Source organism: Mixophyes fleayi, chromosome 1 (assembly GCF_038048845.1).
Source record: "Mixophyes fleayi isolate aMixFle1 chromosome 1, aMixFle1.hap1, whole genome shotgun sequence".
NCBI lineage: Eukaryota > Metazoa > Chordata > Amphibia > Anura > Limnodynastidae > Mixophyes > Mixophyes fleayi.
Window position 1 is genome coordinate 133,728,651 of NC_134402.1, and position 72,089 is coordinate 133,800,739.

General features: G+C 38.6%; 1 protein-coding gene across 4 annotated transcripts; it reads right to left on the minus strand.

The window, feature by feature from the left end:
- Positions 1–26,602: 26,602 nt before the first annotated feature.
- Positions 26,603–49,990, minus strand: PITX2 (paired like homeodomain 2). Of its 4 annotated transcripts, XM_075200660.1 has the most exons (6): positions 49,913–49,990; positions 42,909–43,135; positions 39,296–39,368; positions 38,881–39,021; positions 30,187–30,392; positions 26,603–28,142 (listed from the first exon to the last, which is right to left on the minus strand). In XM_075200660.1, the coding sequence occupies exons 3-6, from the start codon at positions 39,339–39,341 to the stop codon at positions 27,579–27,581; spliced, it is 957 nt and encodes a 318-aa protein (XP_075056761.1). In that variant the 5' UTR covers positions 39,342–39,368; positions 42,909–43,135; positions 49,913–49,990; the 3' UTR covers positions 26,603–27,578. The 4 variants fall into 4 exon arrangements, with proteins under 4 accessions (XP_075056761.1, XP_075056754.1, XP_075056756.1 ...); XM_075200653.1 differs by lacking the exon at positions 38,881–39,021 and having other exon boundaries at positions 49,913–49,986; XM_075200655.1 differs by lacking the exons at positions 38,881–39,021; positions 49,913–49,990 and having other exon boundaries at positions 42,909–43,151.
- Positions 49,991–72,089: the final 22,099 nt, after the last annotated feature.

Below are 72,089 nucleotides of genomic sequence, written 5' to 3' on the forward strand. Positions count from 1 at the left end.
GAAATACACAAAGATTCCAAAGATGAGGGAGGAGTCTTCTGACAATTGAGATAAATGGAATTATTAAATTAATTTATTTGTAAATATCGATGGAAATGTACTTTACAGATTGTAGTCTAGGTTGGGTCTGAAAATTCTGGCAAAGTGTCAAAAATAGACAGATAAGGTTGGAATCTGATTCCATTATGAAACCAAATGGAAGAGTTTGAGTTTATACCAGGGGGGAATTTGGATTATTCCAAAATGAGCAGACAGAGGGTGTTGCCAAGATTAAACTACAATAATTAAGATGTTGTTTGATCCCAAAGTTTACAAGAAAAATCTATGGTAGGGACAAATTTAATTAATTTGGGTCTGAGATTTCGGGAGATATATACATGAAGCGCTCAATTAACCTCATTGGTTTTTTTTAAACAAAAAATCTGGGTGATTATATTTAATACTGTTTGAGCTTACATTAATATAAATTTTGTTACAAAATGCAACTAAAACTCAAACTAACATTATTATCTTTTTTCTCAAATCAACCAATTACAAGCAGCAGATCTTGCATATATCTTGTACAGTATGCATATGTATATTTTGTCCCATGACCATTGCCAGATTTTTGTGTGAGTATTGCTCAAATATTTAAGTCTGGGAGGAAACATTTTTTATCAACATTTCTTTGTTTTTCATTAGTAAATGCCAAATATGTGTTCACCCGACACAAGTGATCAGAATAACTATGGACAGGAAAGGATATATTATGTATAGATTTAGTTAACTTCATAAGCATATTTAGATTCAATTCAGCCACGTTAGTGTAGAAATAACGCGGCACTAATACTTTAACCTGTAACACGGTAATCTTAAGCTGGATTTTTCGGGCTGCAAGTAAAAATCGGCATTATATTATATTCTAATACTGTCATTTATTTGATTTTACTCATTCATGTAATTTATATACAAAGGGAGATGATATGTTATGAATAATACCTAAAACAAGATAGAATTGCTGTATAAACATACACTGCTGCATCACATAGCTGTGAAGGGTATTTGCTCTGCACAAATCGCAGATGTGCTCTCAGCTAACTTTCCATTTTAACCTGTCAAATGTGTCTTTCCTAGTTGAGGCAAATCTAGGGATGGCTATTTACATGAGGAATATACATAACTTAGTGCATCAGCATATTAATATGATTAAAAAGATTGCATGTATGTAAGTACCTGGGGTGCGTAGACAAGTGGAACATAATATGGGCTAAAAGCAAAGACTAAGTATGGCAACTTTACTAAAAACCCACTTTACAGAAACTCAAACTGTGACATGAAATAAACTATTTAAACTTTTCTTGTCTCTAATTCTTCCTTTTTTTAATACAAAATATGTGATCCCCATTCCCAGGGCCTGATTAAGGGTTCTGGCCGCCCTAGGCTAATACGGCCGCAGAATATATAGGTGTATAGGAACACTCCTGAATATGAATGTTCAGGTGTATTCTCCAGCATTCAAATTTAGACAGATTGTGCCATTGTCTCTTACCTGTTCTTGCTCTTCTCTCTTGCAACTTTGTTATCCTCTCGCTGGCTTCTGGAAAGTTGGCGTCCTGTTTTGAAAATGCAAAAATGTATTATAATGCAAACCCTGAATGATTAGGCCCTTTAGTTAAAACAAAACACTCCATTATGGCCAAATAAAAGTACCCCATTGGACAGGCATATATAAGCAATATCTGAATATTTGTTGTCAATCAAATACAAACCTCTACCAGCCCCATCTCACTAATATTTAGTATTCTAGTGATTGCTGAGACCACCCATGAGACCACCACACAATCATGAGATTCTGCCCCCCAAAACTGCTGTATTTTTTAAATACCCCCTGCAGCCATTTTCCTTAACCATAACACCCCCACAGCCATTTTCCTTAACCCCTGCTGCAGCCATTTTCTTTACCTCCCACCCTGCATCCATCCCCCTTGCAGCTATTTTCCTTACCTCCACTCTGCTAGCTAGCTATCCCCCCCGTCACATCAAAACTCCCCCAGTCACATATATCAGCCCCCCTCCTCTGCCCTCCTTCATACATATCAACCTCTCTCCCTCCCTATAGATTTTCATGGCAGCCCCCCCTCCCACCCTATAGATTTGTATGACAGTCCCCCTCTCCCTCCCTATACATATGCATGACAGTCCCCCCTCTCCCTCCCTATAGATATGCAGGGTAGTCCCCCCCCCTCCCTATAGATATGCAGGGTAGTTCCCCCCTCTCTATAGATATGCAGTGTAGTTCCCCCCCTCTCTATAGATATGCAGGGCAGTTCCCCCCCCCCTCCCTATAGATATGCAGGGCAGTCCCCCCCCCTCCCTATAGATATGCAGGGCAGTTCCCCCCCCCTACCTATAGATATGCAGGGCAGTTCCCCCCCCTCCCTATAGATATGCAGGGCAGTTCCCCCCCTCCCTATAGATATGCAGGGCAGTTCCCCCCCCCCCTCCCTATAGATATGCAGGGCATTTCCCCCCCCTCCCTATAGATATGCAGGGCATTTCCCCCCCTCCCTATAGATATGCAGGGCATTTCCCCCCCCCCTCCCTATAGATATGCAGGGCAGTTTCCCCCCCTCCCTATAGATATGCAGGGCAGTTCCCCCCCCCCCCTATAGATATGCAGGGCAGTTCCCCCCCCCCTATAGATATGCAGGGCAGTTCCCCCCCTCCCTATAGATATGCAGGGCAGTTCCCCCCTTCAATTACCTGTAGTTGTGCCAGCGTCGCTCCTCTCCTCAGATCAGCAGATAGGAAGTGAAGACGTCCTGCTTCCTGTCTGCTGCACAGCAACAGGCAGCATGGCGATTGACTGTCTGTTGCTAACCACTAACCACCATTGCTTTTGATTGTCAAGCCCTCCACCCCCCCGTGGCAACCCCCCCCTCCCCCACCCCGAAAAAAAAAAAAAAGAAAAAAAATTTTTTAAAAAAAATATATATTTAAAAAAAAAAAAAATACCCACAGCGCTGCGCCCCCCGGGACCCAGCGCCCCAGGCTGCAGCCTGGTCAGCCTAGTGGTTGATCAGGCCCTGCCCATTCCAATCTTCTAAGATGTGTTTTCTCATATTGGTCATTAAACTAGTTTATTCTCATTTTTATTTCAATCTACTATAGCCCAATCAATGCAGAGTTATATGTAATGTAACAACACATATTTACTCCATAACAATCTTACTCCCTGGTAATCCCATAGTGTATTTCCAAAATTGTGTCCCTCGCTGACGGCTGTAAATCCCCTATTTAGAACATTCTTACATATTCATAATATTTGGCATTACTTATTCCATGATTTAAATGGTTATTTTTTAACTATACTTGTATTTCAATCAACATCCTGTGCCCAATATATCATTCTATTTGTCTGTTTATCTACAGCACATATTATGACAGCAGAGTGAATATTTAACAAACATTTATATTATTGATATGACTTCTAACAATCAGTATGAGTAATTATGTGGTGCTTCAGTCAGAAAACTGTCAGTATGTGTTCTTTCACTATTTTGTTACAGATGAAACCCTGTAACTATCATTTTTGTGATATATATATATATATATATATATATATATATATATATATATATATATATATATATATTTTATTTTTTGTTTTAGCTTTGCTTTGCCGTTTAATTATTTGACAAAATTGTTACTTGTATTAAGCTGGTAAAGATTTATTGGAGAATTTATGAGGGTAGTTTTGGTGGAGTGGATGGTTCGAAGGCCTTACTGAAGTGGGTCTAGGCAACAGGAGAGGAAGGTGGTGAGACAGTTGTAGACAGCTCACTCAAGAAGCTTGGAATGAATGAGAGGAGATGGGGCAGTAGTTAAAGAGAGAGGCAGGGTCAAAGGAGGGTTTTTGGAGTATGGTGAAAACCAGGATGTGGTTGAATGAGCAAAGAAATGTAACAGAGGAGAGGGGTAGGTTGAGGAAGTGCATGATGTAGGAGAAGGTAACAGGAGAGAGGGACCAGAGGAGATGAGAAGGGATAGGTTTGAGTGGGCAGGTGGAGGGAGGGAAGGAGGAGAGTAGGGGTGGACTTCATCCACAAACATAGGGGTGGGGTAACTGTTTTTTTTTTTAAAAAAAAAGTTAAACAATATTGAAATAAAAACACACACACATGCAATGCATTCACAAAGAATATCTTTACTATTAACACATTTCCATTCTAAAATAAAACATAACAGAATGTAATAAGATATAGACATCATGGCTGAACTGAGACTAAAAAGACCTGGCACACAGACCACATCAGCCTGCATTCTGTGTGCCTCCAATGCCCATTTGTCATCATTTTGTGCTTTGTCATTTGTATTTCATGCATTGTACTTTGTTATGTGATGCAGTAAACATGGAAAGGTGACTTAGACATATAATATTTATCTGTATTGTAATTGGTGATTTCAGTACCTGAGGCTACACTGTCAAGCCAATTCAACTATACTTTCCTATCTAGGCCAGAAGTATGTTGGTGGGGCTATAGGGGTAGTTGGTTTATGGGATATGTTTGGTTTGTTTTGTTATGTGTTTGTAATTGAACATTTTTATTAAAAAATACTTGATTTGAAAAAGATAAAAGATGTAAAGGTGGCTTTATTATAAGCTGGTTCACTTGTGTTTGCATGTTCTGACATACCAGTAGGGTCACACACCCTACCTGGCCTAGATGCTATTGCCAACATACATGCATGTGAAGCCAGGGCCGTAACTAGGGCTGTGCGACAGGGGCGACACTAAAGGGGAGCCTTACCATTGTACTACTGCTGACTCCATACAGAGGTATCGCGGCCACAAACACAACAGTGCATAGTTAAAGCATAGGCTGTTTAAGTAACCATTTAAGTGGGCTTGTTGGATTAGTATAGTGTTAAGCATGCTGGTCACTCTGCTAAATGAGTTGTCTGGTTGTCAGTCCAGGCATGATAGACAGAAAGGTACTAGATTTCTGTGCGCAAGCAAACAAATGTGAAGGGCAGAAGTCTACAAGACAATTATATATGCAACAACAAACCTTACGGAGCTTATTCCCTCATGTTTCCTTTGTTGTAACTGTGAATGAAACTGTATTTGTATTGTTCCTGCACTTTCTTTTTTTGTGAAGTCAATGTTATTTAAATTTAAATTTCTCCTTGAAAGCATCATTTCTTTACACACGATTAATGGATGTTTCGGTTACTATTTTATTGTAAGTTTTTCCCTCTCACGATATTTTCATTATTCCTAAAGTTTCCCCTATCACGGTAGTCTTCCATCCTCTCTCTCTATGTATACCTCCTGCACAATTGAATGTAGCTGTAGAGAGAGTATTGCGCCTAATTAGGAGGCCACTGCTCCTGACCAGGGCCTCCATTCCCCCGTGATGGCCCCCCGTGATCTGAGCTGCCCCCCCTCCCCACCCCCGTGATCCGAGCCGCCCCCAAGGCACTTACCTCCTTCTCCGGCGTGCTGTATGCTCTTTACTGAGGAGATCTCGTGAGAGTGAGACTCACCAGATCTCCTCAGTAAGGAGACTACAGCGCGCCGGGGAAGGACCGCAGTGAAAGTGCTCAGCAACATTGATCGGGCTGGGTGCGCCCCCGCCCCCAAACGATCAATACTGCTGCTGAGCACTTAAAAGGGCCCTCTGGATGCCCGAGGCCCCTGGGCTGTAGCCCAGTTAGCCCTATGGTTAATCCGGCCCTGCTCCTGACCAATCAGGTTTTACCTGCAGTACACACAGCAAAAGGTAAGGTTCTGACAACCACAGACTCTGCATTAACTAGAAAATGCAGCGTTTCCAGAACCAACTGTGAGGAAAGGGACATGACTGGGATAAAGAGTGGTGTGAAGGATTTTCCTTAGGAGAAAAAAAAACATTGATTAAGTAGAGTTCACATTTAACTGCATTTAATTAAAGTATCACAATTACCTCACCAAATGATGTGGTATGTTCTTATATAGGTCAGTGCTGTAATTATAATAAAAATAGTAATACTAATATTACTGATTAAGCGTGTTGCTTTGCAGAGAGAGACATCTGCTGGCTGAAGTCAGAACTGATGCTTTCTTTTCCATAGTGTTTGCATAGTTTATTAATTGTTTATAGTAGTCTTGAATCCGTCTCCTAATGCCACACTCGGGTTTGATATTGGTTTCCTGAACCCTCTCGTATACACAGATGAAGGTGCCGATTTTGTTTCAGCATACTAGCAATCCAGCAATAACAAACTATAAGGGTCATGTACTGAGTTTCAAGAATTACAAATAAGAGCTCCAATTACAAGCAGTTAAGATCAGGGCTTAGGTGTCTAGGGAGGCACCGACCTAGAGTAGCTCTCTGAAGGGAGCCGCATTGAAATAGCTTTATTTTAATCTTTTAATTGTTTTTTCTCTTTTTGTGTGTTTGGTTTGTGTCGACATACCAGTGATGCAATCAATACCGTGGAGAATGGATTTGGGATTTTGTGCAGTGTAACATTGAAAAACATTCATGATGTCAAAGGGCAGCTCATAAATATGGCCCTAACTACAATATATAAATCTGATGACCAGTGATCCTCATTTTCTAGGTGTATAATTGTGGTATAGACCTGCCCCACAAGAGTGCCTAATTCTACATGTCCACCTCTTCCTTTGGTCTGTGTTATTCTTACATGCAGTTGTTCAAGTCCAGATGCTGGTTAGGAACCCAGCTGGAGGTGTCCTGGAAGTTGGTAATCTCAGCAGTACCTATTGTACAAAGCAGGGGGGTGAAGTTAGTAGAGGAGAAAGAATACCACACGCTGGCCTGTGTCCTGTGCAGGTAGGGACACTGGTGTCTGCTTTGTAAAGCATACTATATGGATTTCTCACCAAACTGAAAGATAACAACTACCTGGCAGTGTACGGTTCTGGATATCTGAGTCTCCTGTCAAGATCTTTGTGTACAATCCTTACTTTATTGAGCTGGTAAAATGTGTCCTGCATCCACATCCACTCCTGCTATGTTTATTCGTACTCTATTGGTCTGGGGATGGATCAGACAATGTGGTTGGGTATGACTTTGCAATGATGCTAATTTTGCAATGGGGCACAGACATTTCCATTTATGCCCCTGACAGTAGCCATGATGAAAGGGTGAATTATGACTATATATGCCACGTACAAAGACTGCGCTATGATATTTGTGGAACAGGATTCAGGTAGCTAATAATCCAGCATTGAGAAGTCTCTAGTTTAACCCGTCTTCAGTGAACACTTACCAGACTGCAGCTGTAATAATGTGCAGAGTGACTCCTGCACAAGTGGCTTGGCAGCTGATTAGCTGTATATTATTTGGGAAGTGTCTACCTCTTACCTTAGGTATACAATGAAGACCCATGTAACATGTGACTCACCAGCTGTTACCGAAATATAATCACCAGCATGCTTTGTCAGCCTGCAGAAATTCAGTTTCCTTTTGGTGATGATTTGTGATATCTGCTTTTAAAATTGTAATATATAATTATTTTTACATTGTCAATTAAATAGTACTGAGTATATAGAAGTCATATATAAGTGGTGTCCCCTAAACTCTGCACCAAATCACAGCTTCAATAGGCTCTCCAAGGGGCCTGTTTATGAAGGCCTGAGCCATGTGGAAACTGCCTTTTCCACATGGTTTAGGCATTTTTAAGTGAAATATTCATTTACTAAAAGCCTAGCACAGGAGATATAGGAGATATCACCTGCATTAGGCAAATTACCGCATTAAACCACAGTCCCCAAAACAGTCTAAGGGGACTGAGGGCTAGGTAATTTTATCAAGTTCCAAAATGCTTAGCTTTTTGCAACCTGTTCCCTATAGCTGACGCCTTCTGAAGATGGAGTTAGCCATTTAACCATATGGGCAGATCTATGTTTTCTTTTATCTTCACATACACAGTGGTCTTACTTGTCCTTGCTGCACTTTCTCAAATGATCACGACTGATCTACATTTACTATAAACATATTAACTGATAAAATACTACTATATACTACAATGAAATCGCCTAGGACAGATATCAATATTGGATTTCAAAATATCCATAGAAAAACAGCAAGAAAGATAGCGTTTCTAAGACACACATAATACTGGGAGCTGCGTACTGCGCTATTCAAGGTTCAGTTGTGCCAAATTTGTGACTGCTAACATCTGATAATGTATAAATGAAACCTAATAGTATATACTAAAGAGCAAATTATCCCAAGAATAACCAAAAGTATTTTAGGGTCAGAAAGAATTAAGCTACTAACAGTGATTAAGAGAATATAACAAAATTCCTGAGTTTGATTTGTTTGCCACAATCTGTACCTTAATTGTGCTTTCCCTGTAAAGCTTACCACAAAGACACAATGAGGTAATCAAAAATAGTGCTGCACATCAACATAATATGCTTTCCCTGCCTCTGTGGTTATGTGTGTCCTTAGGTTCTAGCATGATGTGCACCTCAATGACATTCTGATCCTAGAAAAGTCCAAGCCCAGCATCAGATAGAGACCAGTTATAGGTTATTATTATTATTATTATTATTATTATTATTATTATTATTATTACCATTTATATATAGCTTCTGTATTGTGCTGTGGGTGCTATAGATCTAAGGGAATTGGGGCTGTTAAAGTTGAAGACCAGGGGGTAAATGTATCAAGCTGAGAGTTTTCTGGCGAGTTTGAAAAGTGGAGATGTTGCCTATAGCAACCAATCAGATTCTAGCTGTCATTTTGTAGAATGTACTAAATAAATGTTAGCTAGAATCTGATTGGTTTTTCAAACCCGCCGGAAAACTCTCAGCTTGATACATTTACCCCCAGGACTCGTCTGGCTATTGCTGGTGACCTACAGGCATTTGTGTCCACATTGAGGATAATCAAGAGGTGCTTGTTCCCCATCAGATTTTGCCATAACAAATACTATTTCTTTTGTAACCAGGGCCATATTTAGTGTGTGTGTGGGGGGGGGGGGGTGGGGCAGTTAGCAACTGCACAGTGAACTCACCACAAGTGGGAGCAGAGGCAAAACAAGTGAGATGTGGGCCCCGGTGCAGGGAGACAGGAAGGAGAGAACCGGGGTCCCTGACCCTTTGCATCTCCCATGCAGCAGGCCCCATTATATCCATGGGCCCCAGTGCACAGCACCTGCTGCACCAATGGTAGTTCCACCACTGTGTGGGAGGATAGACTAGGTAGATGGTATAGGTGTGTGTGTGTTTTCGAGTGAGCTATTTGTTTTTGGTGATTACTATTAAGATTGGGGTTTTTGGGGACTAAGTAAACATAAAGGCTGGTGTGGGGTATAGTAACCTAAGCCACTGGCACAGGTTGAGAACTGAACAAACCACCCTAGTGAAAAGTACACCACAATACCACCACGGCACTGACATAATTAGATACTATCAGCCTACACTGTTACTGGATAATAATCATACTACAAATGCCTTTCTTGTAAGAATGATACTCAATATTTTATACTAAGAATAGATGTTTATCATCAGAATGCTTATTATGGCATGCTGGGACATGTGAGTCAAAGGTTAAGGTGGCAAGGAGATTTGACTAGATTTGTTTTCAATTTATTGATAGTGATTATTCTATTATATAATTCCATTGAATAAATAAATTTTCTGGTCATCTCCATTTTCAAAAGACATAATCAATAAAGTGCCACCTGGTACAACAGTTGCCACAACAGGCAGCGCTCTCGGTGAAGAGAGGATGTGTAAATATACATTTATCTTCAAGATAGCCAATAAGAAGTTTAGCAAAAGATCATGGCTGACCATGGCAACTCTGGGTGTAGAAATAAGTTTCTAATTGAAAATAATTTATTTCAAGAGCTTTTGAAAGTAAAGTCATAAAAAGCTTTAGAATTGATCGTTATATTAGTTTATAATGAAACAATGTCTATGATGACCAATAAATATTCACGATGGTGGAGATCTACACTTCTGCAATTTATGTACTGATACCTGTAAGTATGAATCCAAGTCAGCAGATTTATGGCGAAGACTATTGGGCGAAATGGAAAATAAACACTATTTTTGTGCTGGATTTTAGGTCATCCATAAACTACATGAATCTGAAGGTGTTGGAAATTTAAAAATGCAGCTTTCATCTCACTGTTCCAGCCAAAGTGAAGACCCTGTGTAATACGATTTTTGTTTTCTGGATCAAAATGTATTAATCAGATTATTATTCAGTTAATAGTAAAGTAACCTCTACACCCCTAGGCACCTCAATATATTTGGAAGGTAGAGGATTGGTAAACATCATGGTTTAGTTGTCTCACCTTTACTGACTTCTCAATACACTGCCTCCACCAAAGTCTTTCACACTCTTCAGGATGTAGATCCAAGCATTGTCCACCAGGGGTTGACTTGTGAAACCCCCACCTGGCTCCCTAAAATAACCTATGGAAAAACACAAACTCACAGGTAAAGAGGATAAACCACTTTACACGTTTATGATGGCCTTGTAATCTGACCTAAGACCGGATACGTAGAGGGTGGTATACAACAAGTAGTTTAATCTCTGATATGGTGAAAAAGTAATGTAATCGCAAGATCATTATAAGATGATAAAAAGAGGATCATCATCATCAACATCATCAATATTTATTTATATAGCACCAGCAGATTCTGTAGCGCTTTACAATTGGGAACAAACAGTAATAAAACAACACTGGGTAATACATACATACGTAAAGGTAAGAAGGCCCTGCACGCAAGCTTACAATCTATGGGACAATGGTTTCATACACAAGGGTAAGTGCTACATCATATTGAATATTTGTTCAGCTAGAATGCAAAGGTTAAAATATTTAGTGGGCTGTATGCTTAGTCACACAACTATGTTGGTCAGAGGGTTGTTGTCTTGTGTTAGCTGTGTAAAGGGTGGTAATAGGGTAACCGAGGGAGATTAAGAGGGTCGTAGATGAATACTATAAGCTTGCATGAAGAGGTGGGTTTTCAGAAAACGCTTGAAGGTTTCAAGACTAGAGGAAAGTCTTGAGGTGTGAGGGAGTGAATTCCATAAAGTGGAGCAGCCCGAAAAAAGTCCTGTAACGTTGAATGGGAGGAAGTGATGAGAGTAGAAGAGAGACGCAGATCTTGTGCAGAACGGAGATGTTGAGTTGGGAGATATTTTGAGACAAGTGTGGACATGTATGTTGGTATAGTTTTGTTGATAGCCTTGTATGTTAGTAGAAGAATTTTATATTGGATTCGTTGAAAACAGGCAAACAATGTTTGCAAGGAAAATCAATCTAGTCGCTGCATGCAAAATAGATTGTAGGGGCTCGAGTCTGATTTTGGGAAGATCAGTAAGGAGGGAATTACAATAGTCGATGCGGGAGATGATAAGTGCATGAATTAAAGTTTTTGCAGTGTCTTGTGTGAGATATGTACGCAACCTGGAAATGTTTTTTAGATGTATACAGCATACAAAGCAAATTAAATATAATATTAACTGAACAATGCTGTACAGTAGTAATGCTGGAACACAATAAGACATTGTGAAGTTGAGGTAATATCTGAATGTAAATGACAAAGCACTTTCAATGCAGTAGAAGATACATTAGAATAACAAGATGAGACACTAGTACAATATCATAGAGATACATTGAATACAGTGCTGTTAAATAAATACTCGTAAGCTAAACAAAGTGCTCAAGAGTAGAAGAATGAATATCCATATTAGTATCAGTACTCTGCATGAATCACAGGCTAAAGTAGTAATGGAGAGGGGATACACTCTAAAATTACCTATGGACCATAAAACCAAGAAATTGAATACAGGAGAGAGTGAAATAGAGAAGCTAACACAAATGACATTCATAGACTGATAATGAGGCATCAATAACTATTACAACCTCAATGATAATAGTCCATCTACTCTATCATCATTAATTATTTCATATAAATCTCAATGCAGTTAGAATTGACTTGCAGGATAAAGAAGGGAATGATAATGCACACCCAAAAATACTGTCTCCTGTATAGGTGTAAATAAGTGCAATGGAAAAGGGTTGGAGTAGTCCCTTATAACAAGTACTATTACATGTATATTATAAGGAATAAGGGGAAGAGGAGAAGGAATCCCAGCAGTGTAGGGCAATGCAAGATTATACCTATTTCTCAAACAGACTGTCTGTAGTTCTAGAAATTTTGCAGCTCTCCCTGAAAGATAGTGCTTCTTAATTTCCAGCAGACAAAGGTGTACACAGTACATTTCATTGGAGAGTGCACCCAGGGAATCCTAAAGAGGGATAATCTGTGCTGCAGCATACTGCAGAGGGTCACAGGGGGAGGTGAAAATATTGGATATTGCCAAAATGTTCACAATAATTATCAAATAAGCACAGGCCTTACCTCGCTGCTTTGTCCAGTGAAGGAGGGTTCAAGGACTAATAATAATCTCTCTGCTACCGCATCCATAGTCACTGTGGAGGGAACTGTTGAAGTAGGAATGAAAAAAAACAACTGAATTGCCCCGCAGACCTCTTACATGCCCATAGGACCTTTTGCCCCTGTTCCTCGCATATCCATCAGACCACCCCCCCATGCCATCAGACCTCTCCACATGCCCATCAGACCTCCCCACATTACCTTACAGATCTCTCACACCATCCCACTTACCTTACCGCTGGAGTCCACGCAGAGATAGGAGGGAGAGCATTCATCTCTCATCCACCTCCTCCCGATTGGCTGAGCTGTTAGTCTCTGACCTCCCTGCATTGTGCAAAGGAGGTCATGTGGCATTGAAGTCAGCTGTTCCGGGTCTGTCTGACTCCTTTAACAATGATGTTTATGAACAGAATTTATGGCTCTTCCGATAGAAGGAGTCATGCGGATTGGAGAGTACCCTTGCTGAATGCGACTGATATAGCAAGATTAGATTTTGTGGGTTATACAACAAGATATTCTAATAAACTAAAAGGTGTGGAGACACTGTGTATAGGTAGTGGTCCCTCTTTGAGGTGGCAATGATTGAGCACCAGCCATTACTTTGATTCAGATGCCCTTTGCACCACTTATGCACAGTTGATATGAAAAATAATGAAATTATTTATTATAGTTTATTTATATTGCGCCAATAATATTATGCAGCGCTGTATAGAGAATTTGTGACCATTTACATCAGTCCCTTCTTTGTGATACATGAAATAAAGACAGTCTAGACATCCCCTTACATTCATCACTTACTTAAGACTTAACTGAGTTTCCAACAAGCAGCATTTTATGTGGAAAAAGGGAAATTAATTAAAGGGGTGGTCCGAAAGTGATATCTGGTCAGACTATCATAACTTTTACCAACAAGAGTATTTTCATCTGCAATCCCATATGTAAAACATTTGCCCCCAACTTCAAAATGTGACATGGGGGCATATGCATGGCCGGATTCAGTGGGGGGCACAGGGGGCATGTGCCCCGGACCCCCCTATCTCCAAGGGCCCCTCGCCGCCCGCATGACCCCCTCTGCTGACAGCCCCCCCGCCGTCCGTCTGACCCCCTCTACTGACAGCAGCCGCGGTGCTGCTGACACAGAGTGGGCGCATGCGTCAGTGGAGACCCCGCTGGCGTAAATAATTTTATCTTGTTCTAAAATCAGCCAAAGACCAATGCATATATATATATAAAAGAAAAAAATTTCAATTCAAAAATTATTTACTGATTTTAGAACAAGATAAAATGATTTACTCTTTCACCAAGTGAGTTTTTTTCCAACTTATAAAATTTGGTTCAGTAGAAATTATCCAATCACCATATGATACATGACAAGCATTATGCATTAATGAAAATACAGGGATATATTGTACTTATTACTTAGTGTTCATTATTAGATCACCATTGTTGGCAATTTTAGCACATTATTTTTTAGATTGTATGTATAGAAAGGGATTAAATTATAGTGCAGCTCTTGCCTACCTAGAGTTGAGCACAGAACTTTATTTTATTTAAAAAAAAACATATTGTACTTTCCCTCAAACAGCACTGGTGTTGTTTATGCTGTTTGGGATGGGGGTGCACACCTTTTAAATTAATTTTTTTTTTTTATTTATTTTCTTAATACAACAAGATCTCTTGTACCAGTTGAAAGCACCCACAAAAGATACATCTCCTAGTGACCTATCTGCGGCTGCTTTCAACTCAGCATAGAATGTATAGTGCATGAACACACCTTTACATTGCTAGGCTCGCCAACTACCTAGCCCGTTCCACCTCTCTAAGTGCATAGCGGTGCAAGAGGGAGATCCGTCTCACTCTAAGTGCAAACTGAGATGGATTCTTGGCTAAAAGTGCTTTTTGCGCTGATCAGTTGGACTTGCGTCCAACTCTACATCAGGCCCAAAGTGAATAAACGCTTGTGTGCCAAAAAATAAGCAGTTTGCTTTGTTTTTTTCAGTTTGTAAATGACCTATACTCTTTACAGTTTATATTAATGCATGTCACCATATGCTCATTTTATTAGAAGAAATAACAAAACAGTAGAAAATGTTTCCCATAACAGGGGACATATTGCTTACTCATTTATGACCCTCATAGACAGGCCAAACCTCTAATAGAATATACATATTTACATATTTGATTTTTTTATATAAATGATAGAAGTCACAAAATAAATTTAGATGTGTATGTGTGGAAAACATAAATATGTATTCCAATATGCTGCCAAAAGAAACCCCTATTGATCCTGAAAACGCCATATAAAATCTCCATAATAAACAAAACAGTTGAAAAGTTATAACCTATTTACCTGACAAAATTGTTGTAGTCTGGCTACAAAGATGTGAAGTACCTCTGGTCATTCGCAATAATTATGAAAATTAGCAGATTGCTAACATGGAATTACCAGACAATAAACACATATATCAATGATTTATGAGTGCTATTGCTTTATTGTTATACAAAAAAAAATATCTGAATTTTGTTGAAATACGTTTTATTTTCCATTTAATATATATTTATTATGATTAATATTGATACGTTACTTACTTTCTAGTTTTATTGTGATGATTTATGATACATCTGCTAATCATTTTATGATACCAAACTATTTTATTATGTAGAAGCATTAAGTGCAACTTTGCACAATCTACTGCTTGTCTTTGAAGAGACCAGCTGAGAGATCACACAGCACAATGCTCTCTATTTTGCCTGAGGTCACCCCTGCAGCACATTTATCTACGGCAGTCACAGAACGCCCCGATCTGTGAATAAAGCCACAATTCTCTATAAAATAAAGAGTGAAAGGCATTTTAATCGCATACATTTTATAACTAGAGCAAATAGCAAGCAACTATTTGCATTGGAAACTGATAACTTATTAATTAATGTAAACTTTAGAAACTCAGTGAACTGAGAAGTTGGAATTTTACTTAAACTGTCCCCAAAATATTGCTTGCTTCTCCAACTTATTAAAGTGCCTCAGAGACCCCACAGTTCGAACTATGTAGCATGCTTTGTGCTCACATATAGGCGTGTGACTTCTGCCATTAATCTTTGGCGCTACTAAGCTCTCTCCGTATCAGAGGCTATCTGACACAACACTTCTAAGGCTTTTAATTATATACACTGGGCTTTATTTAGTTAGTAGTAAATAAAAGTAGAAGGTGCAATTTTGAACCTTGGCAAAGACATGTTGCGCTGCAGGGGGCAAATTACAAATGTGCAAATAATTTTTGGGGTGGGGAGAAGGTGTGCCCCAGCTCAGTTATAGAACACAGTCTATTCATGAACCTCCAAAGATGTTTTTATCAGACATATATTTGATCAGAATTGTAGCCCCCATAGATTTCTATGAGGACTGAGAAAATGCCCTATTTATTAAGCTCTGAAATTTACTATAGACTCCTATCCGAGCCACTGTCCCAGCTGAATAATTTTAATAAAGAGGCACGTTAAACCATTTCTTATCATTGCAGCAAGAAATGATAAATAACGTGAAGAAAACACGATTAGTAATAAATACACCCCCTTTGTGTGCTACATGCAAAAGAAGATCGATTTTCCCTGCATATAAAAAGAAAATTGCAGCCCTTGCATTGCATCATGGTCAATCAAGGTGCAAATGTTCACCCTTTAGCTGGATTTATTCCTTATGCTATATCAGGCCCATTGCTATGGAGAGAGTAGAACAGCACCGAACGTGAACAGAGGTCTCAGCAACACATAAGTGCTAAATACAAAGCCCAATTATAGCAGGGCAGGGCTGGCAAATTTTAGCACGGGGGGTGGGGGGCAAGACTAGACTCAGCAACCTATTACGAACATTTTAAAGGCAACAAAATCCAGGTGGCCCATAGACCCAGCTCAAGGTAGCCCACTATGGGACCAGCCTTGGGAGCAGATACCCCCCTGCCCGCCAGCCCAGTCTGGTTATTGGGAAGGGAGTGGATTTGGTCAAATTGATTTTAAAGTGGAAAGTCCCTTTACCAAACATGATCCTATAATATCATAAGAAGCTAAGCCAAAATGGACCACTTCAAGACATAAGTGGGCCTAGGGCAAAGATCCCATTACCATTACCCCATTCCTTTTAGCAAAACACACGTGGTAATTTCACACCTGTAGAATAGAGTGTATGAAGTTTGCTGAGAAGAACACTATAAACCAAAAATATTTATACTAGTAAAATCCCTAAAAATATATAATAATTGATTTCATAACCGTCTTTGTGAGAACACATTACAATTGTCCACTAGTATGTGCAAACTGTTAGTGCCTATTAACCAATATAACCATAACATAACCAATCAAGTAATTTCTTTCAATACTGTTACAAAATGTATGTATCTGCATAGAGAGAAATTACTTGATTGGTTATATTATGTTATATTATATAAGTTATATTACATTAAGTTGAGATTTACCAACTTTGACTAGACTGATCATGTGACTGACTTACATCATAAATAGCTTCTGAGATATTACTTGGCTGGGTTATTTAGTTAATGCTTGTCACAGAACAGTTAGTTGCTGCCTGTGAGTGTGTACAGCATACTGCGTGATTATGTCTGCATAGTCTATAGGGCAACAGTTGGCCTGCGGCCCTTCTCCTGTTAACCCCAAGTTTTTTCCAAATGATGCCCTTGCTCTGACTACTGTATCCATGAGTGAAGCTGCATTGAGAATGAAGAGCACCTCAGCTCGGAGTACTGTATCATTTGACCACAGGAAGGTTTGAGAGTGCAGATCAGAAGATTGCAAATCAGCATTGTGAGATCTCCCTCAGAGGGAAAGACCTGAATCCTGAGTGACAGGGTAATACCACTTTCATACTGCCGCCCCTGCAATATCCCGGGTTTTTGAAGCCGGGTTTTTGCAGGGGCTCGGAGTGTTCCAGCTCAGAAACACCATTCATACTGCACCTTGGACCCGGGAATTTCCCAGGTTGACCCCATTCATACTGCACAAGTCTCTCTCTCTCTCTCTCTCTCTCTCTCCCCCCCGGGATTTTTCACTTGTACCATTCATACTGCACCAAGACCCGGGTCATTTGAGCTCGCCCCGGGAAAAACCCGGGATTTTGGTGCAGTATGAATGGGCTATAAGTGAATTTTGTGGTGTAGTAATTAATGTTTAATTACTGACCCTTAGTTCATTAGTTGTTAGTTGCTAATTAGCTTGGGAGGGAATGTGGAATGGGGTTCTCAGTGACAGGTGAAGAGTTTTGGAGTACAGGTGTGTTCTGAGGATATGTATGAGTATGAGTGGCATGTGGGGGTATTTAGTATTATGCACGGGTCTGAGGGCATTTGGGGGGTCTGAGTGGAATGTGGGGTAATTTTAAGTTTCTTTTTATGGCATTTTAGGAAAATAAAATTATATTGCAGGCAGCTTTTGTTCTGCTCTTTAATGCTGGTTTCTGCGCCTGTTAGAGTGGTGTCTGTTTCTTTGACTAGATGTACTATTTTTATTTATCATGATAAAGTGTTTCCGGATGCCCATGTCCAATGATAAACTCCTGCCAGCCAAACATAGAGATGCCAGCTGCTGTTTTACACCGACCCATTAAATGAATAGGCAAAGCACAGTGCTCCAGAGTGCAGTGACGTCATTAATGATTTACAGAACAGACCTGATTATGTGGGAATTAAATAAACCTAAAACATAATTTATTGGTGAAGTAGAGATTTGGTCTGTAGTAACTTATAGAGACAGGGGGCCTCATGTAGAGGTGGATGCAATGTGCGTCTAAAACGTACATGAAAGAGTAGGAGTGGGAGTGTGCCGCAGCTTGGTAGGGTATTACGAGTGGCAAGCAACCCCAATTGCATCCCACTCGTAATACCTTACCAAGCTACAACCAGTTCCCGCAGCTAGCTAACTGCTTGCGCCACCTAACTCCTGCCACACTTTTTCTGTCTTTTTTGACATGTGTTCCACCTGTGTCTTGATCAGACTAGGGTAGTTTTTGCAGGTAGACGCCCATAGTATCTACATTTTTCATGGTCACGCCTAGATAACTCTGTGTTCCGCTCTTACCCTCAAACTGAGACGCAAGCTGTCCCAGTGTACACTGCGTCTAAAAGCAGATGGAACTGTTGCTTACTGCGCATGGCCCATCAGTGGAAATGTGCAGGATGCGCCTGAAACAAACTTTGCGTCCGACCCTATATGAGGCCCATAGAGTGAAGACTAAGCTAGAAGAAAATGGATGTATAAACTTCAATTCCTACATGTTACTGATGTTCTATCGTATATAATAATGATATGCTGTCAATTGTCTGGGATAAAAGTTGTGTTAGCAAAGCACACAGCTGGTCACAAGTACCTACCACACAGTCCATTCACACTTGTTGGCTGTTCTAGCAAACATTTAGTAGCAGAGTGGCCTTAATGCTCTGATTGGCTACATGTTGCTCACAATGCCCTAGAAGGAGAAGTAACATGGCTTCTCATATCTTATTGAAATGTATCTGAAATTGCCCCAATAAAGTAATAATCCCATCTGCCTATGGACATTTCTAAATCCCTACTTTTCCATGTATATTTATTAATAAGAATTTTCAATGCCTTTCACACAAACCTCTTCTCTTATGTAGAGTTGGACACAATTTCTGTCTAAAATGCAGGAATAAACTGAACCCCATAAAATTCCCCATTCTATATAGTATGATGAGTCCAAAGCATCTCATCTGATCGTCATGATTATCAGTACATATCTTACACTAACAGCAGAGCATCCGCAACAAGTACGCTTCCTGACAGACATATTTTTGCTTGCTTCCAGGTCTACATCATGTACTTGAACATGCCCTTGGCCTATACGTGCAGTCCCCTTGACTCCCTCGATCCACCTCTGTAAGCGTAAGCAGTCGTATATACACATTACAACTGACTCTGCATACAGATGCAAGCACAACTGCACAAGTCTTCTTCATACGCATGCACACTAGCGAAATTCATATTTTACACTATGCAAATGGACTAGCACCCAACTCTACATGATGCCCTTAATGCTTAATAAAATGTTCATAAAATAAAATGAAATAATATTCCCTATATGTAAAACCAGGATCCTGTGTCACTTTATTTCGTATTGTAATTTTCAGTAAGATTTATTCTATGCATAGCAAAATAATGTTTTTTTCACTCCATATTATTCTGTATATGAAGTAAAATAAACTGTGCAACACCAAAACAAAAGTTTGACTTGGTGACCAAATTATAATTAAAATCAAAATTAGACATGCATACATACAGGCAACATACTTACCCAATGCTACTTAGTCTGACTGATGTCATCTCCTGTATGGAAATCCTGAAATATTCATTTATATTGCCTAACAACATGCAAATGAAGAGTAACTCAAGACAACCAATCAGCTTCTAACTTTAATTGATTTAGTGCAAGTTAAACAATGAAAGTGAGAAACTGATTAGTTGCTATGGGTTACTGCTCATATTTACGATCGCACTTTTATTTGAAGGTACCTCCATTTCTAAACGGTAGTTAGCTGTATAGGAAAAATGTCTTAGTGTGTCAATTATCTAACCAAATAGTTAATAATATGTGGATGCATTTATATCTAAAACATGGTGATTGATGTAAATTCTTGATTGACCTGCAATGTTGACAAGGGACTAATTGATCACACGATTGCAACATGTTTCTAAAACTTGCTAAGTAGCAGATTTATACAACTGCCTGGTAGTTTATGTAATGTGATTCTTTTTTACCATTACAAACTACGTGTGAAGTAATGTGCAGCATTTCTAGTGGGAACAGAAACAAAACTCTAGAAAACAGAAAATACAAGTAGTCTAAACAATGGAGAAGTAGTTCAATAAATGCACTCACACTCTCCCCCAAGAAATTTAAACAACTCACATCTGTTTGCAAATTCTTGAAATGTGACTTTATTCTGCAATATGTATGCAAATATTGGCTGCCCCAATTTATACAGAGGGAAATATTGCTCTATTTATGAGAAAGTAATATAATACAAAAAAAACTACAGAAGATGAATTAACGTCAATGTAATCTCGCAACTAATTTCATATAGTGTGCCAAACCCATTATTTGTATTTAGCTGTGCCCTGTGGATGCTCTGGGGATTTAAATACCTTCTATGTTTAGATATGCAGATAGCAACTAATCACATTGAACCCACCTCTCCCTCCCCCCTCCAGGCTCCCCCAATCCGAATTCACTCACAAGTTGTTCAGCGACTTCACACTTTCATAGAGTAAGGTTGTGTGATATACGAGAAACATGGAAACAGACGGAAAATAACATCTCAAAACAACTTGTGTGCGAATTAGCCAAATATAGTGTGTGTCCGTGTTGATTGTCCCCTGCTGCCTATAAGCACACGAAGTAACTATCAAAACCGCTGTGTGAGGCATTAGACGCAGTGTCTACACTATCACATCAGACTAGAATATTATGTACAGTTCCTGTAATATGCCCATTGTTTTATATTATGCTGTGCACCAGCGTACAGCAGGGAACAACGGTAGTACAAGCAGATAGTTATTATGGAGATGACATCCAAAGGCTGAAAATGATATACCAAGAAATCTAGTTTATGTAAATTCAGCGCATTTGCCTGGAAGTGTCCCTTGACTGCTAGGCATGTAATGCCGATCTTTGTATCTCCCGCACTGACACAGTGTTCTGGATTATAGTGGCTAGCACTGGATGACCCCATCTCCCACACAGTCTCTACTCACATATGTAGTGGAGAATAATTAACCCATAAATAGCCAGTGCCTCCTTGCTCTACTCTCACATGTGCTGCAGAGTCCTATAGTAGTTAGTGGGTCAACTTGTGTTCCTAAAATGGATTTTTAGACAGAACACGATTACACTTGTCTTTTTTTTTTTGTCTATGGATAACCTATGCAATGTCTATGGTTATCCTGCATTGATCAAGCACGATAGAAGGCGGATTTACTAACACGTCTTAAACTTTAGTTCCTGGTGGATAATTTACTAAAGGTTCCACTTTTACTTCAGTTTGATAGATCAGTGTTCACTCCCAATGACAAATCAGATTATGAGACCATCTGAAAAAAAAATATCTATTAGGCAATTCCATATTTATTTATGCATATTGTCGTTTTTCTCATATCTATCTTTGTTACACATATTGTGTATGTGAACTGTTCATGTAATTAATCATGTAATTTGTGTTTGATGGAGCATATTGTAATGTGGACACAAACAGGACCGGGTTATTCCCAAGTGTTACACAGTGCGACCGTGTACACACTACACTCTCGTGCACACACGTCCGTCATTTGTGCTTGATCAGGATAAAAGTATTATTAAACAAGAGTACACAGACATGTGTATTTATTTTAATAAAAGATATTTAGTACCCATAACCTCTGTACTACCCTCAAAACTATAATGACAATCATACTTTTCAAAAATTACACATATTTGAATACGGACGAAAAGTTAATAAAATAAATTGATTCGATTTCCGAGGCTATTAGGAATAAATAAAAATAAATAAAATACCACAGACCAATGCTTTAACATGATAATAAAATCTCACTATCTATGAGGCAGTAAATAGTATCAGGGCACAAAATCAAATTGATAAATGCGTATAAACAATTCGACCACTGTGTATGGCCAGGTGCCTTTGTGATCAGCGTAACTTTTACCCTAGTTTGTGGTCTCTATGTTTGCTTCCAAGACCCAATCAGGTAACTAGAAGATTTAAAAAAATAACGTTTTGGCTTATTTTACATCTTCTCCAACCTGATTGGATACTGGAAGTGGATATAGATTTGCCAAGTTTGCGTAAAACTTGCGCCTTTCAGAAAATATGTGATCGTGTGCTTGATCAAATGTCTTTAAGCTAAAATAAACACTGTACACTTCTTTTAAAGCCAATTAAATGCTTATGAGTTAAACCTTTACACTACAACAATACTTTACATAGTTTGGAGTCTTTTGTTTAGACTACTTCATTTTGAACTTTTAAATACCATAGTCCCTTATTTTATAAACTTCTTAGCAATGCATATAGTAGGACCTGATTTTGAGTTAGAAGGTAAGCAAAGAAAATGAGCTACTTTGCACCTTGCCAAAGCCATGTTGCATTATAGGAGGAGCTAAATTTAAAATGCAGGGACAGATTTATAGTTGGGGTAGGGCATGTCATAGATCAACTTTAATTTCAGTGTAAAAATAAAGCTATCAAGTATTTGTGTGCTACATGAAAAAACAGCCAGTATTTTCATTGAGTACAAAAAAAAAGTCGTTTTGTTCCCCTTGCATTGTAACATGGTTTGTCCATGTGCAAAGTTGCCCCTTTTCTTTGCTCCTACTCAAAATCAGGCGCATAGTCACCACCTCTTTATTGTAATTAATGTGTTAAGGAACTAATACAAGTTTGCATTATTCTTTTGTTTATTAGCACATTTGTCACATAAATACCGATTTGTGGATACAAAAAGAGTTGATTAAGTAAATCTATACCATTACCTTAAGTCGATAGCATGAATGTCATGAATAATTATTTTATGAGTGCCATATATAACATGCAAAGTGTAAACATTATACTGTGTAATGTACAGTGTTCCTCGGGACTCCTTCATCTCTTGTAGATTCCCGCTGTTCTCTAGCACGTGTCTGGTGGCATGAATAAGATAGCAGCTAATATCTCCTGTTGTATCCCATGTGACATTACTGGTAGTATGAAAGTAATAGCAGAGATCCATTTCTTACACTATCAGATAGCACCAGGATCTCATAAGGAGGTTACACTGCTTATCTCGGGAGAATGAAGAGTCATTGGTCAAAACACTCCATTCCATTATTTTTCATATCAGACTTTTATTAGATAATATTTAAACCACCATTCCAGAATTCAGAGAGAGATCAACTAAAGTGATCTGTGTATATAGTTTCCTAATGTGATGCCTTTATTCGATACATCAAGTCCTGGTGTGGTTAATCAGCCTACTTAGGCTTAGAGATCATACGACACATGTATTCTACATAAGGTCGTTGTTGCAATTTGTCTAGTGGATAATGTGAGAGTCTTGTTCCTGGGCAGGTCAGAGATGTTAATAGGACAGTCTTCACTGATTCAACAATTTACGGTTCCAGATTACATAAGAGAGGCTAAGCAGTAGTGGATACCAGGCAGGGTCACCAGTAAAGGGAGGTGATTGGACTTGATTAAGTACCCAACTCTGAGACCTTGTACAGATGATACCCCGGGAATCACTAGCGAACACCCTATAACTATTAGCTACACGTTGACAGGCCACACTTAAAAATCCCTAAAGTTGTCTTTTTGCTACTTTCATGTACAAATACTGCAGCTGTAAAATGTCTTGTTTTTTTGAGAATTTAAATAATTTTCGGTAAAGAAATATATGCATGACAACAATTTCACCACTAATTAACGTTAGATGTCGTTTCATCTCTACACTACATAACTTTCTGTAAATAAGAATGTATCAAAATCAAATGGAAAAAAAAACAAGAATGCATCAAAGTATGTAACAAGGAGAAAGACCACTAACGACTGTCCATATATCATATTTTTATTATGTCTTTTCAAAGGCATTTACAAGCAAGAACAAATTGAAGATCATAATTCTGTATTCTCTCCAGAGTTTGTCTGTTTTGCAATAAAGTTCAAATCTGAAAAGAAGAAAGTCTTGTTGGAAAATAAAATGGACAACAAAGAATTACGTAGCCTATAAAATAGTATTTGCTAAGTATATGTAAATATGTATTCAATATAAAGAGAGCAGGCGTGGTCCCATGAGCAGTGATACGTTTCAATTAATTATCTGCACCCCATCCCCCATTTTACTCCCCCTTTTGTTCATCGTGTTGTGTTCCAAAATGCTCAGAAAGAGCACGAAACATCGTAATTTAGTATAAAAATTAAACAGGGGGAGGCAGATGAATATAAGACCAGTTAGTCCACTAGAGGAGTGGGCACTTAGTGGTAGGGAGTCTTGGCCATAGAATCCACCTCTGAACTCGTCTCTTGGGGATCTCAGTCCTCCACGTGGGAGTAAACTGTGTTACAGAATGAGCCTTGATTGATCTATCCATAAATAAAATATCAGAAAAACAAACAGTATGTTTTGTCCATGATTTAAGAGGAATAACTGTGATGAGTGAGTGATCAGGTGTGTCCTGTTTAATGTATAAATATGACCTTTGTGGTGTGGTGTGATTGCTAAATTTTCTGTGTATGAATGTAGGTTTAGGGTTGGCACATTTCTCCAGGCTTTGTACAAATGTGGCTGATGGGTTTTCTCTGTGGATCAGCCCTCTGCTGACTGATGTCCCCTCGCCACCCTCTCCTAGGGATGTGTATTGAGACGTAGACACCTTTGTTTATTCAATTTGTAATGGACAGTTAATACAGTCTTTTCATTATCTGACCTTCTTATATAGACTTAAGACAAAACCAGCTCTCTTCAGATAATAACGTGAAGGATTTGTTAAGCAGAGAAAAACCTTATAAGGCAGATATTTGATTTATTTTATTGCTAAGTTTGTCCCCCCTCAATGCCCTAGTTGTGGCACAAAGAAAATACCTAGTATTTGATTTAGCAAGTAGTAAAAATAATACAAGTCGTTCAAAACTAAATTTATGTATCTCTGAGGTTTACGAATTTGGAACAGAAAATAGTAAAATTATGGAAGTTCTTTGCCAGATCTAATACACATTAACACCTATATTAGCTTAAGATATAAATAAGCAATACACATCTTAGAGAAAATAACGCAAGATACACAGTTCAGTGCATTAAATTCTACATTTCAAGCAGTGTATGCACCTATTTGTATACACGAAATGTAAACCATCTAAGGAATGTGAGGTGTGACCATAGCAACTCCGGGTACCCCTGTTATAAACATGTACCCCGATCTTGGATAATTGACTAGGATACGCTATTGTTCAATTTAGGGTACATAAAAAGTACATAATTAACAGGTAAATCATGAAAAATAAATAAGATCAGTGCACTCACCAGTAACAACCTCTGACACGTTGGAATAAATCGATTAGGAGAGTGGAACGAAGTTCAGCACACGCCGCCATAGAGGAAGTGCTCTCCCATGAAGCACACTGCCCCAAAATTGAGCTTGGACCTCTTCATCCCATTCATTGTGAGAATCAGTACCACGGATTAGAAATCCAATCTTTTCTATTTCTGGAGACTTTTCTTGTTATTCCAAGGGGGGCTTTGCAGGGAACAAATGAGTACATTCAATAGCCCGCCTGTTCCACTTGTTATCTCCTCTAAGGATCCTTCCTCAACTTTAAGGCTGATCACCTTTTATCCACCCCCTTTACAACAGCACGAATTGATGCCAAAAGTACAGTGGAAAAAAAAAGCACTTCTCCCAATACACAAATCTGTCTGTCCTACCTCCTCCACTCCTCATCCCTAAATACAAAGCAAAAAGACGGTCAGAAGACAGAAGTTCCTAGTCTGTGTGGCTCATAGCACCGCACTTGCCAAAGGTTAATGTACAAACGGTCATGATAAAGCAGTAAAAAGAAAAGCTCATATCAGATTTTAGTGCTGGTGTATAACCGTGGATCATTGCGGCTGGAACAATGACCCCCGTATGGATTACAGAATGCCGGGGATATTTCAAGGTAGTATACTGAGCGACACAGATCCACATGTGAGGATTTAAACTCAGGCGGGTTTGTATCATGCGCCACTCATTTTTTTTAAGCTCTACATATATATATATAAATATATACGCGCCTATATATATATATATATATATATATATATATATATATATATATATATATATATGTGTTTGTGTGTGTGTGTGTTGCACGTAGGCCTTTATGCTTATTTTTCATTAAACATACCTGTATTTTCTATGTTGCAATACATACATTTCAAAATATAAGTATTTGGTAATTTAACGTCATTTTCTGAAATTTATAAATTAAACTCTTCGATTTTATAACCTTCTAATGTGATTTTTTTTGTACAAGAAAATATTTTTGCAGATTAAACACATCAACGTACAGGCAAATTGTGCCACAGAGGATAGATAGATTTCTTGTATGTACTTTGCGTAAGAAAAGTGCTTCTTTTATTTGAATCAAGACAGTCTGTTTTCCCGAAGAGATACGTTTATTGTTAAAGCGGCAGCTTTTTCTTTGTTGCCAAATAATTTTAAAACAATACATTAGAATTCATTTTACAACCGGATTGTTCAATGATATATCAACCAGCGTTATAGAAATTCAACAAATAAATAATTACACTTCTAGATGCAAAAGTCCAGCGGTTTATTGTGTGAGACGGGACACGAGGGAGGGTGGGGGGCTATGTTTTACTTGGGTGGGGATATTTGGGGACATTTTTTACAATATTCTGTGCTTCACTTTTCAGGCAGCTAAGCAGACATAAAGATCTGCAAGTTATCCCCCCCCCCGGGATAAAAAACACAGGTTGTGTCTGAACATCTATTTGCAAAATCAATAATAATAATAAAAAAAAGTTAATGCACATAAATTTGAAGTCGCATTTTTTTTGTTTCTGAAACGACAGGGCACCCACAAAGAGGTACTATTCTATATTGTGCACACAACGTTTTCATAGGTCAGAAATACAGTGTCGCGTTTGTTATATACATTCACCTGGAGGCCGTTTCTCGTTTCGCTCCGTTTGCATGCTTTAATTTATTAAAGCTTGGTGCATATTAACACTGTAAAGATATGACCGACAACTGCTTTTTATAAAATTAATTTGACATTTCAATATATATATATATATACACCCTTTCAGTCCTTGTTTTTCTTTAACAATGCTAAACTTAAGAAAAAAATTAACAAGCTTATAGTATCATTAAAATGTAATATCCAGTCAAACGTGTCCATATATATATATATATTTATCAGTGTCCTGGTGTCTTTTAATACTTTCAAAGTAATCTCTGCGGCCGATCCCTTGAAAACAAGACACATCTGAGTTTTGCAGTTTAACATTTTTTTCCCTTAAGGTTCTTTCTTTAAGAGTCCAGATATTATAAGTCTTTGAAGAAAAGATGGTTCCCATAGAGTATATATACATGCAGATATACACATCACACGGGTCTGTCCACCGCATATTGACACGCACTGAGATTGGATCCTGGGTTTTGAACACTAGCATATCCAAAACTAGAGTGCTGCTTGGCTTTGAGTCTAAGGCTTGCCAAGCTGGAGTTACATGTGTCCCTGTAGACATAGGGGGGTGTTGGAGGGGCGTAGGGGCAGGCTGGTGTTGGCACGGCTGAATTCAGGGAAGAGTTGCTCAAGTTGTTCAGGTTATTCAAGCTGTTGAGACTGGAGCCTGGCACCCCGGTGACGGCAGAGGGCACCATACTTGAGGACATACTCATGGAGGATATGGAGTTTGGTGAGGAAAACATACTCTGTGAGGATAAGGGATTGACATTCATAGAGTTGAAGAAAGGAAAACTCTTGGTGGAGAGAGAGGCCGAGGTCAGGCCCTTGGCCGCCCAGTTGTTGTAGGAGTAACCTGGGTACATATCGTCATAGGGTTGCATGAGCCCATTGAACTGCGGGCCAAAGCCATTCTTACACAGCTCTGCTTGCTGGTTCCTCTCTCTCTTTCTCCATTTAGCTCTGCGATTCTTGAACCAAACCTGAAAATAAATATAACACCCAGATCAGCTCTGCTCCACAATATACATGTATGTAACAAAATCCCATAAACATTTGCCTGCCAATTCAGTGATAACATCAAACACTATATATATATATATATATATATATATATATATATATATAAAATTGTATTTATTTATTTTTTTCTATGACGGCTTGATATTATTTGTACAAGCCTGGATCATTTAATTGTGATGTCAGTTTTTCTCTCTAACATTTCCCAACCCAAAGTAGCGTATACATTCATCCAGGCCAACGAACATCAGTAAAAAGATTTGTGAGACCTGGAAAAGTGGGGCAAAGATATTTCATTATAACATCTAACTAGCATAATGAATGCATCCCCTTGTAGCAAGATAAATCGCTATCTGTATAAATAAAACTCACTGCATTTCTTTACAAGACATCAGAGGATCCGTCAAGTGAGCAGCAAGTCTTTTCTCAAGCAGGATAATAGAACAAATCTCTGGTATGAATCCTCAAGAGATCCTCCCAGTGCTAATCTGCAGTGACTGAAAGAAACTTCTGACCCAACTTGTCCTTTCTGGCTTGTTGGCAAGACTTGTCTTTTAACTACGTGCTAAAATGAGAACCCGGAGTCGTCCCTGTAGACAATGGAGAAATCTGCAATACACATCCTGGGTGTCTGAATTGTCAGCCACCCTCCTGCAGAGAGAGTTTGTGTATTGGAGCAGTCCCTTAGTCTCCCCTGTTTACACAAATCATGTTGTACATTACAGATCGCTGTTAACTGTACCATTAATCCCTCGCACTCAATTGACAAGAACCACATTAGGCAGTCTTTAAGATTCCCAAAATGTTGCTAATTTGAGCCGGAAAGATACCCGCCTTGATAAAATATACTGCTGTCCACTCCACTCACCAGCAACGACTTTGCTGTAATTAGCCCGAGTTGGAGTTTCTTATAGAAGGCAGTGTTGTATAACTCTTATTTTATTTATAGACTGCATGAATATTTCCAAAAGCCCTTTGCACACATTTTCAAAAAAATAAGATGTTATCTCAGCACCATAGATTGTGGACCTAAATGTATGTAATCATTTGACCTTTATGGGACATATATATTTATTATTACCAGCCTTGAGTAACGTTGCGTCAGATGTTTCCAAACTTTACAACGATTGCTGTGTTAATATTTGCGACTACTTTGAGTCCATCAACAAAGTTTAGAAACGACCCACTATTGTGCTCAAGGCTGTTTTCATCCACAGTCTAATGTTTTAGGTGCAATAAATCTTATCTTTTCCAAGCCAGAGATTATGTGCACCTTGGTTAGGTTTGCTCAGTAAGCATAACTCTTCAAATCAGTCTAGAACTACTAAAGTATAATTTACCAGACACATACAGATATTTTTTTCTCTTTGAACCTGTGTAAGATTACAAATATCAGTTTTAAGCAGTAAAAATCACATATGGTGGAAACAACCCAGTCGTGTTTCTCCCAAGAGGCAGCTAAAATGCATTTTACATGTCGAAATGCCACATAATTATGAACTTAAATTCTACTTGTCGCACAGATGTTTCAAAGCGCATTAATTGCAACACAGCTATAGTGTATAAAACTGGATTATTTGAATGAACAATGTTTGACTTTTAACACCGGGTTTGCGTTATGCATCGTGCATGTGATATTAAATATGTTTATTACAAAATATTGCATAGTTTATGGGCTTCGAACAGGAATTTTAAATCCCATGAAGAGAAGTAGTGTGAAGCATGACTATAATTCCCAAGGATATTATAAATTAAACTGCTTATTTTGATGTGGGTTTCATGCATTCAGACACTCAATTTTCCCTTTTTGGCTAGGTATTAAATAATATAAATATTTTATTTTTTTCAGGATAATTCTATGCTATTTAAGTACTAGCTATTTTATTGTAAAACTGAGTTAATGGGTGAGTCCTTATATGAGAAAGATCTAGATAGACATGTGCTGTGTGTACGATTATCACATGTGATTGCAGTTTTGGCCTCCGATGACTGACGTGTAGTACTCACCCTAACTCTGGCCTCGGTGAGATTGGTCCACACGGCGATCTCCTCCCTGGTGGACATGTCAGGATAGCGGTTCCTCTGGAAGGTGGCCTCTAATTCCTGTAACTGTTGGCTGGTGAAGTGAGTCCTCTGTCTGCGTTGTCTCTTCTTCTTGGAAGGGTCGTCAGTGCCGGTATCATCACTTTTACTTTGGTGATTTTTGTCCTTGTCTGCAAAAACAGACGTCAAATATGCAATGTATATATATATATATATATATATATATATATATATATTCATTTTCAATAGAAAAAAAACAGTGTCTATACAAACAAAATAACAGTAGACAGCAGCTAATAAGCTTTGCCCTTTTGGCCTGGTTTAGCACCCAGAGGGTTCTTGTACAAATCCTGTAAATCCCCAATACCTCAGGGCTGTGGATTACGCTCCTCTGACTGGGACTAGAGCAATAATGCTACACAGATTTATTAAAACAGAATAACCCCGACTCCTTACAATGATCGTCTTAAATAAATAAACACCTAATTATGCAGGTGCAGTTAGAAGTCACTCTGATGTCCTGCAGCGAATAAAATAAACCGCATAGCAAGCGCCTTCTGCTGTAATCATTTAGCTGCAGTCATTGTGATGTGTTTATTGCGCCCAAGTAATCCTTACTAATTTATTTCCACAATTATCTGCCTTTTTTTTTTATTTTACCCAACAAGGTGCACAGCAGCATATTGTGAGTCAGATCTCCAAGGAGCAGCAATAGAATTAGCTGACTCATTATTTATGACAAGTTGTAGTAATTGGCTATTTATTAAAAATTAAATTGAGGTTGTAGTGTAGGGTGAGTAACAATTTTATGTCACAAGACCACAATCTTTCTCTACAGCGTTATGATAGGTTAACTCGCCAAGAAGAGGCGTGAATTGACATCAGTACACGGAATAATTATACATTGGATTGAGTTTTTATTATAATCAACATTTGTCAACGTGTGTTTACATGGCGCCAGCATATTCCGCAACGCATTACAATATTTACTGTAATTGCCTTACTTGCAATCTGATTGTAATGTATCTATGGCAGCAGATGGTAAAAACTAGCTAGAATTATTACAGATCATCCTACATAATAATGTACACGTTTTGAAAGTACATTACAAACAATAACTGATAAAAATGTATGTTAATGAAAAATAGCTAATCAGTACACTTTTCTTCAGAGCATATAATGCAGAAGTCTAACTTAAAGATGCAATTGACAGACAGGGTGTAGTAAGGCTATGATACATATGTGTGTGGTCTGGGCCGAGTCTTACCTGCAGCCTCTGGGCTGGAGGTGTCTGAGATTGTATGGACCTCTAGCCTCTGCTTACACTCCCCAGAGCGAGGCCCCAGTGAGGAAGCCATGGAGACTAGAGTCACTGCCTGATGATGAGAAGAGGCTGAAGCCAGTTTAGCCCCGGCCAAATGATCCAAATGTAAAGGGTCTTTCATAGAGTTCATCGATCAGGTGTGTGTAAAAGGGAGCAGGCTTCCAAACAAAATCCAAGCCAGATAGATACAAAAAGTGCTCTGGTTTAAAGGGAAAAATCCTCTATAGATTGCAATGAAATTCAGTTCCACTGTGTGTCCAACTGGTGGCACCAAAATATAGATATAAGTACTGAGCAGCAGCACAGGCTGGGTGGAATAGTTTCAGCAAGTCACTTGTTAAGTGCAGGCTTAAGGAGCCTTATTTTTAAGTCCTGCTGAGTCCACTACAGTCATTAGGTAGATATTACTTTCTGTTCCTCCTTCGCTCTGGTACAGGAGACACTGGAAGTTAGCAAGACTGGTGCAGAGAGGGTCTTCTAGTGAGCTACCAAGGAGTGCATGATGTAGCTGAGGGTAGACATTAGGGCAAGCATATGAAGTGTCAGTGGGAAACAACACCACTGTGTCCAGAAGCAAGATGCTGATCCCATTCACTGGCTCTAGCACAAGGGCTGCACTTTCACAAGTGACAATGGAGATTCAGCAATAGCTCAGTCGCTTCCCTGTTTGACTAACTTCTTAAAACCAGAGATTTGTCCTACCCAGCTAGCTGACGTCAGCCCACTCCCCCCTTCTCGACTGCTCGCACACCCAGCCTGGCGCGTCATAGCCAATCACAGGCTCTCCCTGCTGGCCGCGCACTGACAGGCACAATTGACGGGGCTACCGTAATTATAGACACCAATCCGCACTCGACCAGGGCGGGCCTGCTGCATGACTTCTTGTATAATTGTCAGAAACTACTCTGCAGACAAGATGAAGCAAAAGGGTCTATCCGAATTAGCAATAAAGAAGAATTTTCTTTCTAGGGGTAGTTAATTTAACAAAGACTGATCTCAGAAATTCGTGCCCAATATCAAGTATTCATTAAAAATATAGCATTAAACTATGTCGTATTAAGCACTATACATAAATAAATGCATTTATACATTTTTATTTCATACAGATTATACATAGCAACCAGTCCGAACAATTGCATGTAACACTTTTAATGATAACAATATAATAAGACAAAATAAATCATAAATTTTCCTAAAAATGAACAGCCATTCGTTTAATCCACATACGCAGCACATACACGTATTGCATTACTATATTAAGGCAAATTGCAAACGTCTAATACCTATTTACGTTTCTATATGTTTATGGTACCATGACAGCTAAAACTTCCCATAAATACTGACATTAAGCAGCGAAAAGTCAGTTGAAATCAAGAAAGCGGATTGGGTCTTGATAGCTCAGTATCTGACCTTTTTCACACGAGATTTGTGTATTTATACAGACATGTAAAGACAGGGTAGAATTCCAACATATTATATCTGGTGACAATTTTATGCGCATAGCTCCAGGGGAAAAATATTTTCTTTTATGCAGCTCAATTTTGGATTTTATATTCCATTTATGTACATTGAGCTTCATTGAAATATCTGCCAATCCAAAACATCGCAAAAAATGACTTCACAGCTATGTTTGCCATTCATCCCTCCCACCCCCATGATCTGACACTGACAAATGTAAAATCTTTATCAAGGTATATGTCAAAATTATAATAAAAGCAAAGGTTAGTATGTTCATGCATATATCTATTTATCTCTATTTAATATATCTATTTCTATTTGATCTGTTTCTATCACATGTTTAGGTATCTCATCAAATAATATCTATCTATCTATCTATCTATCTATCTATCTATCTATCTATCTATCTATCTATATATCTATCGATCTCTCTCAATCTAATCTGTCTGTCTCCATCTATCTATCGATCTATCACAATATAATTTGTATATCTATCTATCTATCTATCTATCTATCTATCTATCTATCTATCTATCTATCTATCTATATCATATCCGTCTATATCTAATCTATCTATCGATCTGTCTATGTTAGTCAGATATTCAGAGATAAAATCACTTTAAATTAATGTGGACTCTGTTCATTATCTGCCGCTTACATTACGCGTTTTATCCCTGAGATTTTACACGGAATCTTTCAGACCCCACAGCGTTTCGATAGAGACAATGCTCTTACGTTTTGTAGTGCCTTTTAATCTGATAAGACTCTAATTTGCTTAAGTCTTTTAAATAGGGGTTTAGATTGGCCCTAGCAGTTCTCTTATTGAATTCCCTCTAATTCCCACCAGATCATAAAGTATATGTGTAAAGTAAATATTTCCAGTTTCTGCACTACAGTTGATGACCTATAACTAAGTCAATATGAATTTGGATCAATCTTTGACTATTTGTTTTTTAAGTATTTCTGTCATTTGACAGGAGTGGGTGGTGTGATCATTAGGGGGTGGGCTTTTGCAATGAAAAATAAATGAGAGGCGTGAAATAAGTGACTTGTAAACTTTCTATGTAAGATTATAATATTAATAGAAAGCATACGACTGCGTTAATACTTTCATGCAGGGACGTCATAAATTAAGACAACTATAAATTGATAGAATAACGTTGTCTTACTTTGAAGCAGGCGATCAGCTAGAGTATGAATTATCTACTAATTGGCTTGTTGTAAGCTCCCGTGGTCAGGGCCCATATCTACAATTATAGCCATTTACTTTCTTAAAGATTTCTGCATATTATACACATAAAGCATTATGTGAAATAAAATAGATGTTAATATGCTTAATAAATGTTCTCAGTACACTCTAGCCCAAAAATTAAAGAGTGTTATATGTGTGAATGAGCAAATGGGAAAAGTAGTAACGTGGACGGTGTGTTATGAAATAAAAATACACAAAGTCAGTACATAAAAGCCAGCAAGAAAGTTACTTTGTAACCTACTCGCAGCATCATTTATACAAGGCAAAACTCTGTCAAATAAAATAAACAAACCCATACAAAAGTGAATATGTATACCAAACCCTCTTCAGTCCTGCCCTCCTACATATACACAGAGCTGTCAGTGCCTACTGGACTCATAATTAATAAAGCTGTTATTAACGGTCAATTTTATTTAGCATCAATGCAGATACTTCCATACAGACCTATAGCGCGTACATACATGTAACACAGATATTTATCATTTACACCAATACTCCGCCTTACAAATGTTACTCCTGCCCTGGCATGTTAATTGTGTGATCACTGCACTGAACACCTCTGTGTTTGAATCCGATGCTTAATTATGGATATTTTATAGAGGATAAAACACGTCTATTGTCCCTTATTGCCAAAGATGAGGTCCCGATACCAGTCAAATTGTTGTCTAGCATATAATTGACTTTGTGTCATCTCGGAGATGTAGGGTGGAGCTGAAATTAATATCTAGTTACATACACACTAAATACGCCAATAATGTTTTATTGTATAATAGCGGTAATGAAATAATGTTCCATTGTACTTGTAAACTAAAATACTCTTCTCTTCCAATATATTCTATTTATGCTACAGTATTAGAGTATGCTGTGGCTGGCAGTAAATGTTATATCCACATAATGTGCATATTATGACTTGTATTTAATACTATGTCCAAGTTAGTTTTAACATTTAAAGGAATGTTTTGTTATTTTATCTCATGTGCTACAACTGGTGAGTGTATAATTATGAATATATGTAATAAACAATGAGGTTATTTGATTAGGACCTGGAAGACTAATTTACATTAAGAAACCTGCATATGATCATGTGATATATTTGCACTGTTTATAGTGCCTAATCTCATAATAATAATAATAATAATAATAATAATAAGAAGAAGAAGAAGAAGAAGAAGAAGAAGAAGAAGAAGGAGAAGAAGAAGAAGAAGAATTAAAAAATACCTCAATAAAAACTAGAAAAGATCTGTAAACTGAATTTATTAAAAACATTACATAGAAAACATACGCGGTGCGCAAATACGTCACACACCTCTATAAATACAAAAGTAGTAAAATTTGCCTAATTAACATGCTTATTATTTTTTACTGAAATATGCCATTAACAATGTGTATATTTTATAAAAGTACAGGTGTGTTTTCCAATAATTCTCCAGTAAATCCTACTAATTTAATGCAAAGTTGTATCAGGTTTCCCGTGTGAAAACTATATGAAATCTCTAAGGTTTATAGTCAGTAACCTTCGCCTATATAAGCGTATAGCTGGCAGAGCTAAAATCCTTAGACCAGAACGAGAGTTTAACACCTACTGATTTTGTGCTCGCTATAAACTACCTATCATAGCCCAATATTTCTGCTATTGGAATACTTGTTCCTTCCATAAAGTTGTACATACATGCATAGCTCCAAGTACTGTTTGGATGTATGTAAGTGCACAGACACGACACAATCCTCATCTGTGTTCTCCATAAACTAAAATTCAGGTGCAACTCCTGACATAGTGACATTTTTTACATTGAATACGATTGTTTTCTTCATTGTTAGATGCTCCAACAATAAAGAACATTAAGCAATATAATTTATTACACACTAATTGGACATGAGAACGTGCAATTTAAGATGAATATAACGTGACACTATTAAAGGCTGTAGGAAGGCAGATCTGTTAGTTGATGCTCCAGGTTAATGTAGTGCCTATTGCCCTTTGTACAGCCCAAATGTCATTTATACCGTTTATTGGCATAATATTCCCTTAATAGATAAATTGATGCTGGTGGGGCCTCGGCTGTCTGATAACATTGTCTTTCACTCTTCCACATATCGTGGATTACTGCTCATTCTCCTAGATGGAGAGCCATTAATTACCATTCAGTCAATATTAGGTAAAAGACAATGCTTTTTACATAGGATTAAGCAGACATCACATTGTTCCATTAGTATATTCCTGCTCACGAAACAGCTTTGCTTATACATTTCTTGTTCCCCCGAGTCATCCCAGCCACTCTTGCATATATTATTGGGAAGCAGGAAAGGACAACAGCTAACAGAAAATAAGTTTTACTGAGACACTTACAGACAGGGCTTGCAAAGCAGCCACACTATGTTTCTAATTAGATCGGCATTAATTAATTTTATTTAAATAACCGCTGAGCAGAGAGATCAGTATTCTGTATTCCAGGGCTATGTGATTAAATATGTAAATAAGGAAAACATTCTACATTGCAGGCATTATCGTTCGGTTTTTTTTCTTATTAGCTGTGGACTAAAGATTATGTTATTGCTATATATATATATATATATATATATATATATATATATATATATATATATATATATATAATAATTTATAAATTTCGTACGAAGTATTACAAAATTTCATTTGGTCCCCTTGTTTTACATTACGTTAAAAAGCATAAAGGTGCTCTAAAATGGAACAGAGCAAGAAACAGCCTACACATAGCATAAAATATATATATTTTTTTGAAATTTAACATAAAGCAATGTAGCAAATTTGAACTGCATCACAACAAGTGAAGTCTATAAAATGTTACACGTCTTGTATGCAATCTCACAACTCTTGCTGCAAAATGATATCACAGAAACACCTTTGAATAGACTGAAAGACATTATCATAATATATAATAAGAACGGTGTAAACGGACGCCTGGACACCGCTTTAGCCAATGACATGCATGACTAATAACTCTAATCACAGCCTACTGCAAGTCGCTAAACACGAAATTCTAATTACCAGTCAAATACTCACAAACAAAATGTGGTAATTTTTTTACTCTATGTAATATATCATTATTGTTTAAGTTTTCTTAGTAAACAATCAATTATTTTTATTAGCCAGTTTTCTTTGCATGCCTAGTACTGTATTAGCAAAACAATAAAATAAAAATAATAAATAAAAATAGTTGCCGTCTTAGGTTTATAACACGTAAGGCATTTTACACGCACTACAACAATCATGTCCCATAATTAATGGTTCTGACTTCATCATTTGTTTTACGGTATGGAAAGTAAAAGTCAAAATGGCATGTACCCTATGGAATATCACATACAATTAGATGTAGTTGGTAGGATAATTCTTTACTGCAACGAACCCATAAGTTTATAGCAAAGCCCAATCTAAAGCCGTGTACTGTTATTAAGACCACTTGTCCGTTTGAAGGGGGACGTTGTTGTGCTTTCCACTTTCCCACTGCGCAATATTAGTCGCTAAAATGAACAGTATAGCGGCACTGAAGGGGTTAATGTGATTTCCACACCAATAGCGGCAGCATAATACAAAGCGGCTAATTTTGTTCTTGGGCGTGTTTACTACATGCTGGTATTAAAATAGTGCCTTTCAGGATTTGGTAGATAGTATTATATCGACAATTAACTTCATCGCCTCAACACAAGCAGACAATATTTTGAAGCGTGTTAATATGGGGGTTGGAATTCAAAACATAAAATAAATAAGTAAATGCATATAAAAACACTAGAAATCTATTGTTACATTACTATATTAGTTAGTTACCTGGTACACAAACTGCATGTCACTTCAGTCACTGCTATGTCAGTCACCTCACTATATATGGGCACACTAATGACTATCAGATTTTATACAACATGCAGAATACAAGGTCACATGAAAGTATAGCTTTATTCATGCGATTTTCCAATAAATTGTGTCCAAAATTAATTTATTTTATGAGGAACACTGTGCGTATGTAAAGCATTTGCTCTTAACGCATTTGTTTTATTTTTAATACATTATCAGCCTTTCCTGCGCTATATAAAGAAAAAAAAAACCTGTAAACATCAACAATACCAAAAACTGCAACACGACCACTTGTCTAGAACTGATGGGAAGATTACGTCTCCGCGTATCATCACTGCACTTGTCTGGCGGCAGAGGGCGCCCTAGGACCGTAACTGAGAGACCTGCAGCTCCACGCACAGAGAAGGCCCAGACTTTTGGAAGTTATATGCAGTAAACTATAACGTTACATTCTCTCTCTTTTTATTTTACTATATTGTATTATTATAGTCTTCCGCCCCAAACCACGTTTCTTAGTTCTGTTCTAATGGACAGCGAGCGTATCGGGAATGATATATCCCCCCTGATTTCTGAAGCTTGGTATACAAATGTGGATTTTCTGAGAGGGCTGGGTGAGTGGATGATGATGGAGAGACAATGCATAATTTTAGTGTTATATTGCAACATTTTGAGCGAAACACCTGAGTTTTATTAAGTGATGGGGTTATTCATTTTGCCAATACCTGGCATTTACTATCAGACAGAAGCCCATACAATCATCTACGTTATGCCCAGTGTAAGGCTAATTAAATATCTTACCACTGGCACTTTGATGTGGTCTGACACACAGCTTCCCTGATTCTTTTCTGCTGCTTTGTGTCCCCTCTGTAGCAGAGAAATCACCTTTCTTCATATCAGGGTCCTTAGAGAAGAGACACTCCACTGCAGAGGGGTGACCTCCTGATTACAGACAGAAAGGAGATTTAGACATGGGGCTTAATGCAGCAGGAGGAGGAGAGGATCCCCTCTATCACAGTCTAGGGGTACTGCATGTTCTAGCTGCACTAAGCTCCTATATTTTAGCAGTCTCACTGAAATCCTGGCGATCTTTACATGTGTTTTTTTCCTGCTTAGTAAACGCTAGAATAATGAACGTTTCGGATTCGTTTTCAATAATAGAGTAATAGTTTGAAAAACCACAGTTAATTTCCCATTAATTCAACATAGTTCTTACCTAATTGGACACAGGTTGTCACCAGCTTGCGACAGTTAGACTCCATTATTTAGTGTGTTGATTGCCTCTTAATCTGTAAAATATTGAAAATAGAAGAAACCACGTTTATTAAATATATTTTTAAGCAACATCATTTAGTATGTCACATAAAAGCACTCGATTTACGTATTTATAAAAAATATTACAGATGTCGTATTTATAAAAAAAAATATATAACATAGATGTGAACTCACACTCTTCACTCATTACTAGCAGCTACCTGTACTAGAACTACTATGTATCGGTAACTCTGATATTTACACTGTGTATTATCTCTAGAAATGAGGCCTGTATACATGAATATGAAGTAGAGCAATTTATCTGTGTGTGAAAATATGTACAGCGAATTCTGTTTAATAACACATGTTTAGGTATCTCATCAAATAATATCTATCTAATATCTATCTATCTATCTATCTATCTATCTATCTATCTATCTATCTATCTATCTATCTATCTATCTACCCATCCTGAATGCAGGTACAACAGCACATAACACCTACCCATCTCTGTGTCTTGGTCTATAATACAGTTACAGGAACAAACTTACACCTCTTTATTTTGCATCAAATTTACAGCATAAACATAGACGTTACGTTTATATCCATGCATCAGGGATATATGGCATGTTTTAAAAAGTAGCAAAGTAATATAAAATACAGACTAAGTACAGGATGGAGACGTAGCCATATATAATCAGCTAATATATATATATATATATATATATATATATATATATATATATATATATATATATATATATATATATATATGCAGCTGTTCGATACAAAAGGACAGTTACTGCTGGTGATTTCCTGCAATTGTCCGTGCTTCAAACATATGCTTCTCATCATTCATCATAACATTAGCTAATTCTGGAAAGCGCTATCACTTCAATTACTCAGTGGTGGCTCATTTGTTAAATTACATTTCAATTAATGAGGGTTCACATAGATGAGATATCGGCCTACAAATACAGCTTGAAGTTTTTTTTTTAAAAAAAAATTAGCACTTTTTACAAGAATAATTGAAGATATCATGAGCTGTTCTAAGTAAAATACTAATGAACAGATCTTGTGTACACAATTCTAGACACACTCAGACTAGCTTGGCGCTGTAACCCTTGTCACTACAACACCAATGTAATAAGCCCAGAGCAGATCCTTGTGTCCTGTTTATGTTCTGTGTTGATGATTTAAGTTAATTATGATGAGGTCAATGATTGTGCAGTTGCCTTATTGTGGTGTGACAACAATTAGTTAGTAAACCAAGTGGAAAGTAATGTGTGGCGAGCAGAGGCTTCTATCACTCCCACCTCACCAGTCAGCAGTCTGTATATATTTACTAATTTCAGTCTTTTCCTCCCATTTTACACACTGATGCTCCTGTTTCCCCATGCTGGTGCCAAAGAAGAGCAGAAGTTTGGCTGCTCCACATTTGAATGATTCCGCAGTAAAATCACAGGATTAGTGACTGATTGAGATGTCTGTTCGTGAGATATTACAAAATTCATTATCACAGCTCTCTGCTAACTCGATATGAAGTAACACAGATGGGATTTTATTAGCCCAGGATTGGAATGTTTACTTATGATAATTTCAGAGGAAATTTGCATGTCATCATCTCTAATCTTTTTTCTCCTTTAATGTCTGCACTGGGTGAATAATTACTTGATGTCTGGATTGATGCATATTTTTAACCTGGATCTGCGGCCTAATTATTACAATGATAATTTTTATCGTCTATTTTATGGTCAGCACTGCACACCTTTTTGAATAGAGGATATGTAATGTGTGTTTGTAGGCAAGTAACGGTATTTTGTGTCCTTAAAACCTTTCCACACACACATGATATACATATATATAGGCAGATAGATAGATAGACAGATATAGATAGATAGACTCTACAGGCTGTATCTGCTACTGCATTACACACACATTGTATGTGTGTATAACCATATTATTAATGTGAAACCACTAAGTAGGTCTCGTAGAGAATAAAGGGGAAACGAGAAATATAATTTTGAAAGTGTATGCAATATCTATCTATCTATCTATCTATATATATATATATATATATATATATATATATATATATATAAAAATATAAATGTTGTGTGTGTTTGTGTGTGGTGTAAATATAAAATAACACACGCAAACGTACATTCACATAAATGTATTTGTACACGCACAAATAAAATGGTATATGCACTAAGTCCACTTTGTCTTATATATATATATATATTTATATACATATATATATATATATATATATATATATATATATATGATAGACAGATAGATATGATAGATAGATAGATATTATTTGTTGAGATAATTTAACGTGTGTTATTAAACTGTACATCAGAATACACATGTATATTTTAACACACACAGATAAATTGTTCTATTTAACAGCAATATATACAAGGCGCTGTTCTATAACACACAGTGTAGATATTAAAGTCACCGATGCCCAGTTCTAGTACAGGTAGCTGCTACCAGTAATGTGTGAAGAGTGTGAGTTCACACGATAACAGGCCTATTTACTGTACGATTGCACTATGTTGTAAACACTTGTGGCAATGACTGGACCACCAACCTGCTGGCGACTCTGCTACTCGCCTTTATTTTAATTCGTGTTGCAATTTAAAGATTGTTCTTTCATGTTTCTATCACAAATGCACAATTCACATTCTTTATTCCAGCTGTTCTGCAGCTTCAATCCTAATGTAGACAACAAACCTTCTGCTTTTAACCCGGCCAGTCTGCTGTTACATTTATGGCAGTATAAAACAGTCCACTTATGTTTAGAGTGGGAGAGCAAAATTAAAAAAGAAATTGCCATATGTAATTTCATGTCTGGGGCACATTTAGTAATATTTCACACATATCAGTATCGTGTTAACTATCCTCAGATCTCCAACCATCTGGACTTACTTTGTCTTCTGTTACAAACTTGCCTGACATTGTAACACAGCGTTAAGGGAAGTACTTTGTTAATACAGACAGCATTGCACCCTCCATGACTTTGAGAGCAGGACGTCGCATACATTGTATTTATTTTATTCCTAACACTTGTTGGATACACTTCATCTCACCTGCTTGCGATTTGGGAATTTTTAAAATAAAACGCAAATGATAAGTCATGACGTTTCTATAGGGAACTATAAATCAGAACCTATAGAGTTCACTAAACTATTTATACTTGTCCTAATAGATTATTAAAGTACAGTAAAGTGAAGTAAACATGCGGCCTAACTCCTTGTTGAAAGGCAGACCTGCTAGTAAATCCCCCAAAACTGATAACTGCTCCTGATAAATCGCATGCGGTTAGTATGTAATAGAGATCATGTGTAGTAAAACAATGTTTATAAGAAAACATAATGTGGTGCAGAGCGATCTGTGTACGTCTATACAATGTCATCCACACAGTTTGACTTCACGGTAAAGGCAGTACAAGGGATTATATGTCTGGAGATAATACAAAGTAAAGGCCCCAGGTGGAACAAATGTATGAACTATCATGATCTCACATTGTTAGTCTACAGCAGCATTGTAAGCAGTGTACTTACCGTCTGAACTTGGAGACAGCCTATGCTTCTTGCTATGGAGAAATCCTCAGTGCAGGCTTGGATGGGGTATCACAATTAAAACAAAACAAAGCACAAACTGAAGGATCCAATACAAAAGAAACCAAAAAAGCAAGGTCCCAAGTTCCTTTGGGGTTCCTGATAAGGCTGTGAGATGAGAGGTGTCTGTTCCCGGGTCTCTCCCTCTCTGTGTTTGTCTCACTCTCTTTCTGCAGTGGGAATGACGTGACGTCAGCAGAGATTCCACCAAACTCAGTCAGCAGAGCAGGAGGGAGGAGAGGGGTCAGGGGATAGAGACACACAGAGGGAGGGATGGATAGGGATCACAAAAATATCTAATCACCAGGTCAGGAGAAAGCGCAAATATGAAAAAAAAAACTGCATTAAAAACGATGGGGAGGGGGTTTAGGACAATGAAAAGTAAAAACACAGAGAAACGTAATAATACAAGTAGTGGTATGGGATTAGCAATATATGGAAAAATATGCACGTATATTATTATCAAAGTAGACTAATAGTAAAATCTCATAAGAACGGTTCGGGAAGGTCTTTACCAAAGGAAATTAATTAGTCGTGAAGAATGCTGTAAAAAATGTCTATTTTTGCCGAAATTAAAATTAAATGTTTATGGATGCAAAATGTGTTTGCATGCAAGGGCTTGTATCTGACACGTAGTACATATGCTAATGGCAGGTGTTTGTTACTTTATACCTCTGTTTTACAGCAATTTGTCCTGTTTTATGCACGTATACATATAGGTCTGTAGGTAAGAATATGTATATATGTATATATATATATATATATATATATATATATATATATATATATACATATATGTATATATATATATATATATATATACATATATGTACACATATATTATATGTAGTCATCATTGTGTTATTAAATAAATATAAATACTCTAAATACAATGACTTCCATAAATTATGAATTTATTGGATTTTTTGTTTGCTTGTGTTTAAGCAAGAAATGCACCAGCCGATATATATTGAGCAGATGATATAATTTTGAGGTGCAGGTACTAAGCCTGGTTTGGGGCCGTTCTGCTTCTTCCCAGGCTGCTCCTTCTAAGACAGAAGGCCACTACTGCTAGTGTATAAAGAATGACATAAGAGAGCTCTGCAGATGAATTGCTAAAGAAACATTGGGATGAACAAGATCCAAAAGCTCATTTAAGTGTAGAATATCTTATACTGTAAATATAGCCAGCAAGTTCACTTGGGGTCAATGATAATTCATTTTTTTTTTAACAAGGAGCATGAAATGTGTACACAGGAGTATTAAGCAGCAACTACATGTCCGGTACAATATATCGACTCCTGAGTGATCCACTTAGTGACAAATGTAAGATTATTGTCACACAGACACTTTTATTCACATCTATTTAACCTGGATCGCATAAATAACAACAACAATAATAATAATAATAATAATAATAATAATAATAATAATAATAATAATAAGAACAATCCAGTATACTTGAACCAAGATAGATAGTGCAAATGTGATCAATTTTTTGTGACATGAATAAAATTTTTGTTAAAAGAAAAGTACAATAAAAGTACAATAAACATAATAATATTATTATTATTATTAATAATAATAATAATAATAATAATAATAATAATAATAATAATAATAATAATAATATTTCCGAGAAATGTATAAATGTATGCATTTGATCTATTATGATTAAGAGTCATGCTCTTCTGATTGATTTTAATTCGACCATTCAATGTTATGAAAGATTGTTAAAATTTGTATAGATCACTTCTTTTGAGTTTAATTAATTTCCAGCGTTTATTATTTTTAATGCCCTAACGAACTATTCCTTTATTTTAAACCTACATTTATTTACACCAGCTATACTGAACGGCAATCTGAGAAAATGTTGCCAATCTTTGTTTATGAAAAATGCGTGTCTAGAGGACTTTCTTTTACTAGAATGAAACACGCTGCTAAAACACGCTGGATGTTATAATTGAAACGAATAAACGCCAACCTATATAAAACCAGTTAACTTATGCTGTGCTTTGTAGTGTAGATAGTAAAGACATTTGTGTTATTGGTTCTGGTAGCAGACAGTGACTGTGTGATTGATCCGGCGATAACTATCTGAAGAATGTTACAGTAGCAGCAGACACAGCTATCTCTATACTGTACGCCCAGGCACTGCAGGGTTATAACAATGAGGGAGTCTTTAACAATAAACTTCTATGCATAGATTGGTAACGTTCACAGACGTAAAGGCTGTTGGACAGATATCGATGCATTTTTCTATTTCCTATTGTAGTTAATAAATAATGTGCTTTCTTGGTTCAGATCTATTTTCCACCCCTATACTTCCTACTTGCTGTATGGGAGGATTTTGCAAGTACTCTCTAGGCATTGTTGTGTATACCCCTAATAGTAGAGAGAAGTTGTATATTTTGTCCATATCGTCTATTATCTTCGGATATCTCTTTTCCGACTGTTATATGCAGATTTTGTGGTACCTAGAACAGTTAGGTTTCCTTATCTCAGATACAGGACAGGTTCTATATGTACTTGGATGAATGCAGCGCAGAATTGACCACAACACCCAGTAATTTCGGTTAGATTAGTCTTGACAGTAGTTTATGTTTATATATATATATATATATATATATATATATATATATATATATATATATAGTGCGTGGGGTACAGTGGGCAGGGAGGATTATATTTGTCCACGCTGCCTCATTGATTCAAGAGGGTATTTCTTTTTCAATTCTGTTTACAATTTGACCGATAATTAATGCAGATTCCGTGTTTCCACAGTTCAGATTGTGCCTGATTGGTGTCAGGGGCAGAACAGGTTACGATCGTCCATCCTGTCAGTAAAGCTGGTGACCATTGTATGTAGGGGTATGGTCCTTAGTCTGTCAGTTTGTTCTGAACTACAGGATAGGATGTGTCAGGCTGCCCAATGCTTTGTGAGAGGCCGGTCAAGGTGTCATATTCTGTCCATAGTGTGTGTCCAGTCTGTCCTTGGAGTGTAACAAGTAGGTCAGACTGTGTCAGTCTATACATAATGTGTAATGTACAGGTCAGGCTGTATCATACTGTCCAAAGTGTGTAATGTACAGGCCAGGTTGTGTCATTCTGTCCAAAGTGTGTAATGTACAGGCCAGGTTGTGTCATTCTGTCCAAAGTGTGTAATGTACAGGTCAGGCTGTATCATACTGTCCAAAGTGTGTAATTTACAGGCCAGGTTGTGTCATTCTGTCCAAAGTGTGTAATGTACAGATCAGGTTGTGTCATTGTGTCCAAAGTGTGTGAGGGGCAGGTCAGGTTGTGTCATTTTGTCCAAAGTGTGTAATGTACAGGTCAGGCTGTATCATACTGTCCAAAGTGTGCAATGTACAGGCCAGGTTGTGTCATTCTGTCCAAAGTGTGTAATGTACAGATCAGGTTGTGTCATTGTGTCCAAAGTGTGTGAGGTGCAGGTCAGGTTGTGTCATTCTGTCCAAAGAGCGTAATGTACAGGTCAGGTTGTGTCATTTTGTCCAAATTGTGTAATGTACAGATCAGGTTGTGTCATTCTGTCCAAAGTGTGTAATGTACAGGTCAGGTTGTGTCATTCTGTCCAAATTGTGTAATGTACAGGTCAGGTTGTGTCATTCTGTCCAAAGTGTGTAATGTACAGGTCAGGTTGTGTCATTGTGTTCAAAGTGTGTAATGTACAGATCAGGTTGTGTCATTGTGTTCAAAGTGTGTGAGGTGCAGATCAGGTTGCATCAGTCTGCTCATATAGGACCTCATTTAGAGCCGGACACAAAGTCTGTGTAAGAAGTGTAGGAGTGGGAGTGTGCCGGAGCTTGGTAGGGTATTATGAGTGGCATGCAACCCCAGTTGCTTCCCACTCTTAACACCCTATGGAGCTGCGAGCAGTTCCTGCAGCTAGCTAGAGCAGTTCCTAGCTAACCGCTTGCACCACCTAATTCCTGCAGCACAGTTTTAGCTCTTTTTTGACATGTGCTGCGTCTGCGCCTCACTGCGCCTAGGATGTATTTACATGGTCACGCCTTCACAATTCTGCGTTCCTCCCATTCTCTCGTAGCGAGCTGAAAGCTGTCGCAAGTGTAAATTGCGTCCAAGATGCAGGCGGATATGGTGCTTGCTGCACATGTGTTATAGTCTTTTTTTGTTTGATGCGCCTAAAACGGACTTTGCTCCGACTCTAAATGAGGTCCATAGTATGAAGCACAGGTAAACAGTCTATCTATAATATGTTAGATGCAGGTGAGGTTGTATTAGGCTGTGGATAGCCTGAAGGGCAGGCACCATCATTCTGTCCATAAACTTGTGTTTACTTGTGTAAACTTGTGCCAGTCTGTCCATAGTGTGTGAGGTGCAGGTAAACTTGCGTCCATCTGTCTATAGTGTGTGAGGTGCAGGTAAACTTGTGCCAGTCTGTCCATAGTGTGTGAGGTGCAGGTAAACTTGTGCCAGTCTGTCCATAGTGTGTGAGGTGCAGGTAAACTTGTGCCAGTCTGTCCATAGTGTGTGAGGTGCAGGTAAACTTGTGTCCATCTGTCCATAGTGTGTGAGGTGCAGGTAAACTTGTGCCAGTCTGTCCATAGTGTGCGAGGTGCAGGTAAACTTGTGTCCATCTGTCCATAGTGTGTGAGGTGCAGGTAAAGTTGCGTCCATCTGTCTATAGTGTGTGAGGTGCAGGTAAACTTGTGTCAGTCTGTCCATAGTGTGTGAGGTGCAGGTAAACTTGTGCCAGTCTGTCCATAGTGTGTGAGGTGCAGGTAAACTTGTGTCAGTCTGTCCATAGTGTGTGAGGTGCAGGTACACTTGTGTCAGTCTATCCATAGTGTGTGAGCTGCAGCTAAACTTGTGTCAGTCTATCCATAGTGTGTGAGCTGCAGGTAAACTTGTGTCAGTCTATCCATAGTGTGTGAGCTGCAGGTAAACTTGTGTCAGTCTGTCCGTTATATATTAGGCGCAGCTCAGGTTGCATCAGTCTCTTCATACAGAATTCGGTGCAGGTAACCTTGTGTCAGTCTGTCCATAACATGTCAGTTTGTGTCTGTCCAGTGTGTAATGTGCAGGCCAGGCCATCAGTCTGTCTGTTCATGTATATTAGGTGCAGGTCAGGAGTTGTCTGTAAGTCCATAGTGTAAGGTTCAGACCAAGCTCCATCAGCCTGCTCATACTAGAGGCGCAGGTCAGACGGTGTCAGTCAGTCCTTAGTGTGAGACAGGGTCTGTCCCCAAGCACAGCGTGCAGCTGAAGTGAGCAGCTGGTGAAAATGGAAATGGCCCGTAAAGAAACAGACGATCCTGCATGATTTTCATCTCCTCCTCGAGTGTAAGGAACAGGCTGGACATACGTTTCACGCTCCTAATCCTTCTTTTACATTTTTAGTCATACTCCTATTAAACAACTAATTAATGTCCCCGAACCACCAAGGAATACAGCATTAGACATGCTGCTAGGAAAAACAGAGTCATGTGGTCTGTGCAAGCTACAGAAAGAGACTTCAGACATTGGTTCCTGACTTTTTGGTCTGTTTTATGCCAGTGTAAAAAAAGCACTAACCATATAATGCTCGTGCAGACAGGCCATGCATTCTCACATTATAGAACGCTCTTCTCATGCACAAGTAGAGAATAGAACCAAGGAAATCTATGGAATGATAGCAGCCTGGCACTTGGACTCGGTATGAAGATGACATAATCTAATCTTAAATTTCAAGGTCACAGTTTCAGAAAACAGCTTTGTCTGGAATATATGCTTAAATGCCAGTGTGTGTGTGTGAATTCAGGCATACACACAAACATAAACACATATAACACACAATAAAATAGCTCATACTTGCAGCACAAAACATAATAATCACCAGTCAACAGCATAATTACAAAATATGTTGGAAGTCAAATAATCCCCTACAATTGTGTATCAATTACACGTGTCTACATGTGCTGGTCTCAAAGTTATTTTATGGGCTGTGATTTCCTATTTAGGGAGAGCTTTGGGGAAACCACTTACACTTTACTTTCATCAATGATGGATTATGATCTATACCCAAGCAGGCATTTTGTTAACTAGATACTTGACAACAAGCAGGTATATGTAAATAGCAAATCGCTATCTGTTTAACAACTCCAAACAGTATCGATTGGGTGGCTGTTCGAAATTGTCATCCCTGTAGTGATAATGTGCTCATTCATGGTTACCCATCCATGCAGTCCCTATAACAAAATCACAGATAGAAAAAAAAGAAAACATTTTAGGAGCTTAATGGATCTGCATATAAATTAAAATTATCTGCCCTTTGTGCTTTTCTTGGCAAAATACAACCCAAATGCTCTTGTGTTTTAGTAATATTTAATTGTTTTTAATATATTATTGCATCCTAGTCGACGGGCCATTTGCTGCCGAAGGACAGATATAGACGATTGCCTCTTTATTATGAACGTGTAATAAAAACGTAGCTCTGTATTGTAACAAGATAGGAATTGAGACCTCCATCTCCTGAGCAAGAACATTTATACAAACACATTTAACTCTTATGCTATAAGGGAGACTTCATGTTTAATGTGCGATATGCCATGCTGTAACTGAAAGGGTTAAATCGCAGGTGATTTATGCGTCTTTCCCTGTGTGCGCGTATATTACATATCACCAATTCATCAAATTACATCAATTTAGCGCTTCGATTTGCGCGATTTATTTTAATTTCTGACGAATGTTCTAAAATAGAAAAACGAAGATTTGAAGAAATATCAAATGCAGTGCGACTAATTATATGGCCTTTTACTTGTTGTATTGTTAAGGGCAGTCAGTGACCAGATGTGATCACTTCGCCCTTGGGACCTGTTGCCCCTCTCCAGCTGTCCAGAAATATGAAAGATTGCCCCTTGCTCTGGGTTTTCTGAGACCCCCACTCACACTACATTCACAACACGCTGTACACTCAAAACACGTACCTGTGTCTAGAGACCACAACAGCACACAGCTATTTCTGCTTCAGATGAGCTCTGTGCAAGAATCTGGAAGTTCAGACAAAAAAGTAAGAAGACTGGCGATGTGAAATCTGTAGCCTCGGGGGTTAGCCAGCATCCCCTTTCATTTCAAACACTTATTGATTTGCTGTTGTCATCTTTGGCGACGCAGAAGGACACTTGAAAGAATTTCTGATAGGTCTCTGATCTGAGAAAAGAGGTGACCTGACCGAGATCTTCCCAATGTCTTAATTACCACATCAACTGCGCCACTCAACCAACTCACACTTTTCTCCTGCTTAACTTTTTAAATTATTCTGCAAACTCTTTGCTTTTTCTCCTCCGAGCAGAGCAGCAGATTCTGTGCACCTCGCTTGGCCATGAGTTTGTCAATCGATTGACTTCATCTACAGTGCATTATATCAAAAAGCGCTTTAACCTTCAACTCTTGACTTGGTGTTTTTACTCAGTGAAATAAATCAGTGCTAGATGAAAAGAATAGGTTTCGATCAGATATCATAACCAGTGTAATACTGACACCATCATGTGTACACTGTCTGTCCTCCCCTGAGATTTGCTACTCAATACAAGGAGACCTCAATTTGCCAGCAGACCGTCTCCAAGACAAGACTTTGTGAAGAGAACAGAGCTGTAACCCTGTAGCTAAGTATGCGGGAGTTTGCTGAGCTAATCAATCCACAGCCAGACAACTTCTTTTTAATGCAACTCTAATCATAAGCTCAAGAGGTTCTGCAGCAGCTAAAGTTTTTTACCGACAGATATTGTCTGGTAAGAGAAAGATAGCTTGTCTGTTCCACCTCCTCACAACAGACCATGCACAGAGGGCTCACAGTGTTTAAATCATAAACGATAAATACAATCTAAATACCATAAAAAGGAAAGTGTTCCTCTGGTGGAGTAGGTATTTTTTTTTAACCCATTTGTTACCTAGCAAGCCTGACATTAATTTTAAATTTAATGTAATAAGGAGTTAGCTATTAATTGTTATTGGCAGAAGTGTATTCGGGGACTCCCAGTTATGACATTACATCAAATTGAGAAACTCTCTTGGTGATTAAGGCAGAGGGAGATTGGGAGTCTCAGAGACAAACTTGTGCAGGGGAGGCCTGACTGTGCATATGATGGATGCAATTAGCAGCATAAGCAATAAACAAACTGTGTTTACTTGAGTACAGAGTGCTCAGAGGAGATTCTCTATAAATAGGCTACATTGAAGACTTCCTCCAGAAATTTATTTATATTGTGTTGATGCAGGATATGTGTATAAGCTCTTCAGGACAATGCCATCCTATCAAATATATGTCTGACCTATCTCACTTATTACAGTCTGACTTTTTATATGGTATATTTTCATCATTAAACCTCCAATTTTGATTCAGCATATAATTTACTTTAGTTAGTTTATTGTAATCTGTTGCTCTTTTATTATTATTTTTATTACTGAATTGGGGTAAAAATAATTTCACTACCCCAGATCCATGATATTGTCTGCATGTGATATACTATGCAAACTTTGATATTTGCAAATGCTGAATATTTGCTGATATGTCAGAATGAAACAGATATACATATTTTTGTAGTTTACACAGCACAATCACCATATTCTTCTTTAGCTACCATTATATGACACAGTTCACAAGGCCAGCTTAAAGGGATATCCCCTCAATGTTTTGTTTCGATTCATACCCACATTTATATTAAATTAACTTGCATATTTTTGGGATCATGTAGAGTTGGACTTAAAGGGCCTCATTTAGAGTTGTACGCAATTTACACTGAAATTGTAAGTGTAAATCGCATCTCATAATTTACACAGTATTTAGAGTGGCGTGGATGATTTAGATCCGTTCGACTTAGAATACTGTGCAAATTGCACAAACACGTCTCTTTATCTGCCTTATGGGTGGACGTGCAGGTGTATCATGCACAGCGCCCTGTAAAGCAGATAATGAAATAAAAAAAAATGTAAACAAAAAAAAATTGTTCTTTTCCGCCCCAAACAGCACAAGGGTTGGTTATGCTGTTTGGGAGGAGGTGCACACCTTTTTTTAAAATTTAAATTTTTTAGGTCTCTTGCACCAACTGAAAGCACCCACAAAAGATACGTCTCCTAGAGACCTATCTGCGGTTGCTTCCAACGTAAAATAGCATGTAAGGACAAAAAGACAATGTAATGGCTTTCATTGCTAAGCTCGTCCTCTACCTCCCCTGTTCCCCCTCTCTAAGCACAGAGAGGTGCAAGGGGGATCCTTCTCAGTCGGAGTGCAAATGCAAACTGAAACAGATCTTTGGCTAAAAGTGCTTCTTGCACTGATCAGAAGGACTTGCGTCCAACTCTAACTCAGTATGGTATGATGCGTATTATATATATTTTTTTAATTTTTGCACATGCACACAAAGTACTAGTTATGGTTGTGGCTGTACAGTCATGGCCAAAAGTTTTGAGAATGACACAAATATTGTTTTTCATAAAGTTTGCTGCTTCAGTGGTTTTAGACCTTTTTGTCAGATGTTGCTATGGTATACTGAAGTAAAATTGCAAGCATTTCATAAGTCCACCTGCCTCTTGAGGATTAACCACAAATTCTCATTGGAATTAAGGTCTGGGGAGTTTGCTGGCCATGGAGCAAAATTTTGATGTTTTTATCCCCAGAGCCACTTAGTTATCACTTTTGCCTTATGGCAAGGTGCTCCATCATGCTGAGAAAGGCATTGTTTATCATCAAACTGTTAATGGGTGGTTGGGAGAAGTTGCTCTTGGAGGATGTTTTGGTACCATTCTTTATTCATGGCTGTGTTCTTAAGCAAAATTGTGAGTGTGCCCACTACCTTTGCTGAGAAGAAACCCCACCCATGAATGGTCACAGGATGCTTTACTGTTGGCACGACCCAGGAGTAATGGTAGCGCTCACCTTTCCTTCTCCGGAGAAGGATTTTTCCAGATTCCCCAAACAATCTGATAGGGGGTTTATCAGGGAAAATGACTTTACCCCAGACCTATCCCTGTACCTTTTGCAGAATATCAGTCTGTCCCTGATGTTTTTCCTGGAGAGAAGTGGCTTCTTTGCTGGCCTTCTTGACACCAGCTCATCCTCCAAAAAGCCTCACTGTGCGTGCAGATACACCTACACCTGCCTGGTGCCATTCCTGAGCAAGCTCTGCACTGGTGGTGCCCCGATCCTGCAGCTGAAATAAACTTTAGGAGACATGTCTGGTGCTTGCTGGATGTTCTTGGGTGCCCTGAAGCATTCTTCACAACTATTGAACCTCTCTCCTTGAAGTTCTTGATGATCTGATAAATGTTTGATTTAGGTGCAATTTTACTAGCAACAATATACTTGACTGTGAACCCCTTTTGTACAAAGCAAAGATGACTGCACATGTTTCCTTGCAGGTAACCATGGTTAACAGACGAAGAACAATGATTTGAAGCACCACCTGCCTTTTAAAGCTTACAGTCTGTTAATCTAACTCAATTGGCATGACAGAGTGATCTCCAGCATTGTCCTCCTCAACACTCTCACCTGTGTTAACGAGAGAATCACTGACCTGATGTCAGCTGGTCCTTTTGTGGCAGGGCTGAAATGAGGTGAAAATGTTGTTTTTTGGGATAAAGTTCATTGCCATGGCAAAGAGGGACTTTGAAATTAATTGCAATTCATCTGATCACTCTTCATGACGTTCTGGAGTATATGCAAATTGCCATCATAAAAACTGAGGCAGCAGACTTTGTGAAAAATAATATTTGTGTCACTCTCAAAACTTTTGGCCATGACTGTATGAAGACTGATTCGCATGTTGCGCTTCCGACCGTTTGCGGCCGCTAACGATTGAAAAGTAGGAACAGGGGAAGGTGGGGTGCGTATAAGTGTAGCCAAAATACATTATGAAAACTTGGGGTCCTTGACCACTAGTGTAAGTCATGAACTAATAAAGAAGACGATCAGCTGAGATGCATCTGGTTTAACAAACCTGTGTAAAATGTGTCTTATTTTGAAAGCAATTTATGTTTGTGTTTTTAACTCCAAATCTACATGATGCCCATTATCACTAATTTTTCTGAAGCCTTTAACTTATCAGTTTATTTGCTGTACTAAAGGTTATCTGTTTTGAAAGAGAGCAATAACATTGTTTTTCAAAGTAAAAACCTCAGAATATTTATATAAGAGGACAGGGTGCAGTGGCTAATGTGCTTTAACATTGCTTATTACATGTAGTCTTATAAGGAATCAGATTGTATAAGTAACTGTTGTTGTATGTTTACACCTTAGGGCTACATTTGAGTCAGACTTACATTCAACTCCACATGTAAAGTCGAACGTAAGTCTGACTCAAAGGGGCATATTCAATTGTTAGAATATCCCGCCGCGCAAAAACTTAAAACTTCTACCATTATTACGGTAATAGTTGGCTGGATTCCAGCGAGAAAACTACCGTAATAAAGTTTCTTCCGCGCACTATTACCATAATAACGGTAATAGTGCGTGAAGCGCGAGATTTGAATATGCCCAAAGGGCGGGCTGCTCTCAGACTGAGACATGTCACCCCCTTCCATAATCCACCCTTAGAGAGGCAGAGCAGGCAACATAGTGGGCGTGCCTAGCAAATTAAGGGCGTGAAAAATAAGAAAAGAAACAAATGCAACAGCACCCACCCCCCCCCCCCCCAACAACTTGATCAACTCTAGCAGTAGTGCTAGCAATATTGGGGGGGTGGAGCAAAATGTGTGGGGTCTCCCCGATTTTATTATTATCAGCACTAAGCATTGCCAGCCTGGAAGTACTATAAAAGGGAAACCAGCAGAATGGGGTCCTCCTGTCATAATGTGAAACCAGTCCAAGGCCAGCCAGCATGGGCTTGGATACCTTAGGGAGATCGAGTCTGCAAAAAAATGCAGGCTCCTCCCCTCCTAGGTTTAACCAGCCCAGTGCTGACTGCACTAGGGCTCTTCCCACACCACTGGGGCGGTGGGTGTAAATGTATAAATCCTTTATGTCAATGGTGCGCTACAGGTCCCAGCATGCCCAGACTGCCATTAAGTGTTTGGGCAGGCTGGTGCTTGACCTCACTTACGCTGCAAGTGTAGATTGCATCTAACTCTACATCAGGCCCATAGTTCAGATTACAGTCTAGTGCACTAAATATGCTATTTTTAGATTTGAATGCAAATTAAGCTATGAACGATCTTGAACAGTTGTCATAGTAGTCACTGAATTCTAACACAACTGCTTTTTATAAGTGGTTCTAAAACACTTTGCATTGGTGATGAACCCTAAACAGAATGGATATGGTAAGGAGTGTGTGTAAAAGCTCAGACGTTCATTATTTCAAACTCAATAGATACATGCTTACTGAAATCTTATGCTCCCAAGTAGATAGAAGAAAGTTCATTGTATTGTTTTGTTTTCCTGAAGGTAGCAAAAAAAAAGAAAATGAAAAGACAAGAATAGAATAATTTGGAACTTGTCTTATTATTAATTAGGGGATTTGTGTGGGATCCTTTTTAAGTCCTTGAATTGATGAGCTAGAAATTGGAGATGAGCAAATTGATTTAACGATTGGTTGGATCATTGTTCCTTTTACCATGAGCCAATGAAGTGAACTGGTAACAACAGTGATCTATGAAAAACACTACATTTAGTGCAGAAAGTTCAGGCGTGCTGATGTAATTTCCTTTCATAATAAATATCCTTTTGAGAATGTGATTTCATAGCATTCTTCTGAGTTTAAACTGATTGTACACATAAGTGGGGTTAAATGCTGCCCACATGATTTGACAGCTTTCTAAAGGTCTAAAATTAGGCTCCCTCCCAGTATCTGAAGCAGAAGAAAAAAGAAAACATCTGCTGCACATGCAGAAAAAGTAGCAAGATCAATGAGGAGTGCAAAGTAACACAAACTGTACAGTATAAAAACAGTGTTCCTAGCCCTCCATATCCATATCTCTCGTGTGACTAACATAACTGCAGTAGACAGTCTGAGGCTATTTATGTTCAGATAAGAAAAGTGGACCTGTCACATAAGTTCTTCCACTTGCAACTACTGTATTTACCTCAACGCTTTCTATGTCTTGCCTTTGTCTAGGCCTCTTTCTGTCTGCTCCTCCTCTTTAATACCAATGGAATGTTATGGTAATTAGAGGGAGTACAGGATACAGTAATGTAAAAAGACAATAACCAAGGTTAACATAGGCCAGACCTCATTTGCATAACAAGATGGTTGCTGTTAATGGATTAGTAAATCTTGCATCTGATAGTGAGGAGCATCAGATCTGGTCTTGGAGTAATATATGTCTTTAGATAAAGTAGGTGGTCAACAATGATATTTTTGTTTATGATGCAAAATATTTAAATGAGGTGATAGATATATGGGGACCCCTTATATTTGAATATGTTCCTGACTTGGGACACCAAAGGGCTTTTCAGACAAGCAGAGGGGCCTGAAAATATCTTAGCAAAAGGGGTTTAAATGATCTGAAGGCACATGTCGGAAAAAGTAAAAACATCACTTCAAGGTCCTGTTAGCTACGCTTGGAGAGCACTCTTCTGTTCTCCTAAAATACCGTTTGTTGGAGCCTTATACAGACAAGGGACACCATCATTATGGGCCTCATGTAGAGTTGGATGCATTCTCTGGCATCCCAAATAAAGAGCAGTCATCGGATAAACTGCGAACATCCCACTAAGGGGGTGATTTAGAATAAAACGTAAAAGTTGTCCGTTTGCGTACAAACAAATATGTGGTTGCACAGTTCCTTTTCCATGCCTGTATTTTGAGTTACACAGATCCTAAGATGTGTTTATAGATACATCTGGAGAAAATTTGCATCAAACTGCATCGTGAATACGAAACCTGCCCCTATTGTTTATAGGTGCACAATATATACTTAGTAAGGAACATATTTAAAGCCAAAATAGGATACATCTCAAAGGGGTGTGCTTGATGTGTGTCTACACACCCTTACTGTACTGCACACAGGCCCGGCGTTCCCATTAGGCAAGGTTAGGCACTTGCCTAGGGCGCCGGGCTCTGGAGGGCGCCTGGAGGGCGCCACAGAATGGTAAATGACTTTAAAACTGTGCGGCGACTGCTGACCATACCTGTCACGGCCGCCGCACAGCATTCAGATGCACTGGGAGGGGGGAAGAGGCTATTGCTCACCACCGCCGCCTCTCTGCTCCGTCTCCTCCCCTCCACTCACTAGTGTCAGTGAGTGGAGGGGAGGAGACGGAGCAGAGAGGCGGCGGTGGTGAGACAAGGTAAGGAAAGACGGGGGGAGGAGGGTGCCGATTTTTGCGGGGTGGGGGTGGGCGGCGCGGGGCGCCAATTTTGTAAAAATGCCTAGGGCGCCATGGACCCTAGCACCGGCCCTGACTGCACATGAGTACCCCTTGTCCACTTCTCAATTACCACAATGGCTGAAGTATTAGATATGTGCAGCTGAAAACACCGCACAAGTTGCGCACATATGTAATTCATCAGACTTATTACACAGGTCTTACACAGAGTAGTAACTCTGAGTCACATCCTAAATGTACAATCTCCACCTCTCAAGTTGACTTAAATATCTCATTCAGCAACAAAAAGTCTTGTTTTTTTTCAGCAAAAATGTAAGAATGCTCCATTCCTCCTCCATTACAGTCTCTACCGTTTTGATGAGCTAAGCCTTAGACATTCCTATACAAACAGATAAAATAGTGTCATGCTATGACATTTGGCCAACTTTCCCTCTTAATTTAAGCTTTAAAGTTTTTATCCAAATATATTGATCTTTTTTGGCCTTTTTTAGTCTAATATCATTTCTGAAAACAATCAGATGCTTTTTTAAAAATACATATTTTTTGTCCATTGTGTTACTTGCATGGACAGGGTGGCTTCCATCGGCCCCACAAAATCATAAACGCCTTTAAATACTTGCAGTCTGCACCTTTTACGATCCTGAATATTATATCCGACAAAATAAAGCGATCAGCTTGTTCCAAATTTTGCATTCTGCATTTTTCAGCTGAAATTAATGCACAATTGTGTACAAATAGGCGGGTGGTATGCAGAAGTATATTCGCGATATTTTAATGACACATGTGGGATTATTGTAAATTAACATCACAAAAAGAAGAGTTTCAGAGCTAGTACTAACACATATGCAATAATAAGTGTCATATATAAAAGTGAGATTTTGGCAGGCATGGAGAACAAGTGCTTCCCAGGACTGCTGTTTTCTCACATATTTTTGGCACTCAGACAAGAAGAATGCCCGTTCTGACTCTTGATCCGACCCTTGCTCAATAGAAACATCATCATCATCATCATCATCATCATTTATTTATATAGCGCCACTAATTCCGCAGCGCTGTACAGAGAACTCATTCACATCAGTCCCTGCCCCATTGGAGCTTACAGTCTAAATTCCCTAATATATACACACACTCACACAAAGACAGACAGAGAGGGAGACAGACAGAGACTAGGGTCAATTTTTTTGATTGCAGCCAATTAACCTACCAGTATGTTTTTGGAGTGTGGGAGGAAACCGGAGCACCCGGAGGAAACCCACGCAAACACAGGGAGAACATACAAACTCCACACAGATAAGGCCATGGTCGGGAATCGAACTCATGACCCCAGTGCTGTGAGGCAGATGTGCTAACCACTAGGCCACTGTGCTGCCCATGTTGTTTGAATGGTACACATTGCGCGCTATAGGTACATATGGTAGGTGTAGAAGGTGGCATGTGATTGGCTAGTCTTGAATTTACACCAAATAGGTGTCTCCTTTCAGAGGCGGAACTAGCGAGCTGTGGGAAGTGGGGAGGAGGGAACCGGGGCCCACAGCTCGCTAGTTCCATCCTTCTGCAACTGCCATCAGTGGGCGCATTTTGTCCATGGGCCCTCGCGCAGCGCACTTGCCGCACCAATGGTAGTTCCGCCACTGTCTACTTTTCCTGTGAGTTTTTTCACCAAATCTCCTTCAGTCTGATAGATGTTAAATACAGAGATCCAGACACTGTTAGGCTTTACACTAGGAAGAATGAGAAGCTCTTTAAACTCTGCCACAATGTTGCTTCCTCAGTACATTCAGTGAATATAACTATATTATAATATAATATAATTATTATATTGTAACAAGTATTCTGTTTTCATGGTGATTTGTATTTTACTTATGGAGGTTCATATTACCAGGACACTGATGGATGTGTAAATTTCCCCCCTTGTAAAATCCATAAATTCTGTTTTAATTGATTATTCCTACCATGTTTTCCACATTTACAAAGACACACACAAAACCATTTATGAACAAGCCCTTATCTGTGAGGAGTTTGCATGTTCCCCCCATGTTTGCGTGGGTTTCCTCTGAGTGCTCCGGTTTCCTCCCACACTCCAAAAACAAACTGGTAGGTTAATTGGCTGCTAACAAATTGACCCCAGTCTGTGTGTGTGTTTGTATGCTAGGTAATTTAGACTGTAAGCTCCAATGGGGCAGGGTCTGATGTGAGTGAGTTCTCTGTACAGCGCTGCGGAATTAGTGGCGCTATATGAATAAATGGTGATGATGATGATGATGAACAACTGTGTAGCTCCAGAGACCAACCATGTACCAGTGTTCTGAGCCTTTGTGTTGTGCCAAGCCTTACTACTGGGCCGGTCGCTGACATGGTGTACTTTGTATCTATCATACAAACTACCATAATTACTTGTATGTGAGCTGTGTAATTTCAAGTGCTCTAATTCCTGAGCATTAGTAGATATACCATCAAGGTAATTTACCCAGTTGCATCTAGACAATTGCACTTTCCCTTAATTGTTCTTCTCTACCAATACTTGCTGCATCACATTCTAGATTACTCATGAATTTAAATATGCAGGGTCTGATTCATTACGGAAAGTAAGTCTATTTACGTGCAGTATTTTGCGTATTTTCACTCTGGAAATACACAACACCGATACTTGCGATGAAGTATAGATTTCATGTTCGCAAGTAAAGGACACCTCCAAAAGGCTGCAGTTTGAAGGGTTTAACAGTTTGGGAAAAGGGAGGACTAATGTAGGTAATGTACAGTACGGACATGCCGAGACTGTGTGCACAGAGCAGCGTCTGATTCAAGCTCTGGGCATCGCCAAGGTATGTGGTTTTCAGTCGTTTCATTTGCACCAGCTGCAGAGCAGTGTCAGTGCCAAATAGTGTGATGATGGCAGTGTATGCAGTGTATGCAGTGTATGCAGTGTATGCATGCACAATATGTGTTTGCAGTTAGAAGCAACTTTAAAAATGTATTTAATATACAGTACGAATTTAAAACATCCCGATAAATGTACTTGGTGGTGTAAAAAAAGAAAACGAAACACAAAAGAGTTTACCCCTCTTTTAATAATGATTATATTTTTAACAGGTGACAATCAATTAATACTTTTCTTTTCATCTGTGCATCCTGTTGGGGCTTTATTTTGCAGGTAAGCATTGTTCATATACTGCAGAGTGTTGTGCCGGTCTCAGTATGATATGCGCCGTATAAGCGGAGCGTAGCTAGAGTGGACCTTATTCAACAAGAGATGTTTTTCAGATCGCTTGTAGTTGAATAAGGACGTGTGTATGCCAGAACTACATGCGGTTTTAGAAAAACGCAAAGTACTGTCTTTTGTCATACCTCAATGAATCAGGCACGCAGTTATAGGACTGAAGGTCTGTTTGTTTAACTGCTTTATAGCCCATATAGAAATAGGGGTTATCTGGCATAATTCATGTGCAATCTCTTTGTCGTTGGAAATACATTGAGTTTGTGAATTGTGGACGTGTGTTTTCCTAGTGCAAAATAAGAAATGCTTTACATCATGTCATACTCGCTCTCTATCCATGATTTGTACCTGTGCTCAGAAGCTAATCCTATGAAATATATGGAGTTACATTTTGTGCAAGTTAAATGGTGTGATATTTTCAGCAGCTGAATTTGTGCAATAAAAAAGTATAAAGGTTTCCAAATGTAGCTTCTCTTAAGAAATTGTGTGTCATTTACTAATGGAAGGTGATGACTAAAATAATGATGAAAATTGTATTGTATTGTAAATATCATCATCATCCCCATTTACTTATAAAGCACCACTGATTCCGCAGCGCTGTACAGAGAACTCACTCATATCAGTTCCTGCCCCATTGGAGCTTACAGTCTACACAGACAGATAGAGAGAGAGAGCGAGAGACTAGGGTCAATTTTGATAGCAGCCAATTAACCTACTAGTATGTTTTTGGAGTGGGAGGAAACCGGTGCACCCGGAGGAAACCCACACAAACACGGGGAGAACATACAAACTCCACACAGATGGCCATGGTTAGGAATTGAACTCATGACCCCAGCGGTGTGAGGCAGACGTGCTTACCACTAAGCCACCATGCTACCCTATATTCATTCATCTATTTGTTTGTTTAAAACTATGGGTGTAAGGAACAGTATTAATATGGTTCAAAACCAGAGATATAACTTTATTGTTTAAAATAAATAAAGGGTCTTAGGAAAGGGGCGAATATAGAATTTTTTTTAGGCAGGTCGATCTAGTCCCCCCCTTTATTAACTTTTAACAGTATGGGGTGCTGGGATAATCCCCCCTCGCTAGCAGACATGGACCGTACAGTATGCGCGATCTATGTCTGCTGAAGCAAGCAGGCAAGGTATGCTTTGAGAGACGCCTGGCAGCATACTTGTCTCCACAGACATGGGCCGCGCATAGTGTGCGGCTGCAGACAGAACATCCCTGCTAGGGGGGGGGGGGGGGGGAATTGCCCTGATCACCCCCCTGGATTCATCAGTGTATTAGGAGGCAATAGATTGTTCCTCATATTTAGGCCCCAGTTATTTAGTCATTTAGTAATTAGTTCCCAATAATTGGTGCCCAGTTACATTTCCAGTGTAACTGGGGCCTTTTTATGCAGTTCAATGAGGACGGCAGATTGTGGTCATATTCTGACCAGATTTACCAACATCCTCAAGAATCATCATCATTTATTTATTTATATAGCGCCATTAAGTCTGCAGCGCTGTACAGAGAACTCACTCACATCAGTCACTGCCCCATTGGAGCTTACAGTCTAAATTCCCTAACATACACACGCTCAGATAGAGAGATTAAGATCAATTTAAAGCAACCAATTAACATACTAGTATGTTTTTAGATTGTGGGAGGAACCCAGAGCGCCCAGTGGAAACCCATGCAAACACAGGGAGAACATACAAATGCCACACAGATAAGGCCATGGTCGGGAATCAAACTCATAACCACAGTGCTGTGAGGTAGAAGTTGTAACCACTAAGCCACCAGAATGATCTAATTTATTATAGTCAGACACAGCTTGAACTTGCTGTTAGCAAAATCAAATATGTTTAGACAGAGATTTTGAATGTTATACCTGCATGCATGTACAGGGGGTTGTTTGTGAAGGCAGGGCGTAGATCAAAACCAAAATTGTACATTTGTGATGTAATTCTGCATCCAAGATGCAGTGTGTGCATTTGCAGGTGGTACATGAAAAAACAGCCAGTATTTAACTTATGTACAAAATTGAAAACTAATTTGCACCCCTTACATTTTAGCATGGTTTTGTCCAGGTGACTACTAATCAATTTTTTACTTAACTTTCTTTAGTGAACCAGGCCCACCGTTAGTATGTGGCGATATTGAAGGAAATATTACAGCATGTCTACTGTCTTGTATGCTGTTAACAAACAACAGTTTGATGCCAACATACACTTTAAGGATACAGTCCACAGACCCAGGATAGATTGAGTAATATGGGAGGCCAAAAGTATCAATCTTCTGATCATCTTTATAATGATATCAATTCCTCCATTACCCTAAAGCCATCTAGACAGAGGGAGTTGTGGAATAAAAGTAGAGAGAGGCAGCATTTTCCCCCTTTTAACTAGGTGATCCTAATTACTTTTGTACTGTAAGAGAGTTGATTAAATGGGTTCTGCATGCAGAGAGGTCTTTTTTTGGGTGTGATGTGTTTGGGGCTTCGTTCACATCACTCTGCACGCAAAACCCACTGAGGAAGCCTCTACACCTGGTGAATTGTGTTTGGGACCTACCTACACTACGGAAGACAGTTTGCCATTATCTTTACATCTGATTTTGTTTTGCATTTTGTATTTTGGCTGTTTTTCCCATTTTTTACTATTATTTTAATTTATTTTCATTTCTATATCTATTATTTTTTGTTATTGTAAATGTATCTTATTTTAGTGTGTTCTATTCTATATTATCTTAAGTCTATCCTGACTTTTAATCTATTTATTTCATTTTTCTCATTATCCTTTACCATCTACCCCAACCTTAACTATTAATATTTTTTCACCATATCTATATTTACTTACTATATTAGGTTGATACCATTATATAAAAACTATTATCTATTTTCTCTATTCCCATTCCCTGTTCCCTCTTTCCTTTACATCCTCTCCTTTCTCACCCTCTTAGTTACACTTTTCCATTATCCCATTTCCCATTTCTTTATCCTTCTACCTATACACCCTGTACCACTATTTGTATCCATCATGTTGTCCTTTCATACTCTCCATTAACCGTGCCATCCTGAACCTGGCTTCTTCTTATACCTTCCCCTTGTTACAACTAGATGTCTGGGCCTCATCCCTCATAATCCTGCACAATTTTCCACCTGAATTTAGAACTGTTCACACCATCTGCTATTTACGATATGTGTTTGTGTTTCCACTCCCACCCCATGTTTACCTGTCCCTGTTCACACACCTTTCTGCTCCATCGCCTCTAATAAATCCGCACTGGTCTGACTCACCCTTTAGTCCTCTCTTTTCCATATTCCCACTTCATTCTCAAGCACTTTCACTTTTCTATCCACCTCACTGCACTACAACACTTTTTACCTGGGATTATCCCTCTATTTCCACAAAACTATCATCATCATCATTTTATTTATATAGCGCCACTAATTCTGCAGCGCTGTACAGAGAACTCACTCACATCAGTCCCTGCCCCATTGGGGCTTACAGTCTAAATTCCCCAACATACACACACACACACACAGACAGACAGACTAGGGTCAATTTTTTTTTTGTTAGCAGCCAATTAATCTACCAGTATGTTTTTGGAGTGTGGGAGGAAACCGGAGCACCCGGAGGAAACCCACGCAAACACGGGGAGAAAATACAAACTCCACACAGATAAGGCCATGGTCGGGAATTGAACTCATGACCTCAGTGCTGTGAGGCAGAAGTGCTAACCACTACGCCACTGTGCTGCCCAACCCTTATACCAAGTCCTACCAGTCACCTCCTCATAGACACATAATACTCCAACCTATACACACCAAACACACTCCACCACCCACTCACATCCAACACCCCTATCCACACCTATCTCACCCACTTATCTCCCCATCTCCTTTACATTCCTTAAAAAACATCACTATCACCATACCTTCCTGCCTGAACACACATACACCCTTTCTACCCATATTCTTCCTACTCCCCCCCCCGTCTCCTACAACACCAACTCCTAAGCTCCCCCTCTCTCAATCACTCTGCAACATTCCATCACCACAGACCCTGGTTACCTACATCGACCACTCATCCTTCCCATCACTTCCTTCTTTACCTAACTTATCCTCCAGCTCGACGCCTAAAGAAAATTCTGATTCCATGAACCACGTCCCCACCACAACAATCAATCTACAAGGACAATATCTGTAAGACCACACCACGGCAGCCCCATACAGCCTGCGCTCCATGACTTTGCAAAGATGAGTACTACTTTCTTCTAGTTTTACCAGGTGTAGGAACCCATGTTCAGTAATGCACACACACCTACATCAACACCAGCCTAGCGCAATAGTGTATTCAATATCTGGAAACTCCTTGTTTACAAGGTAAGTATGTTTTGTAACCTGCACACCTTGTGAGCACTCTCAATTTCTCACTAACCCCAATAATTGAGTAGAGTGACACAGAGTCTCCCACTACTCAACTCTGTACTTTAAAGATCCTTTGTATATTTTTGATAGTGATATATCCCTTTGTCGTAGCACTTCTCCACAACTTCTCTTTTAAATTGTTCGTTTGGGTAGTCACCACTTTATGGTACCTTTGGGAGGATAGGCATCCTAAAATGACAAGAAATGATGCTCGCTCCTCACTCTATCACATCTCTGGATGTATTGCACTTTTGTTTTTTAGTTAACTCCTTACACTCCACCCGTAGCTAAATTTGTTGGTTTTATTTGAAATCATTATTTATTTGCTGTACTTATTACACACAACTATGAGGATTTTTTTTTTATTATTTTATTGTATTTAGTCTACGATTGCTAAATAGATAACGTCAAAACCATGATTTTTAAAATAAGAAATGCATAAAGAGGTGGTCTATTTCACAGCAGCTCAGTAACTATAAAGTCTGCAGCGTAAACTACTGATGTTATTTGATTTTTTTTTTGATTGAAAAAGTAACTTTATTTGTATAAAGTACAAAAAAAACAGGTCATACGTTTCATTCAAGTTTACACAGTACACCGTAATACATGATCATGCATACATTTTAGTACAATACAGGGCATAAAGTACAAGACATAACATCCTACACTATATACATCAAGTACTGCACTAACCATTCAAACTTTAAACCATTTTACACTACAATAAAATTACATTGGATGTGAGGAGGAGGTAGGTGGGAGGGGTAGGGTGGGGGAGTCACGAGCAAAAAGTTTTTATTGAGGACAGACACAAAGGGAAGGGTAAATAAATAGACATTACATTCAATAAAACTACAAGCTGTGAAAGGGGAATGGGTTGGAGGGGGTAAGGGAGCACAAACCAAAGTTTTTATTGAAAATAGACACAATGGGGAGAAGGAGAAGAGGGAGACAACAATCAATAACAATCAATCGTCGTCTTCATCTTCCTCAGGACTGTCAAGGGTGTTATAGTCTCTTAGCAGGCTGTGGATCAGCCTATGACAGTCCTGGATGGCCTCCTGGATTGCCCCAACGGTGTGTGCCCCAGGAAATAATCCATAAAATACCGAATGGTATGAAAGGCAAGTCCTGGGCACATTGTCCTTAAGTTCATTTTCCAGGGCATCCAACAATGCCTGTGCAGTGGGGCAGTCCCAAAAGATATGCTGAGCATTCTCCCTTCTGGTGATACAAAAGGGGCAGGGAACATATCTGCACAGGTTCCGGGAGTGCACAAATGTCCTGAGAGGCAGACCCCCCTGGATAGCCATCCATGCAATGTCCTTGTGTATATTAGTCAGCCTCTTAGAGGCCACATTCTCCCAGACGTGTTTGGCCGTAGCCACAGGGAGCCCTGGAACAGACTCCATAACGTCCTTCTCTCTGATGATCTTGTGGATAGTTTTAGGCTTCCACAAGTCTGGTTTAAGTCCCTCCAGATGGTGCTCGCTCACAAATTGTCCAACATCCAGGTAAAACCAAGGAGCAGTCCAGTTGTAAGGGAAGGAGCTGTCCCACTTGTCCCAACCAAGGTTCCTCCAAAGAGGCAGAAGGAAAAAGCGAGACATGGACTTCCCAGCAGAGCAAATGTTCTATTCAAGGAGTGTCCAGCGGATGCAGTTGCAAACAAAGAAGGCCCGCAGCATGGTGGGGATATCGGGGGTCCCTTTCCCACCTTTGAGGGGGTCCTTGAACATAACTGACTGCTTCACTCTGTCCATCTTGGAGCCCCAGATGAAGTGAAAGACTGTCTTCGTGATGGTCTTACAGACGGCAGCAAGAGGTGGCCAAGCTTGGGCCGTGTACTGCAGAACGGGAAGAATCTCATTGCGCAGCACCAGTGCTTTCCCTTCGATGGTAAGGTCTCTGAGGCTTCACAGTCCAACTTTTGTCTGACTGTCGCCAGTCTCTCTTCCCAGCACTTCAGGGCTGCCGACTCTCCACCAAACCAAACTCCAAGGATTTTGATGAAGTCCGGCTTGATTGTGAAGGGAAATGCAGCGGTGGATGACAGGTGCCACTGACCGAACAGCATCGCCTCTGACTTCCCGCAGTTGACCTTTGCCTCTGAAGCTCGGCCGAAGTTCTCGCAGGTCTGGACGAGTGCTGCCACCGAACGCTGATCAGCGCAGAATACAGTGACGTCGTCCATGTAGAGTGAACACTTGGCCTCTAGACGGTCTGGGCCCGGTGCGGTGATGCCTCTAATCTCTGGATTCCGCCTGATGGACATCGCGAAGAGCTCTATACAACAGACAAAAAGAAGAGTTGAAAGAGGGCAGCCTTGTCTGACCCCAGACATTACAGAGAAGGGGTCAGTCTTCCAGCCGTTCACCAACACTGAGCTGTAAATATCAAGGTACATCAGGTTAACATAAGAACAAAACATATCACCCAATCCAAACCTGCACAGAACCTTTCGCATAAAATCATGAGAAACACGATCAAAGGCCTTCTCCTGATCAAGACTGACCAAGGCCACGTGTGCATGGCGATCTTTGATGTAATGGACCGTGTCCCTCAGCAGCGCAAGGCTGTCTGCAATCCTGTGACCAGGAATGCCACAAGTCTGGTCAGGATGAACAATTCGCCCAATGACAACCTTTAGCTTGTTGGCTAGTACCTTGGCCAGGATCTTGTAGTCCACGTTCAGGAGGGAGATGGGCCTCCAATTTTTGAGGTCACATCTCTATCCCTTGCGCTTATACAAAATCGTTATCAAGCCCTCTCTCAGAGTCTGATGTTATTTGATATTATTGAACATAAAGTTACAAAAAAGTTAAAAGCAACATGATTGGCTCTATTTGGTCATTCCGGATAAAATATATTTATAAAATATTAGAATCTATACCTATGGAGACACCTCTAGTCCAGTTTTGTTGATGGTCAGTTTGTGTTAATTGATACTTTACCAACCACTGGGGAAATACGGTTCACCAATGTCTGCTGTTACATATACCTTTCTTTTCCAAAGTACTGAATACACAAAATTGGCAAATATTTTTTATTTTCATTTTAATGCAAATTAGAAATCAGTGCACTAGCAACAGATGTGTGAAACAATAATATTTTTCTGTTCATTCCCATATTATCTTCATTTATGGAATTTTATTAACTGTTAAAATTTCTGAATCACTGGTGTATGCATGTACTATACAGAAAGCTGGTCTTATTTGTGGCAATGTCATTGGCCAATTTTTGTATATAGATGTTACCATTTGTAGCCAAATTTGACACATATTGGGTCATTTTGCGATCAGAGGGCGCTTTGCTATATTTTTGGTCAGCCTAAGGGAAGTACGTTTTTAAAACAAATTTATATGAGTTTTTTTGATGTACAGTAATAAACTGAAAATATAAATTTTTTCTCATTTCTCGGTATCTACATTGTCGGAATTCTTTTTTATACACAATGCAGTCTAATTGATGGTGCTTTATGAAAGCAAATTAATAAATTCACTGTGTGTACCCTGCCTTATCAAAGAGAGCTGCTTCATTTTTCAAACACATATTTTTATTTTATAGTCATGAAGTATTAAACAAATAACTCACTTTAAAATGTGAAAATCTTTAAGTCAAATGTCTGTAAAAACATAAAAGTATCTGAAAAATATCCCAGCGAGCTATCAGGCGGCAGGAGAAGAAGAAACACCAGTGACAGGATACTTTTGAGGGATGAGTGTAGATGTCAGACTCCTTAACTACAGATTTTTCCCTAAAGAATTTTATGCGCAACCTGATATTGTGTGAAGTGCTTATTTTACAGGATACGTTTCACAAACACGTGTTTGCTGGATAGTTAAGCTGTGAAATGGACTAAACATTTCATTTTTCAGACATGAGGGAATACTTGGTACAATGATACACTGTTTGCCTGTGCAGATATGGAAATAAGGTTTATGTATGGGATTCCCATAGGTTTTACGGTACTGGAAACCAGTCAAAACCTATTTCAAAGTATTTGGGGGAACAAAACTGATATTCAGATTTATTGTTCTATACCTTGAAAGTATAACTTATCTCTTACTTAAATTGTTTTGAAATATAATTTAACATAATTATCTATCTATCTATCTATCTATCTATCTATCTATCTATCTATCTATCTATCATCTCTCTATTTATCTGTTACCTATCTATCTATCTATCTATCTATCTATCTATCTATCTATCTTTCTATCTATCTATCTATCTATCTATCTATCTATCAATCTCTTCATCTGTTATCTATCTATCTATCTATCTATCTATCTATCTATCTATCTATCTATCTATCTATCTGTCTATCTACCTTCTATCTATTCATCTTTTATCTATCTATCTATCTATCTATCTATCTACCTTCTATCTATTCATCTTTTTATCTATCTATCTATCTATCTATCTATCTATCTATCTATCTATCTATCTATCTACCTTCTATCTATTCATCTTTAATCTATCTATCTATCTATCTATCTATCTATCTATCTATCTATCTTCTATCTCTTCATCTGTTATCTATCTATCTATCTATCTATCTATCTATCTATCTATCTATCTATCTTCTATCTCTTCATCTGTTATCTACCTATCTATCTATTATCTATCTATCTATCTATCTATCTATCTATCTATCTATCTATCTATCTATCTTCTATCTATTCATCTTTTATCTATCTATCTATCTATCTATCTATTCATCTTTTATCTATCTATCTATCTATCTATCTATCTATCTATCTATCTAATCATCTGTTATCTATCTATCTATCTATCTATCTATCTATCTATCTATCTATCTATCTATCTATCTATCTATCTATTATCTATCTATCTATCTATCTATCTATCTTCTATCTATTCATCTTTTATCTATCTATCTATCTATCTATCTATCTATCTAATCATCTGTTATCTATCTATCTATCTATCTATCTATCTATCTATCTATCTATCGATTATCTATCTACCTATCTATCTATCTATCTATCTATCTATCTATCTATCTATCTATTATCTATCTATCTATCTATCTATCTATCTATCTATCTATCTATCTTCTATCTATTCATCTTTTATCTATCTATCTATCTATCTATCTATTCATCTGTTATCTATCTATCTATCTATCTATCTATCTATTCATCTTTTATCTATCTATCTATCTATCTATCTATCTATCTATCTATCTATCTATCTAATCATCTGTTATCTATCTATCTATCTATCTATCTATCTATCTATCTATCTTCTATCTTTATATTCTCACTTTGTGTTTTCATCCATCCAGAAAATTCCCATTAAAACAATTAATTACAAGTAGTTTTAATGGGAAATCATTAGCTGAACAAGACATGCAGGAGAAAACACTTATATGAAGCAATCCTCATATCTGGGAATGTTTTGCTTTCCATGGTTGTTATGCATTCCTCTATGGAGTTTAAAAATGATTGACCAGTAACTGCCCACAGCAAGTGTTCTACTGGTACAAACACACAATTACGTTGTGGTTTTCACATACTGATTATTACACTGTGTTTTGTTGCAGCTGTAACAGAGATGGGAACTGGTAGGAAGCTGTGCATAATGTGTGTGAAGAGTGCATGGCTCAGTCATGAGGCACAGTGTGGCACTGTGAATGGCAAGATGTAGGGGAAAACAGTGGCTGTCACAATGATGGCATAATGTATGAGAACAGTGACTGACACCATGATGGTGTGATGTAAAGGAACAGTCATGGCATAAGGGGGGGGGACATTGGCTGGTACAGATAATGGCAAGTAGCACGGAGGGGTCAATGCGATGGGGGGGGAATCACTGGCTGTCACATGGAGAGCATAATGTGGGGGAACAGTGGCTACCTGGTCTTGTATTTCCAAATACTTAATGTTTTAAACACTATAACATTTTGCTTATGGGAGCCAAGAGGAGCCCCAGTGCTAATCAATACAGGGCTGATTTGCACATTTCTTACAGGTCCAATTCCCTAGTGAATCCTGCCCCTACCCTGACCAGGCTGGAGCTGGCATCATTTAAAAATACAATGTTTATATATATATATATATATATATATATATATATATATGTATATATATATATATATATAGATAGATAGTCTTATTTCAAAATCAGCAGTCACCATCCTCATGTTTGACTATTGCATATTTACCCAGCCACATATGAGCCGCTAAGGGATGTCCCAGACAATCCAGTTCACAGTTATTTTGCATTTTTTTTAAATTTCCTGTATAATACAACAATAAGTATTCTCTTGGGTTACAAGAGGAAGAATTCCCACGGATTACAAATAAAGGACATTTTTTGTGGACTACAAGAAGAATTACAGTGGTTTACAAATTACTTGGATTATAAATGAATGATACAACATATTACAATTTTTTTCCCATAATTTAGAAGAATATTTTAGTATTATAGAAGGGTGTTTTATGGACACTTATCATTATACTGGCACCACTGAAGTGGCAGTGTCCACTTCAAGGGCACCAATATTTCTCATTAACCACAGCCCAGGGAGGTAGGCAGAAAGAACCCCAGCTCCAAACAGTGCAAGCTGGTCGTTTTTGAGAGGGGGCACACTGTTTATTTTGCGGGGTTTGTCCCATGGTGGCTCCAGAACTGTATTGACTAGCCAGGGCCTCTTCCCGCTATGACAGGGGATCCCAAGATGGAGAATTTCCTGTTAATAGTAGAAGCCATCCCAGGCTGTCTAGCAGGTGTACACTCTAGCAATGAGACCCCCTTGTCACCCACGTTTATTTGGAACTAGCTAAGGATCAAGGGATTGAGGGTATTTTTTTTATTTATTTAATTTTAATTTTATTCTTTTCAATAGCCCATTCATATCAATGGGGTTCCTTCATGTAGTGGACACCTTGGAGATCCCATTGAAATGATTGATGGCTATTGAAATCAAAGAGAAAAGCTCTGTGATTGATTTCTGTATTCTGGATGCATTCACAAATGCATGTGAACATGTATAGCACAAATCAGCCATGGGTATACCAGATGTTTACAAATGCATAACATTTATATGTGTTTTCACATGCAGTTTGGACTTTTGTTTTTTGATGCTAAGCAGTATGTCATTCTGACACTTCTCCCACTGTTGGGATTGACGGATTGGTACCTCTAAGTGTCTGTGTGCTGAGTGTATCCTTCAAC

Excerpts from the sequence above, each read along its gene's own strand:
- PITX2 (XM_075200660.1), bottom strand. The coding sequence starts at position 39,341 with ATGGAGTCTAACTGTCGCAAGCTGGTGACAACCTGTGTCCAATTAG. Across the intron at positions 30,393-38,880 it reads ACCACATCAAAGTGCCAGTG|ACAAGGACAAAAATCACCAA; the intron begins GTAAGATATTTA and ends CTGTTTTTGCAG. Across the intron at positions 28,143-30,186 it reads TCACCGAGGCCAGAGTTAGG|GTTTGGTTCAAGAATCGCAG; the intron begins GTGAGTACTACA and ends ATTTATTTTCAG.